At 45.4% G+C, this 72,089-nt stretch overlaps 1 protein-coding gene across 2 annotated transcripts; it reads left to right on the forward strand.

Annotated features, from left to right (window-relative positions):
- Positions 1–9,923: 9,923 nt before the first annotated feature.
- LOC122927101 (phospholipase A2 inhibitor and Ly6/PLAUR domain-containing protein-like) lies at positions 9,924–29,968 on the forward strand. 2 transcript variants are annotated; one of them, XM_044278683.1, is made up of 6 exons: positions 9,924–9,975; positions 15,058–15,286; positions 16,907–17,026; positions 19,864–20,010; positions 27,713–27,850; positions 29,668–29,968. In XM_044278683.1, the coding sequence occupies exons 2-6, from the start codon at positions 15,235–15,237 to the stop codon at positions 29,862–29,864; spliced, it is 654 nt and encodes a 217-aa protein (XP_044134618.1). In that variant the 5' UTR covers positions 9,924–9,975; positions 15,058–15,234; the 3' UTR covers positions 29,865–29,968. The 2 variants fall into 2 exon arrangements, with proteins under 2 accessions (XP_044134618.1, XP_044134619.1); XM_044278684.1 differs by lacking the exon at positions 9,924–9,975 and having other exon boundaries at positions 14,859–15,286.
- The last annotated feature ends 42,121 nt before the right edge of the window (positions 29,969–72,089 follow it).

The raw sequence follows: 72,089 nt of genomic DNA on the forward strand, positions 1-72,089 counted from the left end.
CGAGATCCTCTCGTGGTCACCGCAGTGTGGGGCTAGTTGCATCCATGGGCCTGTCAAGTTGCTGTGTACTTCCTCGGACTCTCTGTTGCCTCCTGAATACGAAGAGTACCGGGATGTATTCGATAAGGTGCGCGCGGTTGCCCTACCTCCGCACCGCCCATACGATTGTGCCATAGAGTTACAATCCGGTGCCGTTCCTCCTCGTGGCAAAGTCTATCCACTGTCGGTAGCGGAGAATGAGGCCATGGAGGAGTACGTGAGGGAGGCGCTTTCACGCGGACACATTCGCAAATCCTCGTCCCCGGCAGGGGCTGGATTTTTCTTTGTGAAAAAGAAGGGCGGCGAGTTGAGGCCTTGCATCGATTACAGGGGTCTCAATCGCATCACGATCAAGAACGCTTACCCGATACCCTTGATTTCCGAGCTGTTCGATCGCCTCAAAGGGGCCACGGTCTTTACCAAACTCGACCTGAGGGCGGCATATAACCTGGTAAGGATCAAGGCGGGCGATGAGTGGAAGACCGCGTTTAACACCAGGACCGGTCATTATGAATCCTTGGTTATGCCCTTTGGGTTGTGCAATGCGCCCGCAGTCTTCCAGGAATTCATCAACGATGTTTTCCGTGACCTGTTGCAGCAGTGTGTGGTGGTCTATTTGGATGACATCTTGGTATATTCTGCATCCATGGAGGCCCACATTCTGGATGTCAGACGAGTGTTGCAACGCTTACGAGAGAACAAGCTGTTCGGTAAGCTTGAGAAATGCGAATTTCACCGATCCCAGGTAACCTTCTTAGGTTACATCATTTCCGCTGAGGGGTTCTCCATGGATCCTGAGAAGGTTTCGGCTGTCTTACAGTGGCCCCAGCCCAGTGGGCTTCGTGCCCTGCAGCGCTTTTTGGGCTTCGCCAATTATTATCGGAAGTTCATCAGGGACTTTTCCATGCTAGCCAAGCCTCTCACGGATCTGACCAGGAAGGGCAGTAATCCTCAGGTCTGGCCGCTCGAGGCCATCCGAGCTTTTGAGGCTCTAAAGTCCGCCTTTGTGTCGGCTCCGATTCTGTCGCATCCCAACCCTGGGTTGCCTTTTGTCCTCGAGGTGGACGCGTCTGAGACGGGAGTAGGCGCCCTCCTGTCTCAGCGTAGAACACCAGAGGGTCCTCTGCTTCCTTGTGGGTTTTACTCCCGGAAACTGTCTTCCGCGGAGTGCAACTATCAGATTGGTGACAGGGAGTTATTGGCCATCGTGCAGGCCCTTAAAGAATGGAGGCACTTGCTCGAGGGCTCGGTGGTTCCGGTTCTCATCCTGACGGACCACAAGAATCTGACCTACCTCTCTGAGGCCAAGAGATTGACACCACGTCAGGCCAGATGGGCTCTGTTCTTGTCACGTTTTAATTACGTGGTCTCCTACCTACCCGGCTCCAAGAACATCAGAGCGGATGCCTTATCACGGCAGTACTCCGAGCTGTCCGGGGAGGAGTCGATTCCGACTACGGTCATACCCCCGAATCAGATCCTGGCCGCTATTCGCACCAGCCTGACTTCTCCTCTGGGTGAGCAGATTTTGGCGGCTCAATCTGGTGCTCCCTCTGGGAGACCCAACGGCAGATGTTTTGTGCCTGAGGAGTTGCGCACTCGGTTGTTGCGAACCTACCATAACTCCAAGGCCGCGGGGCACCCTGGAAAGAATCAGCTGTCCTGGGCGGTTTCACGTCTGTTCTGGTGGCCTTCTCTACGTTCCGACATCGCCGCATATGTAGCGGCATGCTCCGTTTGTGCCCAGAGTAAGTCCCCTCGGCACCTTCCGTTGGGCCTTTTGCAACCCATAGCCACCGGGGAGCGTCCATGGTCACACCTGGGGATGGATTTCATTGTGGACCTCCCTGCATCCCGAGGCCATACGGTCATTCTCATGATTGTGGATCGGTTTTCCAAAATGTGCCACTGTGTTCCTCTCAAGAAGTTACCCTCTGCACAAGAGTTGGCCTCGATTTTTGCCAGGGAGGTCTTCCGGTTGCACGGTTTGCCCAAGGAGATTGTGTCGGATCGGGGGAGTCAGTTTGTGTCCAGGTTCTGGCGCGCCTTTTGCTCCCAGTTGGGGATTCATCTCTCTTTCTCCTCGGCCTACCACCCTCAGTCCAATGGGGCCGCAGAACGATCCAATCAGGCCTTGGAGCAATTCCTTCGTTGCTATGTCTCCGATCACCAAGACAATTGGGTTGACCTCCTGCCTTGGGCTGAGTTTGCCAGGAACACGGCGGTGAACTCTTCCTCTGGGACGTCTCCCTTCATGGCCAATTATGGGTTCCAACCTGCCGTGTTACCGGAGGTATTCTCTCCCCAGGATATTCCGGCTGTGGAGGATCACCTTTCCGTCCTACGTGCTTCTTGGGTACAGATCCAGAGGTCCCTTGAGGTCTCTGCGCAGCGCCAGAAACTCCAGGCTGATCGCAGACGAGCGCCCGCTCCTTCCTACCAGGTCGGAGACCGCGTATGGTTGTCCACCCGCAACCTCAACCTTCGAGTGCCCACTCCCAAGCTGGCGCCTCGCTTTGTTGGTCCCTTCCGAGTGCTTCGCAGGGTAAACCCGGTAGCCTATGCCCTTGCGCTTCCTCCTGGCATGCGGATCTCCAACGTGTTTCATGTCTCCCTGTTGAAGCCACTGGTGTGTAATCGTTTCACTTCCTCGATTCCTCGGCCTCGTCCGGTCCAAGTGGGCAATCGTGAGGAGTATGAGGTGAGCAATATCCTGGACTCACGCCTGGTCCGCGGCCGGGTGCAGTTTTTGGTCCATTGGCGTGGTTATGGTCCAGAGGAGCGTTCCTGGGTTCCCTCCGCAGATGTCCATGCTCCTGCTTTGCTCCGAGCCTTCCACGCACGCTTCCCTCAGAAACCGTTCCTTACTCCGCGGAGGAGGGGCCCTTGAGGGGGAGGTACTGTCATGGTCTTACCTCCTTGCTGTTCCCTTCGTTTGACATGTGCTGGCGGCCATCTTGGTTTCTGGGTTTTCTTGTAGCCTCCCACCCTGCGGCTCCTCCTTCCCACTGGGAGGAGCTGGATGCCCAGCTCATATATATAGGAGGTCTGTGGCTTCAGTTCCTTGCTTGGTCCTCCTGTGTTCACATGCTTCCAAGACTGCTGCTGCTTCTGGTTCCTGATCCTGGCCTCGTCTGACTACCCCGTTGGTTCCTGATTCCGGCTTCGTCTGACTACCCCGTTGGTTCCTGATTCCGGCTTCGTCTGACTACCCCGTTGGTTCCTGTTCCTGGCTTCGTCTGACTACCCTTCTGGTTCCTGACCTCTGTCTCCGCATGACCCTGCTTTGGTTTAGCCATCCGTTCGGACTTTGCTTACGGCTTGCTCTTCAATAAAACCTTCTTATTTTCCACTTATCTCTTGTTGTACGTCTGGTTCATGGTTCCATGACAGGCACGCTCCAACATGTATCCATAAACATACCGGACAGCATCACACTATAAGGGGCACGCTCCAACATGTATCCATAAACATACCTGACATCATCACACTGTAAGGGGCACGCGCCCACATGTATCCATAAACATACCGGACATCATCACACTATAAGGGGCACGCTCCCACATGTATCCATAAACATACCTGACATCATCACACTATAAGGGGCACGCTCCAACATGTATCTATAAACATACCTGACATCATTACACTATAAGGGGCACGCTCCCACATGTATCCATAAACATACCTGACATCATCACACTATAAGGGGCACGCTCCCACATGTATCTATAAACATACCTGACATCATCACACTATAAGGGGCACGCTCCCACATGTATCCATAAACATACCTGACATCATTACACTATAAGGGGCACGCTCCCACATGTATCCATAAACATACCTGACATCATCACACTATAAGGGGCACGCTCCCACATGTATCTATAAACATACCTGACATCATCACACTATAAGGGGCACAATCCCACATGTATCCATAAACATACCTGACATCATTACACTATAAGGGGCACGCTCCCACATGTATCCATAAACATACCTGACATCATCACACTATAAAGGGCACGCTCCCACATGTATCCATAAACATACCTGACATCATCACACTATAAAGGGCACGCTCCCACATGTATCCATAAACATACCTGACATCATTACACTATAAGGAGCACGCTCCCACATGTATCCATAAACATACTGGACATCATCACACTATAAGGGGCACGCTCCCACATGTATCCATAAACATACCTGACATCATCACACTATAAGGGGCACGCTCCCACATGTATCCGAAAACATACCTGACATCATCACACTATAAGGGGCACGCTCCCACGTGTATATATAAACATACCTGACATCATCACACTATAAGGGGCACGCTCCAACATGTATCCATAAACATACCTGACATCATCACACTATAAGGGGCATGATCCCACATTCATACATAAACATACCTGCGGCATCACACTGTAAGGGGCACGCTCACACATGTATCCATAAACATACCTGACATCATTACACTGTAAGGGGCACGCTCCCACATGTATACATAAACATACCTGACATCATTACACTGTAAGGGGCACGCTACCATTTGTATCCATAAACATACCTGACATCATTACACTGTAAGGGGCACGCTCCCACATGTATCCATAAACATACCTGACATCATCACACTATAAGGGGCACGCTCCCACATGTATCCATAAACATACCTGACATCATCACACTATAAGGGGCACGCTCCCACATGTATCCATAAACATACCTGACATCATCACACTATAAGGGGCACGCTCCCACACGTATCCATAAACATACCTGACATCATCACACTATAAGGGGCACGCTCCCACATGTATCCATAAACATACCTGACATCATCACACTATAAAGGGCATGATCCCACATTCATACATAAACATACCTGACATCATCACACTGTAAGGGGCACGCTCCCACATGTATCCATAAACATACCAAACACCTACATACTGTAAGGCCTCATGCACACGGCCGTTGTTTTGTTCCGCATCCGAGCCGCCGTTTTGGCCCATTCAGTTCAATGGGACAGCAAAAGATGCGGGCAGCACTCCGTGTGATGTTCGCATCCGTTGCTTCGTTCCGTGGCCCCGCAAAAAAATATAACCTGTCCTATTCTTGTCCGCGCTTTGCGGACAAGAATAGGCAGTTATATGTTAAGGCTGTCCGTGCCGTTCCGCACGGACGCCATCCGTGTTTTTCGGATCCGGGATTTGCGGACTGCAAAACACACCACGGTCGTATGCTTGAGGCCTAAGGGGCACGCTCCCATCTATAAATATATATTTCAAGGTAAACCTTATATACTGACCTGGCTCGCACTGCAACTCCAAAAGGAGAATGTGCAAAAAAGATTCAGTCCAAACACAAGTACGGGGCTAAAAATATATTTTCAACTAGACAAAAGCCGCCTCGTTACATAAATAGGATTATCCATTTATTCCAAATCAACAAATAAAAAAAGCAGACTGATTACACTATTATTACTCTTTCTTTCAACTGAGCCTTTGTTTCATTATCTTTTTTTTTTTTACACAATCAACATCTAAATGCAATATATGCAATCAGCGCGGCCGTGTCCTCCTGTGGTGGAAGGAACTTCTCCTTTCTAAAGCCTTCTGCCCCATTAGCAAGTAATTCAGATGGGAGGAGCTTTCTATGCTGACAGTGATCCGCCTCCCTTCATTGTAATGCTGAATGCCCGGTGACGTCACTGGACTGGGGGGGCGGGGCTTAGCGCGATGCCGGCCGGTGGTCCGTTAGATTTCCCTACCTCATGAGATTTCCCTACCCTCGTCACTTCTGGCCTCACCGGACATGACGTGAGGAGGTGTGCCGCGCAGGCGCACAACGATGGTGTAGGGAAATTTTACAGCAGGGTTAGCTGGACACCGGCCAATACTGTGCATGCGCCGGGAGCCTCACCAGCGGTTAGGTAAGGGAAAGCGTACGGGCCAGTGCGCAGGTGCGGTGATCGGATGGATGTTCTCAGCTTGACACCGGCTGACACTGCGCATGCGCCTCACCAGCGGTTAGGGAAGGGAAAAATTATGGCCAGTGCTTTTTCCCTACCGTAACCGCTGGTGAGACTTCCGGCGCATGCACAGTGTCGGCCGGTGTCTAGCTAACTCTGCTGTGAAATTTCCCTATACCGTCGTTGTGCGCCTGCGCTACGCGGCACACCTCCTCACATCATGTCCGGTGCGGCCGGAAGTGACGAGGTAGGGAAATCTAACGGAACACCGGACAAGTTACCGCCCCTCCAACCTCTCTGGATAATTATCTAGACTGCCAGTGACGTCACCGGGCTCCCTGAGCAGAGGAAGAGGAGGCTTTGCTCGCCTGCCAGGGACCCGGTACGTCACTGAAGATAAGAAAACACTTACTTCCGGCCAAGAGTTGAAAGGAGGAAAACGGGGCTTCAGCAATATGTTCTAAAGGTACCACATGCATGTTTGTAATGTTTATGTTATTAGATTACCATTAGACAAATGTCCCCAATCCCGGACAACCCCTTTTAGGTCTGAGACCTCGGTCAAAGTTATCTGAGTACTCAGATCTCCTTGGGTTCCCGTAATTTTCTTTTTTTCCACTCTAAAATTGTACAAAACCAAAATAATACACTGATATTGCTTAAAATGTTGAAAAATGTGTTTCATCTTTAACTTTATGCTTTTTGGAGATCATTTCATCTTCAACTTCCTTAAGGCCTCTTTCACACGGGCGTCATGTTTTTGGCCCGGATAAGATGCTCTTGCGTTGCAGGAAAATGCACGATTTTTTCGCGCGAGTGCAAAACGTTTTGCACGTGCGTGAGAAAACTCGGCATGTTTGGTACCCAGACCCTAACCCGGACTTCTTCACAGAAGTTCGGGTTCGGGTTAGGTGTTGTGTAGATTTTATTATTTTCCCTTATAACATGGTTATAAGGGAAAATAATAGCATTCTTAATACAGAATGCATAGTACAATAGGTCTGAAGGGGTTAAAAAAATAATAATAATTTAACTCACCTTAATCCACTTGCTCGCGCAGCCCGGCTTCTCTTCTGTCTTCTTCTTTGAGGAATAGGACCTGTAAAGACGTCACTGCGCTCATCACATGGTCCGTCACATGATCCATCACCATGGTGATGGATCATGTGACGGACCATGTGATGACTGCAGTGATATCACCACAGGTCCTTTTCCTGTGCACAGCAAAGAAGAAGACAGAAGAGATGCCGGCTGCGCGATCAAGTGGATTAAGGTGAGTTAAATTATTTTTAATTTTTTTTTTAACCCCTCCAGCCCTATTGTACTATGCATTCTGTAATAAGAAACAGGTGATGGAGAACACTGCCTCACTGTCATCACCGGCCGTCCTCCTGGACATATTACACACCTATGACAATACCTGGTGCTACTAGGCCCAGGAAACTCTGTGTTATCATAGGTACCAGACCACAAAGTAATCAATCATCTTATTTAACCTTCTAAGGATAGTTTCACACTAGCGTTAAAACCATAGGAACAACCTGCCGGAGTTCATCGTATCAGGGATAGCTGGAAAGGGCCAGAGAACTAACGGGCGCCATGTCTATAATGGGACTCGATGGGGATTTGACGTGTTTCTGGCATGGGCATCAACATTCGGCTGGACAAAAATTGGTGCTTAGTGGTCTATGAATATAATAGTAGAACTACAGTTAAGGCTTCATGCACATGAATGTTGATTGGGTCGGCATTTTTTTAGGCGGCTCGGATGCCGACCTATTCACTTCAATGGGGCCGCAAAAGATGAGGACAACTCTCCGTGTGCTGTCCGCATCCGTACCTACATTCCGTGGCCAGAACATGTCCTATTCTTGTCCGTATCACTGGTCTATTGAGGGCCATACCTTCCGTTCCACAAAATGCGGAACACACACGGCCAGTATCCATGTTTTGTGGACCACACAATAAGGTACGGCCATGTGCATGAGGCCTAAGACTGACACAGACAGTAAAGTAAGATGATGGAGAGAATTAAAGTACCTAACACATTAACTTTCCATAATACTCTCTGTAGAAGGACTGACGAGACAAGACCTCATGGCAGTGTGATGGCTTACGCTAGCGTCTGACATATCGGGAGAGGCTCAAGAACATAGTATAGGACTAATACTCAACATGTCGACTCTAGAGGAAATCATATAGAAAATAGCAGGAAAGAATGTATCCTTCAAGTGCTGCTCGATTGCCGATGATGAAGGTGCATTGCGGAGGGTTTCCTGACACTGAACATCAAAGACTATAAAACAAATGCTGGAGTCTAAACACGGACATAAGGATTCAGAAATCCTGCTGTCATTCTACTCGAACGCAAAAAGCCTCATGGTGCAGAGACAATGGAGAAGACTCCGCCTACTCACGCGTTTCGGATGGCCAAACACCCTTAGTCATAGCAAGTTAGCGCAGGAATGAAATGTTACTTATATTGACCACAGGAAGCGTCAGGTTCTTTACGGGACATGTAACACTATTGAAATTAACCCTAGCCTTTCCATGGCCTCTCAGGCATTCAAGTTTTATTTGCACAGCTCTGTTAAGGGGTAGTTACCTAGAAAGGTAACTAGGTTCCTGGAGTGAGTCACGCAGTTTTTCTTCCTTCTGGAAAGGCAACTGGCATCTATATCTATAAGATGGAGACGCAAGCACAGGCAGGCCCGGCGCTACCATAAGGCAGACCAAGCGGCTGCCTTAGGGTGCACCCGGCGCAGAGAAGGGATGGGCGGAAAAATAAACCTTTGTTTTTGTTTCTTAAAATAAATCAATTCACTTGCGTGCGAGTACTCCGAGTCCGAGTAGTTTTTGGGCTGCAGCGCCGCTGGGCGCCCGCCCCAGCCTGCACTGCGTGTGTGCCATGAGTGCGGCCCCGGCAGCAGCTCTCACTCACAGTGCGGGACCAGCACGTGGGTGAGCACGGCCGGTCACGGGGTCAGGAGGTGTGACTGGCGTGGCAAGTGGTGCCGCAGCCTGCGGCGGCGGGCAGAAGCAGGGACTGGAGGGAGCTGGTGGTGACTCATGCTGTGAATCTGTGAGTCACACAAAGCCAGCATAATGTTTATTAACTTACTTTACTTACACAACATTAATGGGGTGGAATTGTCTGTAGTTTGTGCCAGTGGCAGTGCCATGGAGGGGGAGAAATGTGACACAATAGGGGGTCATGGGGGTGATGTAAAAAGGAGGGGGTGATGTGCCATGGAGGGGGAGAAATGTCACATGGGGAGGGAGAAATGTGACATTGAGGCCATGAGGGGGAGAAATGTCACATGGGGAGGGAGAAATGTGACATTGAGGCCTTGAGGGGGAAAAATGGGACATGGAGGGGGGAGAAATGGGACATGGGGGGAGGAATAGGGGGTCATGGGGTGATGTAAAAAGGAGGGGGTGATGTGCCATGGAGGGGGAGAAATGTCACATGGGGAGGGAGAAATGTGACATTGAGGCCATGAGGGGGAAAAATGTGACATGGAGGGGGGAGAAATGTGACAAGGAGGGGGAGAAATGTGACATGGAGGGCTGATGTGACATAGGGGGGTGATTTGACATTGATTGGAGGGGGAGAAATGTGACATGGGGCTGATGGCTGACATGGGGGGCTGATGGCTGACATGGGGGGCTGATGGCTGACATGGGGTCTGATCTGAGGTCTGATTAACATTGGGGATCTGATTGGGGCTGTGAGCTGAGGTCTGATTAACATTGGGGGTCTGATTGCTGGTCTGACCTGAGGTGTAATGGAATTTTTTTTTTTTCTTATTATCCTCCTCTAAAACCTAGGTGCGTCTTATGGGGTGAAAAATACGGTCCTCAAACCAGCGATTGTCTGAAGCAGAGCGAAGATACCAGGACCACACAGAGGAGAGGCCAGCTGCTGCAGACGGGACCAGGTGAGCAGTGGTGAGCGGGGGGCGCCAAAATGTAGCTTCGCTTGTGTTTGCAAAAATCCTTGCACCAGCCCTGAGCACAGGAATAGATTTATTTTTATTTTTTTAAGAAAAAAACACAAATTGAACAATTTGAGGCTACCACCAAAAGATTAGCAGATCAAAACAATTGAGGAAAATTGTTTTATAAAGCACAAGGAGGTACAAATATACATACTAAAGATAAGCAAATCGATTCTATCAATTCAGAATTAATCCTATCAATTCATTAACGTCTGATTCTAACAAACCAAAATATTTTATGATTTGTTTGCATATTCAGGCAAATTCAGAGAGAGGTCCGCACATGAAAAACTTTTTGTTGTAAATGCATGCAATGAGGGGCGTATGTATGAGTTTGAAAAAGGGTTGTTTGCTGTTCTCAGGGGCGCACCTAGCATTCCTGCTGCCTGAGATGAAAACAAACAGAGCCCCCCCCCCCCTTTGCCCCTACCTGAGGCGATCGCCTCGCCTGGCCTCATTGCCGGCACACCCCTGGCTGTTCTTGACTACTGCACTTCATATGGCTGAATAAAATAAAGATACACGTTGGTGTGCCATCTAATATTTTCTTGGTCATTATATAGTCCCAAGTGTGGAGAGGGACGTGCACCCAACATAAGCCCTTTTGGATGAGCACTGTGGCCAGGAATTAGTCTAATGAGTTACAAGTTCTCCTTCAGCGCACTTTCTTTTCTTGCATATAATAAACATATCCAGTAGTAAAATAGAAAATAAAAAATTAAATGCAAAATAGAAAAACTGCAACATTTCTCTTTACATCTAAAAGTGGTGATCCTCACCTTGTATTGCATACTGCCACCTAGTGTTCATTATTAGCACTGCATGTGCATAAATATGCATAATATTAAACTATACAAATACTTATCCCATTCAGTGAACGATGTAATGAAAAAAAAATTTTTTATGGCTGATTCACTGCTATTTTGTTGCCTCACCTCCTCCTAAAAAATTGACTAAAGTGATCAAAAACTCATACACACTTCAAAATGGTATCAATAAAAACTACAGATCACCTCGCAAAAAATGAGCCCTCACAGAGCCCTGTAGACGTAATTATAAAAAAATTAAAAAATTATGTATGGGGGCTAGAATATGGCGATGCAAAAGAAAAATTATTTTTTCCAAAGTTTTTATTTTAATTTTTTCAATATTAAACCACAAGAAAAACAATGTAAATGTAGTATTGTTGTAATCATACTGACCCAGAGAATGAAGGGAACAGGTATCAGTTTTACTGGATAGGAAACACCATAAAAACAAAACCCATAAAACTGCCAGAATTGCGTTCTTTTTTGTTGTTGTTGTTCTCGTTCCCCTCCATTTGAAATTTTAATCCAACATTCCCAATACATTATATGTAGAGATGAGCGACAAAGTGGAATTTGATCCAAATTTCAGGAAAAATTTGATTCCCACCGAAGCCGTGTTTCGTGGTAATGAATCACATTTTTTCCAAAAAAGTCTGCTGCACATGTGAGGACATGGAGAAAGGAACTCTGGTAAGGCAGGATCACCCATAATGCCACGCATGCAGCCAATCAGCAGCCAGACAGCCCTGTGATGTCACAGCCCTATAAATACCCTCAGCCATCTTAGATCCTTCCATTTTCCAGGGTACTTAGTGCAGGGAGAGACGTCAGCAGGCGCTAGGGACAGTGCTAGGAAAAACTATTTAATTGTGCAGAAAAAGCGATTTACCAGTGCAGGGAAAGATTGTTCAAGGTGCAGGGAAAGGACAGGGAGGAATCATCCACAGCATTTATGTAGAACAGGGTTCAGTAGGGGAGGTTACAGCCTGGGTAATAGGAACAATCCTATTACACCTTGCTGCACTGACTGGGGATCCAAATTGCCATTATACAGCTCTGTAATTCCAGCAAACCGTTCTTGTTATTGGGGTGCAAGTGCTGTGTGATACAGATATTAACAGGGGTTATTACAAGGAAATATTTATATGTCTTATTTGCCCTTGTGCGGTGCAGTTATATGTTCTAAAGCATTTTTTGGCTTTTATTAGTGGGAAGAAAAGGGCTTATTAGCTGTTGTGTGGTGAAGTGAGAAAATTACAGACTTTTTTGGCGTGCATTAGTGGCAAAAGTAAAATATATTTGCCAGACAGCGGTGCAGTTATCTGTTGTAAAGCCAATTTTGCCGTGTACAGTATTAGTAACAAACCAAAAATATATTTGCCAGTCAGTGGTGCAGTTACCGTATATGTTTTAAAGCCTTTTGTGGTGTGTATTACCGTAAAAAGAAAAAATATATTTGTCGCTCAGCGGTGCGGTTATCTGTTTTAAAGCCATTTTTACCCTGTATTAGTGGCAGACCAAAAATATATTTGCCGCTCAGCGCTGCAGTTATATGTCCTAAAACCCTTTTTGGTGTGTGTTACTGCTACAAAAAGGTATTTTCCGTTGTGTGGTGAAGTGAGAAAATGACGGCCCTTTTTGGCGTGCATTAGTGGTAAAAAAAAAAAGGCCTTATTAGCCTTTGTGTGCTGAGGTGAGAAAATTACTGATTTTTTTTGGGGGGGGGGTTTAATTTCCTTTTTATTTATTTACTTGATCTGGTTGACTCGGTCATCCAGGTCAGCCAGGAGCGACCGCACATACACTGCATCCAAACTCAGACCCAGTTCAGACACAAGGTCGCTACCAGCAAACATCACCGAACCAGCATACACCACCGCCAGTACAACAGGAATGCAGCCAGCACAAACAACACCAGAGTCAGGAACCAGTGAGAAATGGACGAGGGGGGGATTCAAACACCAGTAACGGTCCACACCAAAACGGCAACCACAGTCACCGCGAACCGCACCGTTAACAGAACCCCACTTTTCACCCTCCCTACGGAGGACAAGCATGCACGCCAGAATACGGCAGGCGAAACATGCTGACACCCTCTTCAGAAGGTACAAACACAAAGGGAGATGTCTAGCATCCATGCAGGAATAATACACCAAAATAGACCAGACATGGAAAAACCACTAGACAAGACAACACCCACCTATTCATATAAAGGGTAAGTGACAAAGGAAGGACATCAATGTCCCACTAGGAGGCCCTCAAGGACTGAGCAGATGGAACACCCAAGACAGGAGCATAGCTCCAGCACCAACAGAAGCTGGAGTACCACTAACTCCAGCCAGCAAGCCACATGCAATAAACACACCTAGTGACCACACCCGGCCAGGAAGTTAACACCTTCAGTACCAGACAGGGAAAGAACCAGGAGAAAGGAGTAAAGTTCAAACATGCTACAACACGTTGCCCCTGACATCCAGCATCCACCCTGGAAAAGCTGTGTGGCATCAGCGCGGGTGTTTAGTGTGGTGGTGGGGGCAATAGTTACCCCAAGAAGAACTCCTCATGCTGCTGCCACCTCCAGACTCTGTCATTGTGCCACTCTGTGGTCTGCTCATGCTGCTGCCACCTCCACACTATGTCACCTTGCCACTCTGTGGCCTCCTGATGCTGCTGCCACCTCCAGACTCAAGTCAATGGGTCCGCAAAAAATACGGAGCGCAGACGGAACACATCCGTATGTCATCCATATTTTATCCGTATTTTGCGATCCATACTGTAGAAATGCTATGCCCAGCCCATATTGCTCATGTGTTTGGTGATTAATAAGTTACTGCTTCCGTTTCCGTTCCGCAAAAAAAGGATCGCATACAGAAATCATACGGATATGTTTTGTGGAATAACGGAACGGAAGAGGACTTAAATCAGAGAAAAAAAAAACGACCTCAAAACAACAACGGTCGTGTGCATGAGCCCTTAGGCCTTGTCCTTTATACGGACAATAATTGGACATGTTCTATCTTTGAAAGGAAAAACGGAAATACGGAAACAGAAGGCATACGGATACCTTCTGGTTTTTTTTGCGGATCCATTGAAATGAATGGTTCCGTATATATGAATGGTTCCGCAAAATACATATATGAATGGTTCTGCAAAATACTTAAAAGGCCATACAGTCGTGTGCAAGAGGCCTAACTCTGTATATTCCGTAGAAATCCAGTAGAAAAACCAAATAGTGACAAGTTCGGTAGAGCGCCAGGTGCTTGGCTGTACAGTACAAGTAATCACTCCAAGGGAGGATTATCCAAAAGAGCTTGTACGGCAGCACCTGGAGGTTGTGCAGCAGCATACTCCAGAGGTCGTGTATGAGTTAGCTTCTGCATTTTCTTCAGGAAATTGAAATATGGCGAATAACTGCAGATATTCAATTGAAATATGGCGAATAACTGCAGATATTCAAACTATTTTATTTACTTTTATTTTAATAAAATGCAGCTCAAATAAAAAAACATTAAAAAAATCAGCAAAAATCAGAAAAGCGTAACACGTCATTGTCCACAAAGAATATTCAGAGTCAGTTACCGTGAAAAAAAAAAAAAATATGTATTGTTATTTTTTTTTTATAGATTATTATTATTACTTTAGCCCCTTCCCACTCGGTGATGTATTCTTACGTCACAGATTGCTGCTTTTTTGTGCTCTAATAGTATGTCACAGGGATGGAGCGAGCAAAGTAGGAGAAAATGGGTCCACAAATCCGAAGATGCGGTGTGGAACGGAAGCACGAAACGGAACCCCACGGAAGCACTAGGGAGTGCTTCCGTGGGGTTCCATTCCGTGCCTCCGCACCGCAAAAAGATAGAACTTGCTCTATCTTTTTGTGGAACAGACGGATCGCGGACCCATTTCAAGTGAATGAGTCCGTGATCCGCATGCGGTCCACAGCGCGGGCACGGAGCCCTTACGTTCGTGTGAACAAGCCCTAAGTCAATGGAAAAATAAAAACGTTTGCAGAGATCAAATAAATTAATAGAAAAATAAATAAATTCTGAGCCTTAAGTACTGAACCAGAATGTGTTCTTAATCTATTACAAAAATATAATGTTGTTAAATTTATTTTTTGTGACTTTGATATTATTTTCTTACATATCTTTGTATTGATTTAAAATTTTTACATGTAAAGGCCTCAGAAATAACCAAAGATTTTTTTTACCAGAAAGGAAAAACATTCTCTTTTTAGACTACGTCATGCTACCTGTACACTGTCTCTAACTGGTCATTTGGTGCCCCCCTCCCCCCTCCAGACGATGGCTATCTCTATCCTTCTCCATAAATAAGGGGTCATTATCTCCACCCAACTGTTGGAGTCTGCACTCACTGGAATAGAGCTGACATGGCCTCACCTTGGGTATTCATGTGCATTCTCTCTGCTCTTGCTAAAACAGGTATATATTTATATTTTTCTATAGCATTTTTTAGATTGTTTTTAGCAACTGATTATATAAATAATGACCAAGTGGTGGGGTGGGGGTGTGTGTTGAGGATTGGATTGCTCTAATTTCAGCATATCAAGCCTGTGTCCTGAGGGGTTAGGAAAGGGAGTGGAAATTATGAAGACCTATTTCAGATAACATTCCCTAGGCTTTTATGGGCTTGCACTGAATTTTTATGAAATGTTTCATTTCTAAGCACTGTGCATAATCTGGTCTGAAATTGGGCGCCACATGGCAAACACAGTGCACATTTTGGCAGGAAGATAGTATAATGCACCATTTCCAAATTTTATACATGGGAAGGGTCAGTCTTGACTTTTGAGCGAGTTGATTCTATAGAATCCAAATACAATTCAAATTTTTTGAAAAATTTATATTCTGTAGTATAAGAATCAAATCTTTTTTTTAATTTGTATTTTATAGAATCAGAATTCAATCTAGATTATTTTAGAAAATATTGGATTCAATACAATCAGGTTTCAATCCAAATTGTTCTAAAGAAAAAAAATTCAAATTCTATAGAATGAGAATTCAATTCAATCTTTAAAAAAAAATTGAATTCTATACAATCTGAATTCAATCCAATTTTTTTATTCAAATTCTATAGAATCAGAATTCAATCCAAATCTTTCTAAAAATAAAATTAAAAAAATTCGATATAATTAGAATCCAATCCAAATTGTTGGGTCAGATGTTAGAGATCATAAAATAAAGGTCCACACCAAGGACAGGGGGCTCCATAGAAATTGGGCTATCCTTCAAGTGCTGTTCATGACCACCACAGCGCCACTAGCCCAGCTGGGACAGAAAGCCGTGGTGCTTGCCTGCAGCTTTCTGTGACACTTGGGTTGATGCACAAGCTGGAAATGTCCTGTTTGGGCTCTTACTACTCATTAGACTACGTTCTTCTTAAACTGGGCCCCACTTTTTCAGGGCCCCACGTGTGTTATCTTCATGTACACCCTTAGGGTAAGTGACATCCACATTGAATGCCTGGTACATGACATTGAGTTTTCTCTCATCATTATATTCAGCCATTTCTTAGCCACATGTGTTTCTAGGAAAGTTGGGGGGGAAACTCTACATTCTTTTACAAGGCGTGGTGCATAATCCATCAGTTTCCTGTTCAGGTGGAAATGCTTGCAAATTGCTCCTCCACCATTGTGCTGTGAGCTGCCAGCAGTTTATGGGGGGTCCAGCTGAGGCAATATATAACCCAGGGGCTTCCAGAGATCAAAGGAAACACCCATGTGATTATAGAGAGGAAGCACAGGACAGTAATAAAAGGAACAAACTGTAAAATACTGAGGAACTCACTTATTCTCTGGTTGGTGGGAAAATGTATAATACAATGTAAAATATACTGCTATATAAGCCTAGAATACTGGCCCGTGCATCGTTGTGATGGTAAGATTTTCACTATCACCTACTGGAAATAATCCCAAAAATCTAAAAAAAAATATAATTTAAAAAAAAAGTTAAGAAAAACTGTAAGAAATAATGAAGGTAACAAACATAGTTACAACATAGAGATGCAGTTGTACGTATTATAATGACTTTCTTTCTTTCTAGGCTTTTCTCTCGAGTGCATAAAATGTATAGCCCTCGGTGACTCCTCCTGCACAGAGGGGCCAATAGTAACCTGCCCACAGGGCCACACCTGTACAAGTATGTACCAGGAAACCATCAAGGGTAAGTCCTAATGTATCCTTAAACATTCCTACATTATCTCTCTATCTATCATCTATCTCATATCTATCTATATATCTCTATCACAAATCTAACTATCTATGTGGCATGACATTACCGCCATAGCAGCCTGCTAGTACGCACACCGTTATGATTACCATCTGTGGGAATTGGCAGGCTTGGCCTGAGCCCTAATGGGTGACAGACTCAGCAGCTGGACTCAGGCCTGAATTTAGAGGATCATTCCTCGGCCTGTGTATCTCCTGCCGCTGGGGTCAGCAGGGCTTGACGAGTACAGTGTGGGGGCACTAAGAGGGAGAGCTGGATATCCATCATATTTTGATAAATTCTACATGGCGTGGGTTACCTATCTATTTATCTCATATGTATCTATCATCTATCTAATATATATGTATCTATCCATGATCTATCTATCTAATATCTTTCTGTCAATCATCTATCTATTTATCCATTATCTATCTATCTAATATATATGTATCTATCCATTATCTATCTATCTAATATATATATATATATATATATATATATATATATGTCTATCTATCATCAATATATCTATCTATGTAATATCTGTCTATCTATATACCTATCTATCTTTCTAATATATATATATATAATCTATTTATCCATTATCTATCTATCTATCAAATATCTATCTAATATCTATATATTTATTTGTCTATCTATCTAATATATATATATATCTATTTCAATGTCACGGCCTCTGTTGTGTGCGCCGTGACATGGTTGACGTGCATGCTGTTGCCTGAGGGAGGCAACGTGTTGTTGCAGCATGTAGGGGGCTTCTCCTTTCCCCTGGGTCCTTCCCTGTCTGGTGCCGGAGGGGTAATTATCTGGCTGGTGTGGATTTAGGTGTGTCTTGGGTGTGGCCCCTCTGCTCTTTATATGTTGTGTTGTGAGCCTGAGGTCAGGTGCCTTCAGCCTTTGTGAGCTGGAGTGCTGCTATTATCCTGGATATACCACCTGTCCAGTGGGAGGGCCTCCTAGCTAGACATACTGTCACCATGTAATGAGGAAAATGGGGAAGCAACTATGCCTGGGAGATAGGATAAAGGAGCAGGTCACCTCCTAAAGCCGCCCTAATCCTGGCCCTGACTCCTAACCATATGAGCAGACCCAGAAGGTAGGTGGTCTCATACACAGGAAGCTCACACCCTGAGTTACCCTGAAGATCCCTGCAATGAGGTTAGGAGCTGGAGACAACCTGTTCATCCCAGATGCGGATGAACAGGAGTCTCCACCAGCCAAGCTGCAAGGAAAGGGCAGCCAGTGACCAGCCACAGGATTGGCAGGTAAGAGCCCAGAAACAACATGTACTTACCTGCCATGGCCACAACAAAAACCGGACCTCCATGCAGACAGGAAGCATGGCAACCCCAGGCAGAGCTGTTCACCGACTTGTGATTCCCCCTCCAGGTGACTAACAGGGGAAATGTCTAGCAAACATGCTGGAACACAGACACCCACAAGCCAGACATGTAACGACAACTAGACATACAACAGACCCTGCACATAACCGACACCAAACATCGATACAAGGGAAGGTAAAGACATAGGGAACATAGGTGAGGCATCAAGGAGAAATTGATGTCTAGCTAGGAGGCCCTCCCACTGGACAGGTGGTATATCCAGGATAGGAGCTGCACTCCAGCTCACACAAAGGCTGAAGGCAACTGACCTCAGGCTCACAACACAACATATAAAAAGCCTAGAGGCCACACCCAAGAGACACCTAAATCCACACCAGCCAGATAATTAACCCCTCCGGCACCAGACAGGGAAGTACCAAGGGGAAAGGAGGAGCCACCTACATGCTGCAACAACACATTGCCTCGGGCAACAGCATGCATGGCAACCGTGTCAACAGAGGCCATGACAATCTATCTATGTATTATCTATCTATCTATATATAATCTATCTATCCATTTTCTAAATATCTATCTAATGTCTATCTATCTAATGTCTATCTATCTATCTATCTATATCTCTATTATCTATCTATCTATTATCTATCTATCTATCTATCTATTCATTATCTATCTATCTATTTCTCTATCAATCAATCATTGATTGATATATATCTATATAATATCTATCTATCTATTTATCTATCTATCTATCTATCTCATATCAAATCAGCTTTATTGGCAGGACTAAATACATTTTAGCATTGCCAAAGCAAGTGGGAAATAATAGGGTAGGGTTGGGGGTGGGGACAGGTCCAGGGTGGGGGTATAGGAGTCCATGGTATATCAGGCTCCTCTCAGTCTATGGCAGGCAGTAATATATTGTGCTGCTATGGCCGTTGTGTTCTCCTCTTCCCCCAGCAGTATGGAGAGTCTCTCTTCCTCCTCCATGGAGATGAAGTCTGGGCAGAGATTAGACAGTCTCCTGAAGTCAGTCTCCCTCACTGCTGAGTATTTGGGGCACCGCAGCAGGAAATGAGCCTCATCCTCCACGGCCTCCTGGTCGCACTGCTGGCACAGTCTGCTCTCCCTGGGCATGTACCTCTGTCGGTGACGCCCGGATTCAATGAGCAGGCTGTGGGCGCTCAGTCTGTACCGGCTCAGGATCTGTCGGTCTTTTGGATTGGGGAGTTTCTCCAGATATGGGGCCAGTTTGTACTCCCTCTGCAGGCTCTGGTATACTGTCAGCTTCTGGGATGTTCTTATGTATCTTTCTATCTATCAAATATCTATCTATCTCTTTCTCTGTCTCTCACTTTCTCATAAAAATTCCCCCAATCAAATCTGAAAAAATTTATATCCTTTATTTATTTTTTTATTATTATTTTTTAGATGGGAAGACAAGTGAGTTCTTGTACAGATCTTGTGGCCCGACATCTCACTGTAATAAGACGGGAAGTTTCACCATTGAGAACCAAAGTGCCAGATTGGGCATTTCCTGCTGTTATACTGACAACTGCTATCCCCCGCTGCCTCAGTGTAAGTCTCTTCCTGCCACTGTCTGCACAATTGCATGTGGATTCCGGTTTGTAGATCGCTATTCAGTGTAAATGTGTGAAATCTGCAAAGTGTCCACCAAAATTTGCCCTTTGTTTGAAAGGGAGGCGTGAACAGGGTGAAAAACAATGTCACCACCGCTAACAAATGGTGTCAGGTAAAAACCGAACAATGTCGCCATCTAGTGGCAATATTTGTGAAAGACACTGCAGATTGGTTCTCTGTATTATCATGAAATTTACAAGACTTTATATAACGGGGACAACTGTTATGTGTCCCATTATTCTGATCACCGGCTAGTAGCCAGAGTCATCGCACAGAGAGCGACTAGACGAGCCCGGAGTGACTCCATAAGGTCCTGGTAGGTTGGCCCAGGTATCTGTGGCCATGCTGACTGAATCCCACAGCTGCTGAAGGAGGCGTGGAGGAGGATTCACAGAGTGAACACAATTATCGAGGTGGTCCCACAGATGCTGAGTTGGGTTCAAGTCTGGTGAATCAGGGGGTCAGGATAGTACTTGGAAGTCTTGGTCATGCTCTTCCAACCAGTGTCGGACGTTTCTAGCCATGTGACATGTCACGTTGTCTTACTGGAAGATCCGGCATTGCCCCAGGGAGACAATCAGCATGTATGGGTGTACGTGATCTACAAGGATGGATTCATGCCCAAACTGGGGGAGATCGCCATCCACATGGATGAGTGGCCCAGAGAATGCCACGAAAACCTTCCCCAGACCATAACACTGCCATCACCAGCTTGTGTTCTTCCAGCAATGGTGGCAGGGTGTTCCCTCTCTGATGTTTCTCTCCTGACACCAACGTCCATCTGTTCCATGAAGTAGAAACCGTGACTCATCAGAAAAGACAACCCTGCCAAAAATCTGAGGTCCAATTCTGATACTGCCCCGCATATTGAAGTCTTTTCTGCTCATTAACAGAGTTGCAGTGGCCGTCCGTCTGCTCGGGCGCCTCATGCACAGTAGAGCTCTCTGGACTGCTGTTTAAGACACACGTATAGTACCCCACGCTTCATTTTGGAGGTGAGCTGCTCCACTGCAGCCGTCCGTCCGCCTTTTGCCCACCTTCGTAGTCGGCGTTCACCTCTCACATCAATGGCACGTGATGCTCCACAATTTCTACATCACTTATTCACAATGGGGCAATTTGTCCTCTCACCATACACTTTCACCACAGCAGCGCGAGAACAGTTCACACTGCGCAGTGTCATAAATACCGCCTCCCGTTGCCCGAAAGATGATATTCTTCAATTTTTGCAAATCTGATAAATTGCCCCTGTTAACCATGACATCAACAAGCTCATCACACCTTATATACCCGCCAAGCCAGCTCATCACACCTTATATACCCGCCAAGCCAGCTCACCACACCTTATATACCTGCCAAGCCAGCTCGCCACACCTTATATACCTGCCAAGCCAGCTTATCACACCTTATATACCAGGGATCAGCAACCTTCGGCACTCCAGATATTCTGAAACTACAACTCCCAGAATGCTCTATTCACTTCTATGGAAGCTTTGAGAACAGCCGAGCATGTTTGCATGCTGGGAGTTGTAGTCTCACCAGGGCCGGTTCTAGGTGAAATGGGGCCCTGGGGCAAAAAACAATAAGCCCCCCCCCCCCCCACATGACACTTGCTGACTTTAACGTCCCCCACCACTACAGAAATACAGCGCCCCATACCTCTTACATCCAGTGACATCTCCTTTAATGTAGATGTTCTCTGTCCTCTTCTTCTCCATTCAGACCTTCAGACCAGACCACCATTTTGTATCCATTTTCCTTCTCTGCAGTTTGACAAAAAAAATTATATCTTAGTTTACTACTTTTCCATCATCCTCCCATCTTCTGAACAAATCATCCTACTACCCCCAATACTGTGCCACTGTGCTTCCCAATACTATACTGCAGAAACAGATAATACTAGTACCACACAGCCCCCCATATAAAATACCCCTTCTTTGTGGCCTCAGTAGAAGCCCCCATAGTGCCCCATAATAATGCGCCAGTATAAAGTGCCTCTCCCCCCCATGTGCCAGTAACAAGTGCCTCTCTTCCACCCCCCATGTGCCAGTAACAAGTGCCTCTCCATGCCCCCCATGTGCCAGTAACAATTGTCCAACCTCCCCCCATGTGCCAGTATCAAGTGCCAACCCCACCATGTGCCAGTATCAAGTGCCAAACCCCCTATGTGCCAGTATCAAGTGCCAAACCCCCATGTGCCAGTATCAAGTGCCAAAAAAAAAACCATGTGCCAGTACAAAGTGCAAACCCCTCCATATGCCAGTATCAAGTGCCAACCCCTCCATGTGCCAGTATCAAGTGCCAAACCCCCCATGTGCCAGTATCAAGTGCCAAACCCCCCCATTTGCCAGTATCAAGTGCCAAACCCCCCATGTGCCAGTATCAAGTGCCAACCCCCCCATGTGCCAGTATGAAGCTGCCAACCCCCCATGTGCCAGTATCAAGTGCCAAACCCCCCCATGTGCCAGTATCAATTGCCAACCCCCATGTGCTATTATCAAGTGCCAAACCCCCCCATGTGCCAGTATAAAGTGCCAATCCCCCATGTGCCAGTATCAAGTGCCAAACCCCCCATGTGCTAGTATCAAGTGCCAAACCCCCCATGTGCCAGTGATCAAGTGCCAAACCCCCCCTTGTGCCAGGATCAAGTGCCAAACCCCCCATGTGCCAGTATCAAGTGCCAACCCCCATGTGCCAATATCAAGTGCCAAACCCCCCCATGTGCCAGTATCGAGTGCCTCCCGCTCCCCCCATGTGCCAGTAAAAGTCCGGTATAAACAGCCTATCAGAGTAACAGGGAAGAGAGATGCCTCTCCCTCCCCTGCCCCACAGCACAGGTATCTGTATCTGTCCTGAGGACGGCAATACAGATGACTATGGAGATGAACGCTTCCACAATGGAAGCGTTAATCTCCCTGTGACCTGCCGCCATGGGCCCCCTTCCCGAGCCCCCTTCCCAGAGCCAGAGCAAGGCCGCCACCAACGGGAGGCCTCGCAAAAAAAAGAAAAAAGGCTCGGGACTGGCCAGGGTCGGGTGGTGTGCTTGGGGGCCCTAAGGACTCTGGGGCCATGGGGCAATTGCCCCCCTTACCTGTATGGAAGCGCTGGCTCTGAGTTTCACAACAGCTGGAGTGCTGAAGGTTGCCTAACCCTCTTATATACCCACCAAGCTGGCTCACCAGACCTTATATACCCACCATGCTATCTCACCACAATTTATATACCCACCGATCCAGCTCACCACACCTTATATACCCACCAAGCTGGCTCTCCACACCTTATATACCCACCGAGCCAGCTCACCACACCTTATATACCCACCAAGCTATCTGATCACACCTTATATACCAACCAATCTGGCACACCGCGCCTTATATACCCACTGAGCCAGTTCACCACATGTGACTTCCTTCATGAGCGAAGGATGTGGTCATAATAATGGGACTTAGGCTACTTTCACACTAGCGTTCGGCTGTCCGCTCGTGAGCTCCGTTTGAAGGGGCTCACGAGCGGACCCGAACGCTTCCGTCCAGCCCTGATGCAGTCTGAATGGATGCGGATCCGCTCAGACTGCATCAGTCTGGCGGCGTTCAGCCTCCGCTCCGCTTGCCTCCGCACGGACAGGCGGACAGCTGAACGCTGCTTGCAGCGTTCGGGTGTCCGCCTGGCCGTGCGGAGGCGTGCGGATCCGTCCAGACTTACAATGTAAGTCAATGGGGACGGATCCGTTTGAAGATGCCACAATATGGCTCAATCTTCAAGCGGATCCGTCCCCCATTGACTTTACATTGAAAGTCTGGACGGATCCGTCCGAGGCTATTTTCACACTTAGCTTTTATATGCCAAAATAATGCAGACGGATCCGTTCTGAACGGAGCCTCCGTCTGCATTATTATGATCGGATCCGTTCAGAACGCTAGTGTGAAAGTAGCCTAAACTGTGTATAATGTTATTGACTTCAACAAACGGGATACTGTCAAATAGCTCTACACGTCTTACCAGATAATTTCCTAGGTGCAAGAATAGCCTAAGTGTGGTGTCGTACTGACGCTAAAATCTTCTGGCAAATTGTACTGACAGCCTGCCGGAGGTCATCTATCTGGCATAGACAGAGCGCCTCCAGGCCTCATTGACTGTAATGGATCCCAGCAGGGGATGAATCTATCATATCTACACTATTTCATATCTATCTATTTATCTATCCATCTACACTGTACAAAAATATAAACTCAACACTTTCGGTTTTGCTCCCATTATGCATGAGCTGAACTCAAAGATCTGAAACATTTTCTACAGACACAAAAGACCCATTACTCTCCAATATTGTTCACAAATCTGTGTAAATCTGTGTTAGTGAGCGCTTCTCCTTTGCCGAGATAATCTATCCCACCTCACAGGTGTGGCATTTCAAGGTGCTGATTAGACAGCATGAATATTGCACAGGTGTGACTTAGACTGCCCACAATAAAAGACACACTCTGAAATGTGCATTGTTTTGCCTAACTAGGGGGGGTGGGGTGTCTGGTGTGGCCACCATTTGCCTCACGCAGTGCAACACATCTCAGGCGCATAGAGTTGATCAGGTAGTTGATTGTGGCCTGTGGAATGTTGGTCCACTCCTCTTCTGTGCGAAGTTGTAGAATATTGCCAGGAACACGCTGTTGTATACACCGATCAAGAGCATCCCAAACATGCTCAATGGGTGACATGTCTGGTGACTATGCTGGCAATGCAAGAACTGGGATGCTTTCAGCTTCCAGGAATTGTGTACAGATCCTTGCAATATGGGGCCGTGCATTATCATGCTGCAACATGAGGCGATGGTCGTGGATGAATGGCCACAGACAATAATGCACTATAATAATAGATGCAAGCATAACATATGGACTAAGCCCTCACTCGGTTGATAAAATCTGAGACACTTGGTCAATACATTTTGATCAAAACACATCTCAGCCCACCTACCAAGCGACAAGGTGGTCTCAGTTCAGGCGGGTCCTACGCTAAACCTGCCTATGCCATTATGCATTCATTATCATATTGTGCAGGATGTTTTATATATTCTTTTTTCCGTCATGGATGAATGGCACAACAATGGGCCTCAGGATTAGGGTTGAGCAAACCCCTGGAAGTTTGGGTTCGCCAGGTTTGGCTGAACTTCAGGTCAAAGTTCGGGACCCAAACTTCACCCCGTACCCGGACCCCATGTAAGTCAATGGGGACCCAAAACTTCACTTCATTATTTTCCGTTATAACATGGTTATAACGGAAAATAATAGCATTCTTAAAACAGAATGCTAAATAAAATGTCTATTGAGGGGTTAAAAATAAAAAAAAAACTCACCTCATCCACTTGATCGCACAGCCGGTATCTTCTTTTCTTCAGGACCTGCAAAAGGACCTGCAGTGTTTTTTTGTTTTTTTTTACCCCTCAATAGATATTTTATTTAACATTCTGTTTTAAGAATGCTATTATTTTCCGTTATAACCATGTTATAACAGAAAATAATAAAATCACCCAAACATCGAACAAGTCCGGGTCCGGGCACCCGAACTCGCAAAGTTCGGTACGAACCCAAACTTTGCAGTTCGGGTTCGCTCAACTCTACTCAGGATCTTGTCACGGTATCTCTGTGCATTCAAAATGCCATTAATAAAATGCACCTGTGTTCGTTGTCCATAACATACGCCTGCCCGTACCATAACCCCACCGCCACCATGGGCCACTCGATCCACAAAGTTGACGTCAGTAAACCTGCTCACCCACATGACTCCACACAAGCTGTCTGCCATCTGCCCTGAACAGTGGAAACCTGGACTCATCCGTGAACAGAACGCCTCTCCAATGTGCCAGACGCCATCGAATGTGAGCACTTGCCCACTCTAGTCGGTTAAGACGACGAACGGCAGTCAGGTCCAGACCCCGATGAGGACGACGAGCATGCAGATGAGCTTCCCTGAGACGGTTTCTGACAGTTTGTGCAGAAATTCTTTGGTTATGCAAACCGATTGTCGCTGCAGCTGTCCGGGTGTCTGGTCTCAGACGATCATGGAGGTGAACATGCTGGATGTGGAGGTCCTGGGCTGGTGTGGTCACACGTGGTCTGCGGTTGTGAGGCCGGTTGGATGTTCTGTAATGCTGGGCGAGCATGCTCAGCCAAACACCAGTTCGGCTTGAGCATCGATATGCTCGGCACATCGCAGTGTTCTGCCGAATATCGCGTGTGTTCAAGCGCCATGCTCAAGTCAGTGTATTTAAATTAAAAAATATATATATAAAAGACTTCTGCTGTATAGGAATACTTACTAGTAGTAAGTATTCCTATACAGCAGAAGTCTCATATTTTTTTATATTTTTTTTTAGCAACTGGCCATGCAGCTTTATAGTGTAGTGGTTAACATTCTGGGCTGTAATGTAGAAGATTGTGAGTTTGAATCCTGTCATAAACCTTTCAAAAATAGAGATTATATTTATATATTAATGTGTAATTACAAAAAAAATAAAAATAAAAAAATCAATTATATATATATATATATACAGATGTTTGCTTAATGCATTTAGTTTAGATAACACGTCTCATAAAGCATGTGTTAACTCTGCTACATCCGTATTTATATATATATATGTAAAAAAAAAAATCATACTTCTGATGTATATGAATGCATAATATGTGGGAAACTACTACTGATGTTTTAGCCATAATATATTTACATATATTATAATATATTATATATTCTAAATATATCATAATATATGTAAATATATTATGGCTAAAAACTTATATATATGTTTAAATTAAATTTAGCCTCTGTTTCAGAAAAGTTTCTGGCCAATTACTTAAAAAAATAAATAAAAAAAATCTCATATTATTAAATTTTTTTTTTTTTTTTTTTTTTTTTTTTTGTAACTAGCCATGCAGCTCTATAGTGCAGTGGTTAAGATTCTTAGCTGTACTGTAGAAGGTTGTGAGTTTGAATCCCACCAGAAACTTTTCAGAAATAAAAGCTAAATTAGATTTAAATAAAGTTTTGGCATTGTCAGTTTTTTTCGGTGTTCACCTTAATATTTTGGGCATGTACAGATGTTGCGATGGCAGCTATGTTTATTTTTTTATTGTTTATATTTTGATATGCTAAATATTTTTTTTATAATTTTTAAAACTTTATCAAGCTTTTTTTATTTTACATTTTTAGCATTGAAGTATATTGGGATTTTGCCCTTATTGTTGACATTTTGAGGAAGGATGTATTACACGATCTCTCAGGGTGTAATGCATTATATTGTGACAGTCCCATGACAATTGCTCACCACCCCGCAAACTTTTCACAGGTATCTATGGGGGGAATGGGGGGTTGCTGGAACTAGGAGTCGGAGGGAGCTTCTTTATGTTTGACCATTAGATGCCGCAGTTGCTAATGACCATCACATCTGATGTGTCAAAGACAGATATCAGCATCATTTATTTTTATGTCTGTGCAGGAGATAAATATATAAACATATAAAGGAGATAAAGATATAAAGGATATAAATTGATCCACCCAAGATGTGGGACCTAAAAGTAATATTGTGCTAAAAGGTGAATGTTTTATATTCCTCAAATATAATTAATTAATACTTTATTGCTCTCTGTATTTGCAGTGCAGTCTGCTAGCACCCGAAGAAATGGCAAAGTGTGCCAGATGTGTTCTGATGGCAGTGAAGCATGTTCGGGAACCGCGACCATAGACTGTGTCGGAAATGAAAATAAATGCATTCTCCAGGTCACTAAAACAATAGGTAAGTCCATGTCATAAAGTCCATAGGTCCTGATTTATCAAAACTGGCATGTGCCACACTGGTCTTAAAAGGGCCTTTGCTGCCGGAGGAGTGATGTGCAGTGACCCGGTGGTTCACTGCTAAAGTTATCAAATGTTTCACTTCTAAAGCTGTTAAAATGTTCCCTGTCATTCTAACTATGCAGTTTCAGTGGTACAATGATTCAAGTGGCTTATCTATGCACTATGTATTCAAAAATGCTGCTTATGGGTAGGAAATAGTTAACTGGTAGTCCTTAGTACTAGTTGTGAGTAGTGGGCATGCCCCACTTTCCCCTGACCAGTGGAGTATTTGACATGCTGAAGCAGAAGAAAATAATTCTTCTCCAGGGAGACACCAGTCCTGGCTCAGCTATCTCCGGCAGTCCCATAGCAGTGAATGAAGAGGTGGCCGCGCTTGCACAGTGTTCTCTACATTCCCCGCCATAGGAGCTCCAGAAATAGTCAACCGTTGCTCAGCTAGTGTTGAAAGCACCATAGCTATGAATGAAGAAGATGCTGTGCATGTACAAAGGGCTGTCCTTCACTTTGGGGCCTGTGGCAGGCGCAGCACTATGAAGTGCCTTTTGCGCTGTGGCATTAGAATAATTTTGATATCTCTGTTTACCAGACTGTCTATTACTCTGTAATTCCTCTAGCGCCGTTCTATGAAACAGTAGGTTTAAAGAGCACACCAAATGCTTGAAATAACTTCTTTATTAACTTCAACTTTTCTTCATATATAACACTGCCGCCTCCGCAGCAGATAGTCCATGTACATAACACGTGTTGTAAAGATATCACAAAATGGCGGTATGCATAAGATGGTGGTTCAACTGTTCAATCTTGTCATTCAACATAACATGGTGGATATATTTCTCTCTTGAGTATCTGTACTGTCACTTTAAGTTATTTAAGCACTTTATTATCTCTCTGAGAGGTATATCTGAGGTCTAACTAATAGTTCACTTGCAGTATGCAGTTAGCAGTGACTAATTGCAGATTGGTTGAGTATCATCTGGTATGGTTGTATCCAATTTGGATTGCAATATGGAATAAAAAATGGATTAAAATGGAAAATCTGCCAAAAAAGTTAAATTTAGAAATTTGATCTCCATGTTTGAAAATCAGTTTTGAGTAACATGAGAGGTGTAGTTTCTGCAATGTGGTCATTTATGGGGGGTTTCCACTATGTAAGCCCCACAAAGTGACTTTAGACCTGAACTGGTCCTTAAAATGTGGGTTTTGGAAATTTTCTTAAACATTTTAAGAATCGCTTCTAAAATTCTAAGCCTTCTAACATCCTTATAAAATAAAATGACATTTACAAAATGATGACAACATAAAGTAGACATATCAGGAATGTTAAGTAATAAGTATTTTTATGAGGTATGACTTTCTGTTTTAAAAGCAGAGAAATAGAAATTTTGAAAATTGTGAATTTTTCAAAGTATTTGGTAAATTTGGGATTTTTTCATAAATAAAGGTGAAATATATTGACTCAAATTTATGACTATCATAAAGTACAATGTATCACGAAAAAACTGTCTCAAAATGGCTTGGATAAATAAAAGTGTTCCAAAGCTATTACCACATAAAGTGACACATTTCAGATTTACAAAATTAGGCCTGGTCAGGAACGGGGTAAATGGTCCGGTCTGTAAGTGGTTAAAATACAAACACAATCGTATTTAAAGAAGCGCATAGCAGGTGGGGGGAATTGTAGCTTCAGGTGGCATCACCAATGGTTTCTCACTCTTGGCTCGTAACAGTTCATGAACATATCTCTTTGCTTCTTAGCAGGTACAGACAAAAATGTGGAATCCTACCGTGGATGCGGCACAAAAAGCATCTGTGAGATTGGGAATCAGAATATAAGTTTTGGATTCCTGAACATGGAGTCGACATTTCCCTGCGGCGGTGGAGCTGTAACCATGTACAGAGGGCTGGACTTCTCAATGATATCAGCGATTGTGCTCCTGATACTCCTGAAGTAAACACATTGTCAGTACAGATTATGAATACGTTTTCATCCTCTTCAAGAGTTATAAACTTTTAGGTGACAACTCCTGTGAGAGATGTAAGCTTGAGTATATCGGTTGTCAACAGAAACATATCATTAAAGGGGTTGTCCAGGTTCAGAGCTAAACCTGGACATATCCCCATTTTCACCCAGGCAGCTCCCCTGACTTGGACAGTTCCTGCTCCGATGCTCTCCTTTGCCCTGCGCTAAATTGCGCTGGGCAAAGTCATTTTTAGGAGTTCCGGTGACGAACCGGGCTCTCCATGGGGCTGCCAGGAAGTCCGGTGAAGTCACCGGCACTGATGGGTGGGATTTAGTGCTGCCCTAGCCAGTAAAATGGCTAGGGCAGCACTAAAGCCCGCCCATCAGAGCCAGTGATGTCACCGAACACACTGCCGGGCGGATACTTCCACCCAGCAGTGTATTATTGTAAACAAAAGAGCCCTGGCCCTGCCCGATCTAGTGCAGGGCAAGGGAGTGCATCGGAGCATGAGATGCTCTGATGGTAGCCTCAGGGGGGCTGCCTGGGTGAAAATAAGGGTATGTCCTCTGAACCCGGACAACCCCTTTAACATCTCAAAAAAGGCTGAATAATAAAACAGGAGAAATTTAAATAGGTTGTCCTTGATAAAAAAAATAGTTTAGAAAAGACTCGCAATGCTGTAAAAAAAATTGTCCCCACTTCTTCTATTCCAATGTTCCCGGGTCTCTGCCGGGCTCCTCCTGGCCTCTCTTAACACAACAGGACATACCTGCTCATCCAATAACTGACTGACTGAAATGGGTCACCATTGTGGCCAGTGATCAACTTGTGTAAGGGGGTCTAGAATCATCAGAACAAGAGCAGTGGGGGTTTTGTGAAGGTGTGATATTTTTTCATTAATTTTTGCAGCATTCTGAGACTTTTCTAAATTGTATCGCCTGGAGATACAGTATTGGCCCTATAATATTACTTTAATGGCGTGTTTTGCTGATCTGATTGACCTCTTGCTTATCCTGTTTGTAATTAAAAAAAATAAAATGTATACTAATAGTAGTGATTTGTAATAAAAGGCAAGACTCTTTTGGATTTTGACTTCAGACCTGAACTTATTATAAATCCTTTGATGTTCTACTTTGTGCTGACCTTTGACTTCTATCTCAGAGCCCTGAATGCACGTCACTTCATGGGCACAGTATGTGACTGTATGGTGTTATTATTTAAAGGCTATGGACAACATTTTTTTATCATTGCATCTTACTTATTTTGGGCTACAAATCAATTTTTTTTCAACTGCTGTTTATTAAAAATGTTCAACAGTTTTCCCTCTACATCTTTCACTTTCAGTGCATTTTCTTCCTCTTCTCAGTTAATCAGTCCGAGAGCTGTTCTGATGGCGTGATCTGTAGCTCATTACTTTCCTAACACGTGTGGATGCAGGATGTCCTGGACATATCACTGAGCTGTTAGTATCCATCGTATCACTTCTAGTGGTGACCGGCTATTGTACACGATCACCAGTGGCGTACATAGAGAAGTAAGGACCCCATAGCAAATACCACACCAGCCCCCCCCCCCCCCCCCTCCACCCCACAGGACTGAAGGGTTTCTGCCTAAAATCTTTTAAATAACCCTTGGGCCATTTTTCCACTGCTTCATTTGCTAAAAGTTGTTCCTTTAGAGCAGGGATAGCCAACCTGCAGCCCTCCAGATGTTGTAAAACTACAATTTCCACCATGCCTAGCTGTAGGCTGATAGCTGTAGGCAGTCTAGGCATGCTGGTATTTGTAGCTTTAGAGGGTAGAGTCCTGACCAAGTTTTCACCTCCAGTAGAAGAGGACATAATCCCAACTAAGACTGGGCCCTCTCTTGCCCTGGGCCCCATAGCAGTCGCATGGTCTGCTGCTATGGTAGTTACGCCCCTAGCTATGGCCTACAGAACATCACATCAGTAGTTCGGACAGTGTGTCACTCCACAGCAAAGGCAGGATTGATTCATGAGGGAGAAGTCATCATTATCTAATCGTTAGGCTCCTGGCACCTCACCAATTAGCTGTTTGAAGAGACCATGGCTCACCCGATCCTTTTGTATTGCCCTGGAGCAGGGGTACTCTGAAGTCCTGACGTTTGTGGACATTTGCCCCTGTTTCCTCTATGCAAAGTCATCAACTCCTTACTTTATTTCACTTTAAAGGGTAACTATCTCTGAATTATACTTCTTAATACCGTGTACGGTAACTGCATTTTATGTGTTTGTTGTGATATATATCCTGTTCATTTGCATTGTATTTGCACAGCACCGTGGAAAGGGTTAATGAACACTTGAGAGACTTTTGGGACTTTCTACCTAATAATGAGAAGCTGGTAATTTTCCACAGTTACCATAACGTTTAAAGAAGCAGTTGATTTGGATGGAAAAAGCCAGGCTTGTTTACCACCAAAACCAGACAGACTGTCCTTTTGAATGTCTGGTTTAGCTCTGTTGTTATGTCTTAAGACTTGTTTTTGTCTGGAAAAACTGCTGTGTCATTGCCATTGAGTATTATTTAAGCTCTAATGCAAGTCTATGACAGACGGGGAATTGTTTAGGTTGAGTTTCTCCACTCCACCCCTTTTACTGGAAGGTTCTAGTTCAGCCAGAAACTGTATATAAGGAGAACAATCAGAGCCCATAGTTTGCTATAGTTAGGAATCATGTGCTTAGAAGAGGAGACTCTGCAAGAACAGAAGAAGACGCTAAACCAGAGATACTCTGCTCCAGACTGTGGGCCACCAGCCTTTGGCCAGGGTAGCAGCCTTCTGAGAGAGAGAGGGACAGCTAGCTCAAGCCTTTACGCAGCATCAAATCCTTCACCAACCATTTCAGAGAGCAGTAACACATGGTAATACAGCAACGGTATAAGGGGGACCCAGTGTAGCATTGGGGCCACCCCAAACCCGGCCACTATCCTTTCTCATCCAGAGACATTAATTATATTGTTCATGTAGACTTTGTGAGGCTCTGTCCCATTTATGTTAATATTTTGAGAATCAAGAACAACCACACTGATTAGCATGACGTGGCCTCTTCAAACAGCAAATCAATGGGACGGCAGGGGGTCAGACCCCATCATGTTGGTGACCTATTCTGAGGAAGGGTTATCCATATTAAATCAAGGAAAATCCCTTTTAATATGGAGGTTTGATGGGCATAAAGGGTAGGTAAGAGTGCTGAAAGCTATTTTCTGAAGGAGTTAATACATACTGTGAATGCACAGCTTCTTTATCCCTCGCATATCCATCGCTAAGCCAATCATGACAGATGCATCCACCAAAATTTCAAAATGTGCATGGTAGTGTCATCAACCACAAATCAATAAACTATAACTACTGGAGGAACTACAGGGGGTTATTCTAACTGCTGGGGGGCACTAGGGGGGATTATGCTCACTGGAGGTACTACAGGGGTGTGATAACTACTAGGGGCACTACAGGGACCATTATAATTATTGGGGGCAATAAAGAGGACATTGCATCTACTGAGGGAGCATTATACCTAGTGATGAGCAGCATAGGCAATATTCGTTTTCGCGATATTTCGTGAATTTTTCACATAATATTCGCAATAAATTTGCAAATTTTGGAATTTGTGATCTCCAGTCATTATTTTCCCAATTGCGCCAAAACGGCACTAATGATGCGCATATTATTTGCGCAATACGTGCAACTTCACATTTTATCAGGTCTGAGTAGATATTACTGATTGGTGCACTAAGTATTGTTGTGACAGCACTATGTCTGTAGGATGTATGTATGGACAGCAGAGAAACAGTAATCCCTATCACACTACCTAACACCCTGCACTGGGACCTATCAGCTACACTATATCAGGATATAACCTACACTGACTATACATCTCCCACTAACTTTCTGTTATATACAGTATATATGAGCTAACTAACTAATGTAATGTAATTGGATACGGAATAGGATCCAGATGAAAGCACAGAGCACAGCAATGTCACTGCTCTCTCTCTCAGAACTACAGAAAATGGCTGCCGGGGAGGTTCTTATATAGTAAGGGGGAGGCAACTTTCCTATTGGTTGCTAGGGATGTTGCTAAGCTCAGACAAAGACATTGCAGCCTTCTCATTGGCCCACAAGCAAGAAGGGAGGTTACTGATAAAAAAAAAAAAAATCGAGAATATTCAAGATTATGAATATATAGCACTATATTCTACATCTTCTATATCCTTTCTGCTGATGCTCTCTTCCTATCACATGTCAGTGGGTGTGTCCTTTCTGCTGCAGCTCTGTCCCTATCACAGCTCAGGTGTTGTGTCCTAACTGCAGCAGCTGTCTCCCTATCAATGGTCAAGGGGGTGTACTTTATAACGAAGCTCCCTAGCACAACTTGGTGGTGTGTCCTTTCTGCTCACCTCTTTCTCTATTTAGAAGGACCTTTCACCGATCCTGACATTACCTTATGAATAGCTGGCAGGGCATACTGATGACATGTGATATTGTTTATTATTTTTCCTATGTGCTTCTCCGTTCTCCCGCTGTGCCCCCTATTCTGGTTTCCCGCCTGGTATGTAAATCCATACCATTGGTACAGGGAGGAGGAGACGGCCCTGTTTCCCTTCTCCCCCGCTTAATCATAGCAGAAAGCGTGATGCCTTTCTACAGGCGCTTTCTCCCTGTAACTGTCACAGCTTCTATCAATAGATATGGCTGGTGGCTGTTGGGGTTCAGAATAAGGGTCCATTCACAAGTCCGTGGTGTATTGCGGATCCATTGCGGATCCGCAATACACCTGGCCGGCACCCCCCATAGAACTGCCTATTCTCGTCCGCAATTGCGGACAAGAAAAGGGCATGTTCTATTTTTTTTGCGGAGACGCGGCCCGGAAGTTCGGAGCCGAAGTCTGGAAGTTCGGGGCCGCGCTCCGGAAATGCGGATGCGGAGAGCACATAGTGTGCTCTCCGCATCCCATTCTGCCCCATTGAGAAAGAATGTGTCCGCACCCATTCCCAATATTGCGGAACGGATGCAGACCCATTTGCGGACGTCCGAATAGAGCCTTAAAGGGGCTATCCAGGAAAATATATTTATGACTTATCATGATAGGGACTCCCTGGGACCCCCACCGATCAGTGGTTAGAAGGGGCCTTGAGAACTACAACCTCTTTTTAGGCCAGTGACATCACTGTACTGTATATGATGTACGGGGCTGTCCTTGGAAAGCTGCTGGTGACTGAGTGCAGAGGCCCCCTGAAACAGCTGATCATGGGGGTGCTGGGACTTGGACCCCCACTGATGTGATACCGAGGACTAGAAATGAGCAAAATTTAGAAAAATTTGATCCGGCAGCTTCACTGAAGTTCAACAAGAAATTTGATTTGTTATGAATTAATTTGTCACAAATCGCTATAAATCAGGTATACCCAGGCCACTGCACCTTAGGGTAGGGCCACACAGAGAGGTTGTGCTGCGGGCAGGTTGAGGCCATGTTGTAGTGAAGAACCACACAGACAATTAGCCAACAGCTGCTTTCATTTAATAATAAATCATTGTTAACCCCTTCCCGACTGCCATACGGATATATACGTGCTAGCTGCACATTACCCTTGCAGCTAGCATGTGTATAGACGTCAGGCAGCTGTTTAATCCAAGCACTGCAAAACGCTTGGATTAAAGCTTCTGCCCCTGCACTGCTGCTGTCACGGACAGCATACAGTGCAGTAATGCCGGCAAGGGACCAATCCGAGTGTTCCCTTGCCGGCAATCGATCCGATTGGTTAGTCTATGCAGACTAACCAATCGGATCACGGCAGTGTAAAAATGCCCGTTCCAGGCTCTGATCTGCACTCTGCAGATCAAAGCCTGAAATCAGGTAGCATATGCTCGTGCCCCCCGATCTGTGCCCCCCCTGTGCGCCTCCAACCCCCCCATGAGCCTTGCCTCTTTGCTGGGCAGGCGCTCTCCCGTCCTGCCATCTGTACCCGCCTGCCCCTGATGCGCCCCCCAATGTTTCCGGACCCCAGCGAGTGTCAGCCTGATGCGGTCCCCCCCATCTGTGCTCCCTGCCCCGGATGCGGTCCCCCTGCTGTGTGTGATGGCGGCGGCTCTGTTCCTGAGCTGGCGCCATCAGCAGCGAGTGTCGGCTCTATGCTGACACTCTGCTGTAACCCCTTAGATGCCGTGGACGCTTTGCAAAGGTGTCCAGTGTTGCCATCTACAGGACATCTGATAGTATTATACTTTGCAATGCAAGAGCACTGGATCTTCAATAAATAAATATGTAAATGAAAAATAAAATAAATAGCTTTTTCCCCAAAAAAATAAATAGACATATTAGGTATCGCCGCGTCTGTAACGACCGGCTCTATAAATATATCACATGATCCACCCGGTCTGATAAACACCATAAAAAAATAATAATAAAATGGTGTAAAAAAAAACACTTTTTTGTCACCTTACATCATAAAAAGTGCTACACCGAGCGATCAAAAAGGTGTATTTTAAACAAAATGGTACCAATAAAACAGTCTCCTCATCCCGCAAAAAATGAGACCCTACATAAGAAAATCGCTCAAAGAATTTAAAAACTATAGCTCTCAGAACATGAAGACACTAAAGCATAATTTTTTTCCTTCAAATATGCTATTATTGTGTTAAAGTGAAATAAAAAAATAAAAAAAGTGTACATATTAGGTATCGCTGCGTCCGTAACAACATGCTCGATAAAAATATCACATAACCTAACCCTCAGGTAAACACCATAAAAAAAAATATTAAAACATATTGTCACTTTACATCACAAAAAGTGCAACATCAAGCGATCAAAAAGGTGTATTCCCCCAAAATAGTACCAATCAAACCGTCACCTCATTCTGCAAAAAATGAGACTCTACCTAAGACAATCAGTCAAAAAATAAAAAAGCTATGGCTCTAAGACTATGGAGACACTAAAACATCATTTCTTTGGTTTCAAAAATGCTATTATTGTGTAAAACTTAAATAAATAAGAAAAAGTATTTATATTAAGTATTGCCATGTCCGTAACGATCTGCTCTATAAAACTGTCACATGACCTAACCCCTCAGATAAATGCTATAAAAATAAATAAATAAAAACTGTTCCAAAACAACCAATTTCTTGGTCACCTTGCTCCATAAAGTGTAATAATGAATGATTAAAAAATCCTATGTACCCAAAAAAGGGTAACAAAAAACACTCAACTTTTTCTGCAAAAAACGAGCCCCTGCACAAGACGATCGGCAGAAAAAATAAATAAAAATATGGCGTTCAGAAAATGAAGACACAAAAACATAATTTCTTTTTTTTAAATGCTTTGTTATATAAAACTGAAACAAAAAACAAAGAAAGTATACATATTTGATATCATTGCATCTGTAACAACCTGCTCTATAAAAATAGCACATGATCTAACCTGTCAAATCTTGTAAAAAAATTAAAAAAACTGTGCCAAAACAGCCATTTTTTGGTTACTTTGCCTCACAAAAAACATAATATAGAGCAATTAAAAATCATATGTACCCCAAAATAGTACCAATAAAACTGGCACCTTATCCCCTAGTTTCCAAAATGGGGTCACTTTTTGGGAGTTTCTACTGTAAGGGTGCATCAGGGGGGCTTTAAATGGGACATGACTAGAGATGTTCCGAACTATTCGCCGGCGAATAGTTCCCGGCGAACATAGCTTGTTCGCGTTCGCCGCTGCGGGCGAACATATGCGATGTTCGGTCCGCCTCCTATACATCATCATTGAGTAAACTTTGACCCTCTACCTCACAGTCAGCAGACACATTCCAGCCAATCAGCAGCAGACCCTCCCTCCCAGACCCTCCCACCGCCTATCAAAAAGCAAGGACAGCATCCATCTTAGATTAATTCTGAAGCTGCAGTGTCACAAAGTTGTAATCGCAATGCGATTAATACAGGTTATATTAATCGCATTGCGATTACAACTTAGAGCTAAGTTCCTAATGGTTGTATTGATAGAATATAACGAAGATTGAGAATATAGCGCTATATTCGTTGTCAATTATAGCAATACAGCCATTAGGAACTCAGATCTAAGTTGTAATTGCAATGCGAATAATGGAGGTTATATTAATCGCATTGCGAGTTCAACTTAGAGCTAAGTTCCTAATGGTTGTATTACTAGAATTGACGAATATAACGAATATAGCGCTATATTCTCAATCTTAATTATATACTAGCAATATAACCATTAGGAATCCAGAGGCTCTAAGTTGAATTTGTAATGTGATTAATATAACCTGCATTAATCGCATTGCGATTACAACTTTCTCAAATCCGACAGTACATTCTAGCATGGAGTCGTTCCCATGGTGATGGGGACGCTCCATGAGCACGGAAGTCGGCAGAAGCTCTAAGTTGAAATCGCAATGTGATTAATTCAAGTTCTATAAATCGCATTGCGATTTCAACAGAACTTCTGCTGACTTCCGTGCTCATGGAGCGTCCCCATCACCATGGGAACGACTCCATGCTAGAATGTACTGTCGGATTTGAGAAAGTTGAAATCGCAATGCGATTAATTCAAGTTCTATAAATCGCATTGCGATTTCAACTTACCACACTCTACGTCAACTACGTAATTTTCCATGGGGTTTTGCCATGGATCCCCCTCCGGCATGCCACAGTCCAGGTGTTAGTCCCCTTGAAACAACTTTTCCATCACTATTGTGGCCACAAAGAGTACCTGTGGGTTTTCAAATTCGCCTTCCTATTGATGTCTATTGCGGTTCGCCCAGTTCGCAAGTTCGCGAACATTTGCGGAAATTCGCGTTCTCCGTTCGCGAACGGAAAATTTTATGTTCGCAACATCACTAGACATAACATCTAAAAACCAGTCCAGCAAAATCTGCCTTCCAAAAACCATATAGCGCTCCTTTTCTTCTGCACCCTGCAGTGCGGCCTTACATCAGTTTACGACCACATGAGGGGTGTTTCTATAAACCACAGAATCAGGGTAATAAATATTGAGTTTTGTTTGGCTGTTAACCCTCAATGAATTTTTTTTAATTGAAATGGAAAATCTGCCAAATAAGTGAAATTTAGAAATGTAATCTCCATTTTCCTTTAATTCTTGTGGAACACCTAAAGGGTTAACAAAGTTTGTAAAATCTGTTTTAAGTAACTTGAGGGGTGTAGTTTTTACAATAGGGTCATTTATGGGGGGTTTCCACTAGATAAGCCCCGCAAAGTGACTTCATACCTGAACTGGTGCTTAAAAAGTGGGTTTTGGAAATTTTCGTAAATTTTTTTAGAATTGCTTCTAAACTTCTAAGCCTTCTAACGTCCTAAAAAAATAAAATGACATTTACAAAATGATGCCAACATAAAGTAGACATATAGGGAATGTTAAGTAATCATTAATTTCTAATGATAATTTGTTTTCCCTTAGTCCTAACAGCAGCACAGACGGGGTTAACTGCCCCCTGTGGTCTGGTAGGACCGGCGGAATTTTTAATGAGCCCAAGAACCAATAATAAATTTCCCACTCCCTCAAAAGGAGGGAACTACCCCCCAGCCATCGTGTTTTCAGCAAGCATATGTACTTAGGGTGGGAAATTTGTGTGCTGCTGTTAGGACTAAGGGAAAACAAATTATCGTTAGAAATTAACGATTCCCTTACGTCCTACCAGCAGCACAGATGGGGAGATAACAAGAAGAAATTCCTAGGGAGGGCCTTCCTGCCTGGCAGAATGAAGAATAGTCTGCCCAAAGGCCGAAAACTCCGCAAACTTAGCACCAACGCTGTAGTGCGAGATAAAGGTCGATTCGGAGCTCCAGGAAGCCGATTTACAAATTAACTCTAAGGGAAGATGATTTCTTTCTACCACAGAGGTTGAAACGGCCCTAGTAGAATGGGCCCTAACAAACTCCGGAGGGTCCAGAGATTGAGACAGAAAGGACTCTTTAATGGCTTCTCTGATCCAGCGACTAATGGAAACTTTAGACGCTTTGCGGCCTTTAGATTTACCGGCAAACAGGATGAAGAGATTCTCATCAATCCTGAACTCCTTGGACCTATCCACATAGGTCTGGAGGCATCTCGATATGTCCAGAGGATGTCTGACAGGAACATCAGAGGAGGTAGAAGAAAATAAAACCGGTAAAGAAATTACCTGGTTAACATTCTGAAAGGATAAAACCTTAGGTCTGAAGTAAGGTAGGAATATTAAGAGGACTCGGTCCTGTAAAAAGGTGATATATGGATGCAGAGCCGAGAAGGCTTTTAACTCCGAAACCCTCTTAGCTGAGGTCACAGCTAGCAAAAAGACAGTCTTTAAGGTGACAAACTTGAATCCGACCTCCTCTAATGGCTCAAAGGGAGGAGATGCTAACCCATTGAGCAGTACTGAAAGGTCCCACTGAGGAATGGGTCTCAGTATTGTAGGCTTCAATCTATCGGCTCCTTTAAGGAAGCGTTTGATGAGCGGATGCCCGAGAATATGGCTTGTTTAGACAGGCCGAGATGGCAAAAACCTGAACCTTCAAAGTGGCCGGAGCAAGGCCCTTGTCTAGTCCATCCTGAAGGAACTGTAGTATGGCGGAAAGGGGCGGATCTGCAGATGCCACCTGGTTGGAATCACACCAAGAGGTGAAGATTCTCATTACTCTGGAGTAGGCCTTCTTAGTGGACTCCGCTCTTGAATGTGATAACGTTCTCAGGACCGCCTCAGAGAGCCCTTCTACTCTGGGAAGGGACTGATCAACCTCCAGGCTGTCAGGTTGAATCTGTGCAGATCTGGGCAGAGATGTGAGTCCCACGACACCAGGGTCTGCTCCGGGGGGAGTCTCCAGTATCGTCCCCGACTCATCTGAATGAGCTGGGTAAACCCGGATCTCTTGGGCCAGAACGGAATGATGGCTATTACCGAGGCCCGATCCTGATGGATCTTCATCAATACCCTTGGTATCATGGAAAAGGGAGGGAAGATGTAAGCCAGCCCGAACCTCCACGGTATTGACAGAGCATCTATCGCCAGGGGGTTGTCCTCCCTGTATAGAGAGCAGAACCTCTGTACCTTGGCGTTAAACCTGGTTGCCATGAGATCCACCTCCGGTACTCCACATCTGAGGACTATCTGCTTGAAGATCTCCGGATGCAGAGACCACTCCATGGTCGGTAATCCGCGACTTAGACGATCTGCAATCATGTTGAGGGACCCTCGAATGTGGGTGGCAGATAGATGGGATAGGTTCAACTCTGCCCACCGTAGAATTACCCCGATCTCTGAAAGAAGGGGTAGGGATCTCGTACCCCCCTGTTTGTTTATGTAAAGAACTGCAGTCATATTGTCTGACTGTACTTTCACAGCTTTGCCCCGGATCTGAGGGGAGAAGTGAAGGAGGGCTAGCCGGATAGCTCGCATCTCGCGGAGATTGGAGGAGAGACGCCGCTCCATGGGAGACCAAGTTCCCCAAACTGTGGAACCAACTAGATGAGCGCCCCAGCCTACTAGGGGCGCATCTGTAGTCAATATGAGCCAAGATGGTTGGGTCATAGACTTCCCTGCAGGGAGATGGAACCACCATCTCAGGGAATTTCGAGTTTGGGAGGATAGAGAGTATAGGGAATCTAGCTCCGTAGGGCTGCCGTCCCACCTGTTCAAAACTTCTGTTTGAAGAGGGCGGAGGTGCCATAATGTCCAAGGGACTGCGTCCGCAGCCGCTGACATGAGCCCCAGCATCTTCATGAGAGTCCGAATGGATATTCGTCGTGGTACCGATAAGAACCTTGCTAGGTCTTGTACTCGGGACTTCCTCTCTGGTGTCAACTGAAGGGACATCTCCACAGAGTCGATTATGAAACCTAGGTATTGTATTGAAGTCGAAGGGCTCACGTTCGATTTCTGCCAGTTGATGATCCACCCTAGGCGGGTCAGAAAGGAGATTGCCAGATGAAGATGGTGGGTCAGAACTGGTACGGTGGCCGCCAAAAGGAGCCAGTCGTCCAGGTAAGGGACAATGGTCAGTCCTTGAAGTCTCAGTGCTGCCACCACTGCTACCACCACCTTGGTGAAGATAAGGGGGGCGGACGAGATTCCAAAGGGAAGGGCGGCAAACTGAAAATGCCTGAGAACCCCGGAAATCTGGACCGCGATCCTAAGGTATTTCCGAGAAACGGGATGGATCGGAATACAGAGATAAGCATCCCTGAGATCCAGAGTGGCCATCACATCTCCCAGTCTGAGAATGTGGCTGACTGACCTTATGGTTTCCATACGAAACCTTGGCCTTCTTATGAATCGATTAAGGTATCTCAAATCGATTATCATCCGGAGATCGCCTGTTTTCTTGGGAACCAGAAACACTGGAGAATAGATCCCTTGGCCCTGCTCCCCTGCCGTAACTTCCTCCAGAGCCCCCTTTGATGTAGTCCTGGATGTAGGATTCTAAAATCCTCTGTTTGGCAGGCTGAAAGCATCGATTGATAACTAATCTTTCTTGGGGGGGAGAGACGGGATCTATAAGGTACCCGGAGGAAACGATACTTAGAACCCAGGGATCTCCAATCTCCTGGGTCCAAACCTCCTTGAAATGGGAAAGACGCCCCCCCACGGGGATCTGGGGAGAGGGTACGGGGAAAGCCAGAGGCGTAACGGCAGGGACAGCAGGGGGAAACCAAGAGCCTCTGGGAGGCCCGCAGTCAGGAGAGATTGGCCTCCTTAGTGGGTGTCACGGCCATGGCTATGACCGTGACTCCTTACCGCATGCGGTTGCCTGCGGTTTAGTTTGGGTTTTAAACCACAGGTGAGGGTCGCTGTGTGTGGCCTAACTTGTGGTTGCCGAGGGGCAACTAGTTGTGTTGTGTATGTGTCAGCAGAGCAGCCTGAGCAGTGCTAGGCAGCTTGCTGCAGTAGCATGCGGTTACACCTGACTACCTCTATGTTAGGTGTGTTTGTATGTCTGTGTGCACTGTGTTTATGTTTGGTGTGAACGGTGACATTTCCCTTCACTGTGGCTGTCCGTGGCAAAGTTTGGTTTAGGTACATGTGGTGGCAGTGTCTCGGCCTTCTGGCTGACTCCCAGGACATGGTTGCCACCCATGTCGTTGCCAGCGGCAACAGCCACAGTGTGTGATCCTCATTTGGACACTTTCCCTTTAAGTTGGTTTTCCCTTCCCTGGTGCTGGAAGGGTTAACTCCCTTCCCAGTGTGTGTGTGAGTCACTGGGTGTGTCTGACTGTGGGGTGTGGCTTCTTGCCCTATATAGCCTCTGTGTTTGGCATGGCTCAGTAGGTTGCTTCAGCCATGCTTAGCTGGAGCAGCCTCCTGTGATTTCTATCTCCCAGTGAGAGCCACCACTGTGGTCATAAAACAAAGTTTATGTCACAAAGATTATGTCACATTAAGTTATGTTATGTTTATGTGTGATGTCTATGTGATGTTCTGTTGGGGTTTTCCTTTGTTGTTTGGTGCAGCTTATGGATCTGGATTCCTGTGTCCACAGGGATCCAGTCAGCAAGGCTGTGGCAGGTAGGTGGAACTACTTAGTTCGCCTGCCATATCCGTAAGACTGTTAGTGTTCCCCTTTTCCCTGCAGCTTGGCCAGTGAGACCCCTGTTCCTCCGTGTTCAGAAGGAACAGGCCATCTTACCTTGACTCCTAGTTCAGGGACCGGTCGGAGGGTGAGTTAGGGATCCGAGGTTCCTGAGTATGGGCCCTCCTACCTTCAAGGTCGGCCCATGCAGCTAGGAGTTAGGGTCAGGTTAGGGACGCTTTAGGAGGTGACCTGCTCCCTAATCCTGTTGTCCTGGCCGAGCAGCGCGTAACATCTTCTGGCATCGCACGGCTGAGGGTTTTCCCCATCCTCAGCCGTGACAGTGGGTCTGCGGGGGCGCCTCGAAGATCTTCGCTGCCCCCCCCCCAGTTTCTACGGGAAGTAGCCTGCTGGCCCTGTCTGCCCCCCGATGCTGACTGGAGCAGTCCTCGAAAGAGCTGTTGAGGAAGACTCTTGCCCTTTTTGTCGGAGAGGCCCTCCATGATTTTGTCTAGCTCAGACCCGAAAAGCCGATCGGGCTCAAACAGAAGCCCACACAAATTATATTTAGAGGCATTATCTGCCTTCCATGGTTTCAGCCATAACGGTCTACGAGCTGCAGAGACTAAGCCCATGGTCTTGGCCGCGAGCTTTAGCTGTACTTGCGTAGTATCGCATAAAAAGTCCATAGTCAGATTCACAGTTTTAAAGGACAGCCAGGATGTCATCACGGGATACACTCTGATCCACGTCGCTCTGGATCTGATTTAGCTTATTCCTCAAGAAGGACGACACTTCGGATGCTGCTATGGCAGCAGATGCTGAAGCTGCAGCGGCTGAATAGCCTCTTCTTAGTGTGCACTCCGCCCTTCTATCAAGAGGGTCTTGCAGACTCGACCCATCATCTGCAGGCACCAGAGTGCGTCTAGACAACTTGGCTATGGCCATGTCAACCCTGGGAATGGAACCCCACGATTCCATCAAGGGTTTTGCCATTGGGAACATCATCTTGAATCTGCGAGTCAGGACTGGTCCTTTCTCCGATTTTTTCCATTCAGTACGCATGACTGAACGGAGGGTCTCATCATCCTTAAAGACACGCTGTACCCGACCGGCGGGATCGAAGGACTCCCCAACGTCTACATCCTGGTCCCCCGACCTGATGGACTTCAAAAGCTTTTGAGTTTTTTCTGGAGGGAAAAAACATGAGGTTAAGGATGATGATCGTCAGAGGATGACGAGCCCACAGAAAGGACAGCGGGTCTCTCGCTTGGTGCGGTGACCTCCATAGGAGTTTGGGAGGGTCCCGGCAACCTCTCATTCAACAGCTTGACTACCCCCTTAATTGAGTCATCCACATAACACCTAGCCCACTAATACATTTCCTGCATAGTGGGTTCAGTAGTGGTACGGGAACGGCAGCTGTCACATCTTGAATACGGGCAGTTGTCGTCTAGGGGGGTATTACAGTCGAAACAGGCCAAGTGCTCGCGTTTGGCGGTGGATTTCCGCTGGTCAGAGTCTCGCAGAGAAGACATGACTGCGAAAAGAAAGAGTAGGATTAAAAAATAAGAAGACAAAACACCACCTTAAGAATAAGCCCACCAAACAGGAACGAAGTTCCGAGATCTGAGTATCACAAGGAGAGCTAGAGAAAATTCTCTCTCAGCGCAATAGGGCTCTGGAGGCTTGCTCAAATAGCTGCACAACCAGAGACTGAGCAAAGGTAACTGAGGGCTTATAAGGAGGCGTAAGGGTCCACCCTAGGGCGGAACTATTGCATGCAAACGAATAACATTTCATGCAGCCGCCCACTTTCCCTCCTATTTTCTTTCCCTCTTTTTTTTTTTTTTCCCCCTGTGGATGTCATTCCCCATTGAAAACAGGGGATTTAATAATATCCCTGTCTAACAGAAAATCTATGTGCAAAAGGTCATTCAATTCTCCCCCCCCCTCCCCTGCTAGGAGTGAGTGCCGGCAGCGTATAGCTGCTGGCGAGGAGGAGCACACAGAAGTGACGTCGCTGGTGACCTCATCCAGGGGAGACAGCGGCGAGCGCCGCGGACGCGGCGCCGCCGGAATCCCTCAGTCGGCGCCCGCAACTAGAACGACTAGGGGACCGGATCGCCGGTGATCCCCTGAACGGGCAAGGATAAAAATAGGTTAGCAAAAGGGAGCCTGCTAGAGAGGGGAGGAGGGGTCAGAAGAAAAAAGGGCAATCGCAAAGCCCTAAGATAATTAAATACAAGGGGAAAGATCTATTCCCTAAATCTATGCTCCCCCCAACTAAAAAAGAAGAAGCAGGGGGGAGCTACACGCCAATACACCTGTCCAAAGGACAGACAGAAAAAAACACGGTGGCTGGGGGGTAGTTCCCTCCTTTTGAGGGAGTGGGAACTTTATTATTGGTTCTTGGGCTCATTAAAAATTCCGCCGGTCCTACCAGTCCACAGGGGGCAGTTAACTCCGTCTGTGCTGCTGGTAGGACGTAAGGGAATAAATATTTTATGAGGTATCACTTTCTGTTTTAAAAGCAGAGACATTGAAATTTAGAAAATTTTGAATTTTCCCAAATTTTGGGTAAATTTGGGATTTTTTTCATAAATAAAGGTGAAATATATTGACTAAAATTTATGACTATCATGAAGTACAATGTGTCACAAGAAAACAATCTCAGAATGGCTTGGATAAATAAAAGTGTTCCAAAGCTTTTACCACATAAAGTGACGCATGTCAGATTTGTAAATTTTGACCTGGACACTGGGGCATCAATGACCCTTGGTCATGAAAGGGGGTGTTGCTGGTATGGGGTTTGGCTGGTAAGGTGGGGGGACAATATGGATATTATTACTGTTCTGGCCTGCAATCTCTCTGCAGGTTATTTGACAGTATACACTGAATATTGTTCATCTCTGGCTTACCAACTACTCCAAACCTATTGCTCTCCTGCCCTACAGGTGGGAGCCATTCTTCTGCCATCTGCTTTTCCTCCTTTTCCACATCATCTAATATCGATGAGAATATGCTATCAGGAACATCTAGCTCCTTCTCTCTCTGAATCTTGCTGACTTTTCTAGGACATGAAGACTTTGAAGGATGATATGGAAGCAGTAAACCCAGCAAAAGATGAGGATTGTCATCATAAAGACCTGGCTCCCCTAAGGGGTGCAGACTGGATGGTATTGGTTGGCATGTTGGGCACTGTAATAATACAGGCTTCCATCTTATTGCTATTGAATTGCATATCTTAGTATACGGATGTCGAAGGAATAAGTAAATGTAGGAAAAAATAAATAAAACAAATGCAAAATAAGTCTCCCTGCAGTCTCCCTGCACTCTCCCTGCATTCTCCCTGCACTTTCCCTGCCCTCTTCCTCCAGTCTCCCTGCACTCTCCCTCTCCAATATTCTTCTATTAATCATATTCAACAACACTGTCCCTAGTGTATGAGTGCTTGCCATGTCTCTCCCTATGCTCAGTTCACAGGACAATGGCGGAGACCATGTGGGATGAGTGTTTTATAGGGCTGTGACATCACAGGGGATGGCTATCTGCTGATTGGCTGGCTGCACGGCATTATAGTTGATCTTGTGTTCCCAGGCTACATTTAGTTTCACTTTGTAACATGTGCAGCTGGAAAACCTGATTCGTTATCACAAACAGCGAGATTCAGATTCGTTGCGAATGGAAGTTTTCCAAAACTTTAGACTGAATTTCGCTTTGAATGCTTTGCTTCGCTCAACATTACTGACCTATCCTGAGAACAGAAAATGCAAATGTAAGAGCAGCACTCAATGTTCCTTCCAGACCTCCACTGGGAATGCACACGCCAGTCAGCAACCGCAGCTCCATTTCAACAGCATAAAAATAAACATGACGGCAGCATATCCTCCATAATTTTCTTTATTCAGAGTGGGTCCATAAAAAGTTCAAAGTGCAAGAATAGTGCTACGATCTGACTAATACATGGCCTTTCTCAGGGCAGGTGCAAGGATTTTTGCCAACACAAGCGAAGCTACATTTTGGCGCCCCCCCCCCCCCTCACAGCTCACCTGGCCCTGGCCCTGTCTGCAGCAGCTGGCTTCTCCTCTGTGTGGTCCTGGTATCTTCTCTCTGCTTCAGACAATCACTGGTTTGAGGACCGTATTTTTCGCCCTCTAAGACGCACCAGCCGATAAGACGCAACTAGGATTTAGAGAAGGATAAAAAGAAAATAATATTTTCCTTTACACCTCAGGTCAGACCAGCAATCAGACCCCCAATGTTAATCAGACCTCAGATCAGACCACCAATGCTTCAGATCAGCCCCCCATGTCAGACATCAGCCCCCATCCATCAGCCCCCCATGTCAGCCATCATGCTCCCATGTCAGCCATCATGCCCCCATGTCAGCCATTAGCCCCCCATGTCAGCCATCAGCCCCCAACCATCAGCCCTCCATGTAAGCCATCATGCCCCCCATGTCATATTTCTCCCCCTCCATGTCAAATCACACCCCTTTGTCACATCAGCCCTCCATGTCACATTCCCCCCCCTCCATGTCACATTTCTCCCCCTCCATCCATGTCACATTTATCCCCCTCCATCCATGTCACATTTATCCCCCTTCAAACCGTCACATCATGATCGCATCATTACCCCCTATTGTGTCACATTTCAGTCCCCCCCATGGCACATCATCCCCCCTGGCCGGCCCTGGCCCCATCTCCTTGTCACAGACTAGAGACATTGTCCCCCCCCCCTCCATTTATGATTGTTGTTTGTGTAATAATTTTTTGAAAACACATTTATGCCGTGCACTCTGGCGTTAGTGCGCTCATCAGTGATCACCTACCCACTTGTCCTGCTGCTGCGGCAATCTGGCTGTGTGTGAGTCAGACTTACAGACACTTTCAGCTCCAGTCCCTGCTGTCACCCGCCGCCGCTGCGCCATTCGCCAGTGACACCCCCCTGGCCTGACCTCGTGACGGTGTTGCCGTGTTGCTCTGTGAGTGAGGGCCAGGGCTGCATGGAGCACACAGGCTAGGGCGGGCGGCCGGCGGCGCTGCGGCGCAAATCACAAGTAAGTCATAAAAAAAAAAAAAGAAGGTTCATTTTTCCGCCCTCCTTATGGTAGCACCGGCCCTGGCCTTTCTCAAGCAATGCTTTTAAAGCCAAAAGTGCAATGAGAAGCAAGGGTAGATTTGAGGACATGAACTGAAGTTTAAAGGGAAGCCAAGGTCAGGAACTGGTATGGAGAACAAATGGAACAGAACTACACAGGAACTTGGGGAGGTAAGTAACACACTTACCAAACTGTCACAACTTATGAGATGGAACATCAGACAGGTCCTACAAGGACATACACCAAATAGCAGCATTTAAGTCTATAATAGTACAGATGAACTTCATCAAAACCAAACTGTCTACTGACCCAAGACTCCCTAAACAAATACAGTATAGATTTAGAACTTCCTAAATAAATGAAGACCCCAGAACAGATCTCTTAAACAAAAACAGATTTAAACCCCCAGAACAGATCCCTAAATAAACAGACCTTAGACCAGCAGATAGCATTCTCTGACCCCCAAAAATACAGACCCTAGACCATACAGACTGGCAGACACACACCTCTGTCCATTATTGTAGTCCATTTTACTCTCACGTTCCACTGCAGACAATGTCCTAATGCCACCCTACTGAGGTTGAAAACTGAGCATAAGTTGCACCCCAACACATTTAACACACCCAAGATACACGGTGCCTCAATGAATATGGGCAATATCTCCCCATGATACACACACTTCTTTCAAAGGGTTAAACACTTATAGAAAAGCCTTCAATATCCTCAGGATATGCTTTGCCCCAGAGAACTTCTTGATTTATTTATTTATTATCAAGAGTCATGTTAATTTGTTCCAAGTTCTGCTCCATCAATGTACAAGTCAGCAGTTCCTTTGTTTTGGCTGGTGCGTCATAGTCACCTACTGCAGTTACGTAGCTATATGTTTACACAAAGTAGTCACATAGCTACCGTGTATAGTTATATAGTTATATAGTCACATAGCTACCGTGTGTAGTTATATAGTCACATAGCTACCGTGTAGTGTTATATAGTTATATAGTCACATAGCTACCGTGTATAGTTTTATAGTTACATAGCTACAGTGTATACTGTACACTTCTCAACATGGAGTTTGCAGCACTAACAAGGACAAGCCGTAAGGTTATGCACATGGAGGAAGTAGCAGGTGTCAGTAATATCTGCAATTTACTGTTGAGCGAGGCCAAATGAAATGACTTCGATCCGAATTTCAGGAAAAATTAGATTCGCCGCAAAGCCGAATTTCCTTGCGGCAAAAAACAAAAAAATACATACTCACTTTAAACACTTGCTTGCGGAGAGGCCATTGTGGCCATCTTGATTGAAGATACTATGTAAAATCTTGCATGGGTGAAGTTTGACGTCAGCACAGCAGCGCACTGGCCGGGTGTGGTGATTCAGTGATGAGGTCACCACGCCTGGCCAGCGTGATCACCTCATCACATGACCGCACAAAATTTTGCGTGGTGTATTCAATCAGGATGACCACGGCGGCCTCTCCGCAAGCAAATGGATAAGGTGAGTTTTTTATTTTTTACCAAATTAACCCCTCAAAGCCGCTCCCCATCATTGCACCCGCTGCATACAAAGGAATGCACTTCATGACAAAGTAACTAGTCACAAATCAAATTTCTTTGTGAAATTCGGCAAAGCAGCCGATTCAAAGTTTTCATAATTACTGCAAATGATTAAATTTTCAAGCACATAGCTCCAATCTGTGGCATGTGGATCGGGCATATAAACCAGATTGAAAGCAACATTTTTATCCACATCAAATCTCAAAAATAGGATCAACTTGTGTGAAATGATTGCCACTTGTCGCAAAGTGTGAGGAACAGAATCCTTAAACTGAGAGGCCTTGGTTTATCACTCTGGAAGATCATGTCCAGACACTGTTTCAGGATTTGTGTCCTGGTGGTTGCGAGAACAATGACGAACTGGAAGGACAGGAAGAGGTCACAGAGGAGAACCTCTACACAGACAGATGTTCTGATTGGAGGAATGGTGCATAGTAATTCATTCTGTACTACCATCTTGTGTATCACAAGATTGCAATAAAGGCTGAACTGGAGGTTTGTCCTATTCAGTGGCAGGGATGAGTTCCATTTTTGTCTCGGAGGCAGTGATAGATCGGTCTGGAGACCATGTAGGCAATGCCATGAAGAGGCCTTCACAAGGGAATGTCACACTGGTCCTGCTCCCGGGATTATGGTGTGGGATGGCATAATGTACAATAGCCAGAGCATCTCTAGACTTCATTTCAGGTACACTCGGCCTTACATTGATTTGGTCAAAGAGCCAGTGGTACTGACGTTTCTCCAACGTTTCCAAGGAGCTACAGTATCTATCAACAGGACAATGCCAGTCTGTATGTTGCACGTGCTACTGTGAGCAAAAATCCTGTATATCAAAATGAAACCCCCATTAAAACATAACTTTTACTAAATACCTTTTAGAGGCACAAAACATAAATCCCCATTATACTATATGCAGTTGACAAGCAATAGGAACAAAAATATATATCATGAAGGTTGGGACCACTACAATTTTATACATGATCCATCTATACTTACGACCCATAGTTACAGTAAATAGCCATCAGGTCGCCACAGGTGGGATCTCAAGATGGATTCTTATTGTTATGCACCACCATCAAACGGGTACTTCTAATTATGGGAAATGTTTGTCTGATCCAAACGGGACATGTAGCTCACCATACAATGCCCCTTATTCTATCCCGGCCTACAGGTAAAGCACCCGCCCTGAAAGGGACGACCCTACCTCTCGGTGGCTAAACCCTCAATACTCCTTATTACCTCCCTATGTGTTCTACTTTTTAGTGTCCCAACACGTTTCTCCGACAGTTGAGCCGGTTCTTCAGGTGACCATAAAGCAAAGTCCAAAAGCAATGTTGGTTACTTCAGTGCTCAATGGCACCTATGATATCGGTGCTGTAGATCATAAAGAAGTGCAGGAGCAGCCTGCTACCTTGGTCTGCCTCATTCCCGGACTTGTCTCTCATCCAGCACATTTGGGATTTCATTGGTCAGCAATTGCAAAAGAAGCTGCCAACAGTGGATCTTAATGATTGGCGTGCCCAAGTGCATTCAGTCCAGCAGAACATTCATCAGACAACCATTAATAACCTTGAGGATAGCTTACCATTTCTGCATGTAATGTTCATGATTGATACAAAATAAATCTAATAATTAACATTTCTATTGATCCTGTTATTTACATAATTCCACACATTTTCATAGCAATTTTGAGGAGTGTACTTATATTGTTACACAGCTACAGCATAGTTATATAGTTACATTGGCTTAACCGCCTCCGGACCGCCTAACGCAGGATCGCGGTCCGGAGGCGGTCGATTCATTCCTCGTCGACGCATCCATGCGTCATCTCTCGAGACGCGAGATTACGCTCACAGCCGGCCCGCGCATGCGCATTGCGGGCTGGCAAAAGTTCAAGGAGTATTTCGTCACCAGCCTGCCAGCCAATGATCATCGCTGACAGGCTGGTGATTTTCAAAAAAACGAATCAAAAGCCATTTAACACTTTATATTTATAAATATAAGGTGTTAAATGGCTTCTGTGCTCCTCTGCTGGTCCTTTTCGTCGGTTGGTCCCAGCAGAGGAGCACAGATCACTGTAAGTACACAAGACACCACACACTTAGCCCCAGATCACCCCCCATCACCCCAATTAACCCCTTGATCACCCCTTGATCACCCCTGTCAATCACTAGTGAAAGGGAAAAAAGTGATCAGTGTAAACTGTCACTTTTTTTTTTCCACTAGTATTGACGGTTAGGTTTTAGGATAGTTTAGGCCCCTTTGTTAGGTAGTTAGCGCCGGTTAGCGCCCAGCCCACCGCACCGCAGTCACTGATTCGCTGATTAGCGTATCGCTAATCAGCATTGGTACTTTTATAGTCTCTGAGAACTGATCACAGTCAGATCTATAATAGTATTAGTGTCACCTTAGCTCGCTCTCCACCCAAAACGCAGTGTTTGCCCGATCAGGCCTGATCGGTCGCCCACACGTGCGTTCGCCCACGTCCGCCCTGCCGCAGTGACAAAAATTTTATTTATCTTTTTGATCACTGCACAATCACTTCACAAGCGCTGCGGCGATAAAAAAAAAATCTGTTTTGATATTTTTATATCAATCGCAGCGGCTTCCGGTACTTCGCTAGCCTCCTATTTGTAAGACAGGCTTGCTTTTTTTCTTGGGTAGTCTCAGGGAATACCCCCTAAATTTAGTTGACCAAATGGCAAATAAGGGGTATTCTTCTGAAGAGGCCTACAGGCTTCTGACCCAGTCGGATGAGGAATGGGAACCCTCATCTGACGAATCCAGCGGGTCAGAATACAAACCTGTAGAAAGAAGTGGCAGTCTGACCCAAAGTTCGGACGATGAGGTTGAGGTCCCTGATACCACCAGGCGTACCCGGCCCCGTGTTGCTAGACCACAGGTTGCGCAGGATCCGCTTCAAGGGCAGCAGAGTGGGGCTGGCGCTGTCGGATTACGTATTGAGGCATACACCAGCAGCGCAGCCCATCCTGGACCTAGTACCAGCACTGCCGTACAACATGGTGAAGTGGCGAGGACCAAAAGGGCAGTTGAAGCTGGTACGGTGGCACGTGCAGTAGTTACCCCGTCGCAGCCACCGCGCAGACAGGCCCATAGAGCCCCAAGAGTCCCTGAGGTGCTGGCAAACCCTGATTGGCAGCCCCCAACTTCAGCCGCACCAGTAGTTCCCCCTTTCACCGCCCAGTCTGGAGTTCTGGTTGAAACAGCTCAGATCGGATCGGCACTGGGGTTTTTGAGCTGTTCTTGACTGCGGAGCTCTTGGACTTAGTCATGGCAGAAACAAATCGGTATGCCACTCAATTTATAGCCGCCAACCCAGGAAGCTTTTATGCCCAGTCTTTCCGGTGGAAACCCGTCCAAGTTTCCGAAATTAAAACTTTTCTGGGCCTTCTCCTCAACATGGGCCTAACAAAAAAGCATGAATTGCGGTCATATTGGTCCACAAACCCAATTCATCACATGCCCATGTTCTCTGCTGCCATGTCCAGGACACGATTTGAGACCATCCTGCATTTCCTGCACTTTAGTGACAACAGCACCTCTCGTCCCAGAGGCCACCCAGCTTTTGACCGGCTCCACAAAATTCAGCCCCTCATAGACCACCTTAACACCAAATTTGCAGATTTGTATACCCCTGAGCAAAACATCTGCATAGATGAGTCCCTTATACATTTTACCGGGCGCCTTGGCTTCAAACAATGCATCCAAATCAAGAGCGCCCGGTATGGGGTTAAATTGTATAAGCTCTGTGAAAGGGCCACAGGCTATACGCACAAATTTCGTGTCTATGAGGGTAAAGATCAGACCCTGGAGCCGGTCGGTTGCCCTGACTACCTGGGGAGCAGTGGGAAGACAGTCTGGGACTTGGTGTCACCCTTATTTGGCAAGGGGTACCATCTTTATGTGGACAATTTTTACACAAGTGTGCCCCTCTTTTTTAGGCATTTGTTTTTAGAACAGATTGGCTGCTGTGGCACCGCGCGACCTAGTCGCCGGGGCTTCCCCCAACGGCTCGTTACCACCCGTCTTGCAAGGGGGGAGAGTACTGCCTTGTGTAACGAAGAATTGCTCGTGGTGAAATGGAGAGACAAGCGTGACGTTTACATGCTCTCCTCCATTCACGCAAACATGACAATACAAATTGAACGAGCAACCAGTGTCATTGAAAAGCCCCTCTCGGTCCACGACTATAATTTGCTCATGGGAGGGGTGGACTTTAATGACCAGATGTTGGCTCCTTATTTAATGTCCCGCCGCACCAGACGCTGGTATAAGAAGGTGTCTGTATATTTAATTCAATTGTCACTGTATAATAGTTTTGTTCTCTACAGTAAGGCTGGGAGAACAGGATCCTTCCTCAAATTTCAGGAAGAGATCATCGAGAACCTCCTGTATCCAGATGGTTCCGTGGCCCCATCACCAGTGTAGTGAGCCGACTACACGAGCAACATTTCCCCAATGTCGTAGCTGGTACCTCAACCCAAGAGCCACCCCGAAAACCTCTGTAGCAGGAGTGGAATAAGGCGTGACACCCGCTATTTCTGTCCTGACTGCCCTGACCACCCTGCCCTATGCTTAGGGGAGTGTTTCCAGAAGTACCACACACAGGTACACTTAGCATAGGGATTGCATTTCACAGGACAGGCACACAGGGCTCTTAGGGCCCTTTCACACAGAGCTGCTGCAAACCTCTCCTTTCACCTGGGACAAAGTGCATAATGTACTTCGCCACATTTCTGGGCGATTTGCGCTTTGCACATTGTCCCATGGGGAAGGAGAGGTTTGTCCTATAAAAAGGTAAAAAAATCAAAACAAAAAAAAATCACCGGTAAGCAAAAAAGTTAATGTTCTGTTCCAAAAGATACGTTTGCCGAGGCTTATGAGCTGAGGGGCGGTGTTCATATGCTTTGGCAAACACTTTGTATATAAAAAAAATAAAAAAAATAAAAACCCGGCAATGATTTATTCATCCACATCGATTGATGTAAATGGAGAAATCGGGTTTGCCAGGGCATACGGGCTGAGTGGGTTTGGATGTTGGGCAGAGCTCCTATGTCCTGGCAGACGCCTTTCCCCTCCTTTTTTTTTTTTGGCAGAGATTTTTTCATCCACATTTATCGATGCGAATGAAGAAATCTGTGCCGTTCATTTTTTCTTTCAGCCCAGAGGCTGAACGGAAAAAAAAAATCTCATTACCTGTATGCTCAATATAAGGAGAATAGCAGAAACTCCTAATGCTGGCCATACATGTAATGATTGCGGAGACCCTCAAATGCCAGGGCAGTACAAACACCCCACAAATGACCCCATTTTGGAAAGTAGACACCCTAAGGTATTCACTGATGGGCATAGTGAGTTCATAGAAGTTTTTATTTTTTGTCACAAGTTAGCGGAAAATGATGGGGTTTTTTTCTTACAAAGTCTCATATTCCACTAACTTGTGACTAAAAATAAAAACTTCCATGAACTCACTATGCCCATCACAAAATACCTTGGGGTGTCTTCTTTCCAAAATGGGGTCGCATGTTGGGTATTTATACTGCCCTACGCATTTTAGGGGCCCTAAAGCGTGAGAAGAAGTCTGGAATCCAAATGTCTAAAAATGCCCTCCTAAAAGGAATTTGGGCCCCTTTGCGCACCTAGGCTGCAAAAAAGTGTCACACATGTGGTATCGCCAAACTCAGGAGAAGTTGGGCAATGCGTTTTGGGGTGTCTTTTTACATATACCCATGCTGGGTGAGAGAAATATCTCTCTAAAATGACAACTTTGTATAGAAAAATGGGAAAAGTTGACTTTTAGTGAGATACTTCTCTCACCTAGCATTGGTATATGTAAAAATACACCCCAAAACACATTGCCCTACTTCTTCTGAGTACGGCGATACCACATGTGTGACACTTTTTTGCAGCCTAGGTGGGCAAAGGTGCCCACATTCTAAAAAGCACCTTTAGGATTTCACAGGGCATTTTTTACACATTTGGATTTAAAACTACTTCTCACGCATTAGGGCCGCTAAAATGCCAGGGCAGTATAAATACCCCACAAGTGACCCCATTTTTGAAAGAAGACACCCCAAGGTATTTCGTGATGGGCATAGTGAGTTCATGGAAGTTTTTATTGTTTGTCACAAGTTAGTGGAATATGAAACTTTGTAAGAAAAAAATAAAAAAATAAAAAATCATCATTTTCCGCTAACTTGTGACAAAAAATAAAAACTTCTATGAACTCACTATGCCCATCAGCGAATACCTTAGGGTGTCTACTTTCCGAAACGGGGTCATTTGTGGGGTGTTTCTACTGTCTGGGCATTGTAGAACCTCAGGAAACATGACAGGTGCTCAGAAAGTCAGAGCTGCTTCAAAATGCGGAAATTCACATTTTTGTACCATAGTTTGTAAACGCTATAACTTTTGTGCAAACCAATAAATATACACTTATTGCATTTATTTTTATCAAAGACATGTAGAACAATAAATTTAGTTAAAAATTTATGTGGAAATGTAGTTTTATTTGAAAAATTTTACAACTGAAAGTGAAAAATTTCATTTTTTAGCAAAAATTTAGGTCAATTTCGATTAATAACAAAAAAAAGTAAAAATGTCAGCAGCAATGAAATACCACCAAAGGAAAGCTCTATTAGTGAGAAGAAAAGGAGGTAAAATTCATTTGGGCGGTAAGTTGTATGACCAAGCAATAAACGGTGAAAGTAGTGTAGTGCAGAAGTGTAAAAAGTGGTCTGGTCATTAAGGGGGTTTAAGCTAGGGGAGCTGAGGTGGTTAAAGAATACGCAGGTCCAACTTTTCCTAACTATACAAAGTAAAGCCTCATGCACACAACTGTAATTTTTATCCATGTGCTTTCCACATTTTTTTGTCAGATAGCACACTGACCCATTCATTTCTATGGGGCCATGCACACATCCATATTTTTACCTGATCTGTGGGACCATTCCTTAAGTTATAGAACATGTCCTATTATGTTCTCATTGTGGAATAGAAAAGTAATTTCTAGTGGAATGGAGAGCACACAAATGGTATCCTTAATTTGCGGATTCATGGTTTGCGGACTGAATCATGGACATGGCTGTGTGTATGAAGCCTTAATTGTTAGATCTCAGTCTTTATTAAGCCAGGTTTCAGCATAGTCCTCTCACCTGGCTCTGTCAATCAAGAAGGAGAAGGATACACTAGCAGAGGAAGCAGGAGGAGAAAGGATGCACAGAGTATCTTGGGCCCGCCTTTGGTGCACCTAATTGCTCATTTGCATCTATATATATAAAAGTAAAAGTTTGCATCAGGACGCAGAGACTGTTGAAATCGTGTCTAAATCAGCCATCCCGGGACCACAAAACTGCGCCAAAAATCCTGGACTGTCCCGCCAGATCCGGTATGGTTGGGAGGTTTACTGTAGTAAAATAAAACCTGTCCTGTGATTGGTCAATATGGACAGAAATAAAAGCTAGGATCAGTTGCTGTGGGCAACAAACTGTTTGCCTTTCAGGCAACACATGCAGGGAGATGAGAGGCAGCCTGAAATGCTGGGGAGAGGTAAGATCCAACAGACTCTGCGTAAAGGGCCATTTTGAAGATAGATGCAAAGATATTTCCTCTGTGAATATGAATCTAGGGCAGTAGCAAGTTTTGAAAGTTTGCAGGCAAGACCAAAGTGTAAGTGTATCCATACACTTTATTTATTTTATGCACTTATATTGCGCTACTATATTCCACAGCGCTTTACAGACATTAGCATCCAACTGTCCCCAGTGGGGCTCACAATCTAAGGTCCCTATCAGTATGTCTTTGGAGTGTGGGAGGAAACCGGAGAACCCAGAGGAAACCCACGCAAACACGGGGAGAACATACAAACTCCATGCAGATGTTGTCCTTGGTCAGATTCGAACCTAAGACCCCAGCGCTGCAAGGCATAGCTGTTGGCAGAACGATTAGCTGTCTCTCCCAATTCACTCCTACGCTTCCCATACACATCGGCCGGACCAAACCTGTATGTGATTAAATGGGGTAGAAGGAAACAGCCACTTTCAGAGACTTCTGGTGGTGACTTATTTCCCAGGGGGAAAGAAATTGCTTTAAAAATATTTATATAGATAGATGTACAACTGGGCAATGCCAGGTATATACACTAGTATGGATTAAAAGTACTTTTTCTAAAGGTTGAACCAACAGATCACTAAGTAAAAGGCATCGTTACGCTCAGATGAGCAAGACCTACAAGGCACCTGATGTGACAGAGAAGTTCCTGATGACATGTTCTCTTTCAGAAAGGAAGAGATGCTGTGCATGATGCCCACCAGACTCAAAACACCAAGTTATCTACAGTGACCAGATGACGAGGAAGGTAATATATCAAGTCAAATATTAGACTATCTGATAAACTACACTTATAACCTTATACATCCACTCCTGAAAAGTAGGAGGACAGATATTGCAAGGGAATTGATTTGGCTGGAGCAATGAGAATGCTAATGAGATCACTCTTAGAAGGGGGCACCACCATGTTAATAATGATACGAAAACTTGGACTAGCAAGCTTTCTGATAGCTGAATCTATTTGTAGCCAATAAGTGGACGTGAGTAGGGATGAGCGAACCCGAACTGTATAGTTCGGGTTCGTACCGAATTTTGGGGTGTCCGTGACATGGACCCGAACCCGAACATTTTCATAAAAGTCCGGGTTCGGGTTCGGTGTTCGTCGCTTTCTTGGCGCTTTTTGAAAGGCTGCAAAGCAGCCAATCAACAAGCGTCATAGTACTTGCCCCAAGAGGCTGTCACAGCCATGCCTACTATTGGCATGGCTGTGATTGGCCAGTGCAGCATGTGACCCAGCCTCTATTTAAGCTGGAGTCACGTAGCGCCGCCCGTCACTCTGCTCTGATCAGTGTAGGGAGAGGTTGCAGCTGCGACGTTAGGGCGAGATTAGGCAGTGATTAACTCCTCCAAAGGACTTCATTCAGTGATCGATCTGCAGCTGTGGATCATTGAGCTACTAATACTCAATTGATCACTGTTTTTAGGCTGCCCAGACCGTTTGTCAGTCACTTTTTTCTGGGGTGATCGGCGGCCATTTTGTGTCTTGTGTTGCGCCAGCACAAGCTGTCACCAAGTGCATTTAACCCTCAATAGTGTGGTTGTTTTTTTGGCTATATCCTACATCGGTCAAGCTGTCACACCAAGTGCATTTAAACATCAATAGTGTGGTTCTTTTTTGGCCATATCCCAGTCTAATTCTGTCTGTAAACGTATACCTGTCACCCAGCGCCTAAATAATAGGCCTCAAATTTATAGTCAGCTAAATCTGTTGTTACTGCTGTGCCTGTATTAGTGTAATACGGTACCTAAATAGATAGCCAGATAGTGTTAGGTGCCTTAATTTGAATTCAATACATTGGGCCAAATAATATTTTTCTTATTGTGGTGAACGGTAACAATGAGAAAAACATCTAGTAAGGGACGCGGACATGGTCGTGGTGGTGTTAGTGGACCCTCTGGTGCTGGGAGAGGACGTGGCCGTTCTGCCACAGCCACACGTCCTAGTGTACCAACTACCTCAGGTCCCAGTAGCCGCCATAATTTACAGCGATATTTGGTGGGGCCCAATGCCGTTCTAAGGATGGTAAGGCCTGAGCAGGTACAGGCATTAGTCAATTGGGTGGCCGACAGTGGATCCAGCACGTTCACATTATCTCCCACCCAGTCTTCTGCAGAAAGCGCACAGATGGAGCCTGAAAACCAAGCCCATCAGTCTGTCACATCACCCCCATGCATACCAGGGAAACTGTCTGAGCCTCAAGTTATGCAGCAGTCTCTTATGCTGTTTGAAGACTCCGCTGGCAGGGTTTCCCAAGGGCATCCACCTAGCCCTTTCCCAGCGGTGGAAGACATAGAATGCACTGACGCACAACCACTTATGTTTCCTGATGATGAGGACATGGGAATACCACCTCAGCATGTCTCTGATGATGACGAAACACAGGTGCCAACTGCTGCGTCTTTCTGCAGTGTGCAGACTGAACAGGAGGTCAGGGATCAAGACTGGGTGGAAGACGATGCAGGGGACGATGAGGTCCTAGACCCCACATGGAATGAAGGTCGTGCCACTGACTTTCACAGTTCGGAGGAAGAGGCAGTGGTGAGACCCAGCCAACAGCGTAGCAAAAGAGGGAGCAGTGGGCAAAAGCAGAACACCCGCCGCCAAGAGACTCCGCCTGCTACTGACCGCCGCCATCTGGGACCGAGCACCCCAAAGGCAGCTTCAAGAAGTTCCCTGGCATGGCACTTCTTCAAATAATGTGCTGAAGACAAGACCCGAGTGGTTTGCACGCTGTGCCATCAGAGCCTGAAGCGAGGCATTAACGTTCTGAACCTTAGCACAACCTGCATGACCAGGCACCTGCATGCAAAGCATGAACTGCAGTGGAGTAAACACCTTAAAAACAAGGAACTCACTCAGGCTCCCCCTGCTACCTCTTCTGCTGCTGCCGCCTCGGCCTCTTCTGCTGCTGCCGCCTCGGCCTCTTCTGCTGCTGCCGCCGCCTCGGCCTCTTCCTCCGCCTCTGGAGGATTGTTGGCACCTGCCAGCCCAGCAAACATGGGATGTACCACCAACACCACCACCTGCGTCACCAAGCATCTTAACCATGTCACACGCCAGCGTTCAGCTCTCCATCTCACAAACATTTGAGAGAAAGCGTAAATTCCCACCTAGCCACCCTCGATCCCTGACCCCGAATGCCAGCATTTCTAAACTACTGGCCTATCAAATGCTGTCATTTAGGCTGGTGGACACAGACAGCTTCAAACAGCTCATGTCGCTTGCTGTCCCACAGTATGTTGTTCCCAGCCTGCCACTACTTCTCCAAGAGAGCCGTGCCTTCCCTGCACAACCAAGTATCCCATAAAATCAAGTGTGCACTGCGCAACGCCATCTGTGGCAAGGTCCACCTAACCACAGATACGTGGACCAGTAAGCACAGGCCAGGGACGCTATATCTCCCTAACTGCACACTGGGTAAATGTAGTGGCGACTGGGCCCCAGGCGGAGAGCTGTTTGGCGCACGTCCTTCCGCCGCCAAGGATCGCAGGGCAACATTCTTTGCCTCAAGTTGCCACCTCCTCCTACTCAGCTTCCTCCTCCTCTTCTTTCACCTGCTCATCCAGTCAGCCACACACCTTCACCACCAACATCAGCACAGCCCGGGGTAAACGTCAGCAGGCCATTCTGAAACTCATATGTTTGGGGGACAGGCCCCACACCGCACAGGAGTTGTGGCGGGGTATAGAACAACAGACCGACGAGTGGTTGCTGCCGGTGGACCTCAAGCCCGGCCTGGTGGTGTGCGACAATGGGCGAAATCTCGTTGCAGCTCTGGGACTAGCCGGTTTGACGCACATCCCTTGCCTGGCGCATGTGCTGAATTTGGTGGTGCAGAAGTTCGATCACAACTACCCCGACATGTCAGAGCTGCTGCATAAAGTGCGGGCCGTCTGTTCGCGCTTCCGGCGTTCACATCCTGTCGCTGCTCGCCTGTCTGCGCTACAGCGTAACTTCGGCCTTCCCGCTCACCGCCTCATATGCGACGTGCCCACCAGGTGGAACTCCACCTTGCACATGCTGGACAGACTGTGCGAGCAGCAGCAGGCCATAGTGGAGTTTCAGCTGCAGCACGCACGGGTCAGTCGCACTGCGGAACAGCACCACTTCACCACCAATGACTGGGCCTCCATGCGAGACCTGTGTGCCCTGTTGCGCTGTTTCCAGTACTCTACCAACATGGCCAGTGGCGATGACGCCGTTATCAGCGTTACAATACCACCTCTATGTCTCCTTGAGAAAACACTTAGGGCGATTATGGAAGAGGAGGTGGCCCAGGAGGAGGAGGAGGAAGAGGGGTCATTTTTAGCACTTTCAGGCCAGTCTCTTAGAAGTGACTCAGAGGGAGGTTTTTTGCAACAGCAGAGGCCAGGTACAAATGTGGCCAGCCAGGGCCCACTACTGGAGGACGAGGAGGACGAGGATGAGGAGGAGGTGGAGGAGGATGAGGATGAAGCATGGTCACAGCGGGGTGGCACCCAACGCAGCTCGGGCCCATCACTGGTGCGTGGCTGGGGGGAAACGCAGGACGATGACGATACGCCTCCCACAGAGGACAGCTTGTCCTTACCTCTGGGCAGCCTGGCACACATGAGCGACTACATGCTGCAGTGCCTGCGCAACGACAGCAGAGTTGCCCACATTTTAACGTGTGCGGACTACTGGGTTGCCACCCTGCTGGATCCACGGTACAAAGACAATGTGCCTACCTTACTTCCTGCACTGGAGCGTGATAGGAAGATGTGCGAGTACAAGCGCACGTTGGTAGACGCGCTACTGAGAGCATTCCCAAATGTCACAGGGGAACAAGTGGAAGCCCAAGGGCAAGGCAGAGGAGGAGCAAGAGGTCGCCAAGGCAGCTGTGTCACGGCCAGCTCCTCTGAGGGCAGGGTTAGCATGGCAGAGATGTGGAAAAGTTTTGTCAACACGCCACAGCTAACTGCACCACCACCTGATACGCAACGTGTTAGCAGGAGGCAACATTTCACTAACATGGTGGAACAGTACGTGTGCACACCCCTCTACGTACTGACTGATGGTTCGGCCCCATTCAACTTCTGGGTCTCTAAATTGTCCACGTGGCCAGAGCTAGCCTTTTATGCCTTTGAGGTGCTGGCCTGCCTGGCGGCCAGCGTTTTGTCTGAACGTATATTTAGCACGGCAGGGGGCGTCATTACAGACAAACGCAGCCGCCTGTCTACAGCCAATGTGGACAAGCTGACGTTCATAAAAATGAACCAGGCATGGATCCCACAGGACCTGTCCATCCCTTGTGCAGATTAGACATTAACTACCTCCCCTTAACCATATATTATTGTACTCCAGGGCACTTCCTCATTCAATCCTATTTTTATTTTCATTTTACCATTACCCAAAGTTGAATGAACCTCTCCTCTGTCTGGGTGCCGGGGCCTAAAAATATCTGACAATGGACTGTTCCAGTGTTGGGTGACGTGAAGCCTGATTCTCTGCTATGACATGCAGACTGATTCTCTGCTGACATGAAGCCAGATTCTCTGTTACGGGACCTCTCTCCTCTGCCTGGGTGCCACTGCCTGGGCCTAAATATCTGACAATGGACTGTTCCAGTGGTGGGTGACGTGAAGCCAGATTCTCTGCTATGGGACCTCTCTCCAATTGATATTGGTTAATTTTTATTTATTTTTATTTTTATTCATTTCCTTATCCACTTTTGTTTGCAGGGGATTTACCTACTTGTTGCTGCCTTTTGCAGCCCTCTAGCTCTTTCCTGGTCTGTTTTACAGCCTTTTTAGTGCCGAAAAGTTCGGGTCTCCATTGACTTCAATGGGGTTCGGGTTCGGGACGAAGTTCGGGTCGGGTTCGGATCCCGAACCCGAACATTTACGGGAAGTTTGGCCGAACTTCTCGAACCCGAACATCCAGGTGTTCGCTCAACTCTAGACCTGAGATGACATAACCACCAGATACGTGAAGGCGATCAAACATGACTCTTCCAATACCAGCACTCATTCACTCATTAGAATGTGGTGATTTATATGTGTAAAGCCACTCTGAAGTCTTATACCACTAGGTCAGGAGCTTATAGTGGTTTTCTTGAAATCTGATGTAGGTGGAGAAGCCATGTGGATGTCTGAGAAAAGATCTGGTCTGTCTGAAGAGGAGGTGTCCAGCTCATTCTCCCAGGAAAGTAAAAACACTTGTTTAGATTAGGATGATACATCAAAACTGAGATCTAAAGAATAGATGGATCTCAGAGAATATGAATTAACTCATACGAACTTTCCAACATCAGAAAGAAGCCTATTGGAAGAGAATGTTTCTAGTAAAAAGCTACATATTCTTTTGAAATGTTGCTAATGCAAAAAGATGGGATGAAAGTCACAGAATAATCCATTAAAGGCATAAGCATCGGAGATAACATCATTATATAAGACCCCAAAGTTAAAGTATTTAATCTGTTTCACATGTGTGTTCATTGTGTTGTCTAAGCTGACAATTCTAGGTAACAGACTTGCTGGGAGAAGCGGGGAGATGGTTGATGCTAAGGTCGGCGGCAGAATTTTCCAGATTTCACACGGACCGCTCAGTAAAAGGTTAAATGTAGATGTTCAAAACAATTTGGGGTCCGGCTCTATGAGCATGATTGATCAGAATAATGGCTTCCTGAACCTTATATGGAGCTACTAGATGTAGCCAACAATTTAATTGAATAGCTTTATAATAGGCATCAGTATCTTGCAAACCAATTCCAAATGGAATCTTTTCCACAATATCTATATGCTCAGCTCCTCCTGCTCTATAACCTGCTGTCTGCAGATTGCACTGCATTTCATGGTTACAGGTTCACTTTAAGTGTAATGGAATGTTAACAATAGAGTAGCTTGTGGTGGTTGCTAGATTACGTTTTGATTCTAGTCATCTGTGGTGCTGTATGGTTTCGTTTCCTTCTTGTCCCTCCCAGAATTACACTGTATAAATCTACTCCCCACCAGGTTTCCTATCACTGGACCTTTACAAGAGCTGAACCATGACTTCTCTTCTTAAAATCCTGATCCTCCTCTCTACTCTTACAACTACAAGTAAGTCTTCCGGGGAAAAAAAGTAACAAAATAAATCTTCTCCTCTTGAGAATAATAGAAAGTATATAGAGTAAAACAAAGATCATCATTTATCTGCATCTATCTATTTATCTATCTGTCTACTGTATCTATCTATCTAGAAAACAAAAATATTCCACGGCACGCCAAAGATGTAAAATGAATGTGACTTTTAATTCACCAATGCAACGTTTCGGTCCACACACTGGAACCTTCCTGAAGCAGTGACTGTTTGAATATGGAATATTTTTGTTTTCTGCATTTTTTGGGAGATTGGATCGCTCAAACATCCGCTGGCACCCTTTTGTACTTTGGACGTGAGGTGCTGTTCATATTATATATTATTTTTGCTATCTATTTATCTATCTATCTATTATATATTGTTCTATCTATCTCATATCTATCTATCTATCTATCTATCTATCTATAGTCCAAAATGTTGTGAGCGGCATAGCAGATAAATAGTTGTGGTGTGCCAGCGACTGTGAAGACGGTCCAACTTCCAACTATATAAATTAAAAAATTCCACGCCACTCCCAAAAAAAGTCCCAGTAGGAGGACAGAAACGTTGCTTTGGGTGATTAAAGAACACTACTTTTAATTTACTTTTTCTGGGAGTGCCGTGGAATTTTTTCATTTATCTATCTATGTAGATCATCAGTTAAATTTTTTTAGAAAACCCCTTTAACCTTATAGAGTAGAGAAATACTACGTCTTGAAAAATTATTCATATCCCTTGAACTTTTCCACATTTTCTCACGTAACACCCAACAATGTAAATGTATTTTATTGGGATTTTATGTGATATAGCAACACAAAGTAGCAAATATGTGTGTCAAAGGAAAAATGATACATGGTTTTCAAAAATGTAAATAAATAAAAATCTGAATCGTGTGGCGTGCATTTGTATTCAACCCCCTGTATGACCAGGTTTGAGTTGGCCCCAACATTACACTGGGTCCCACCGTCGATGTCTCACCAGGTGTAGCTGCTCTCCAGAAGGGATGGTAAGGAGTGGTGCACCACAATGGCAAATACACTCACCTAAAGAATTATTAGGAACACCTGTTCTATTTCTCATTAATGCGATTATCTAGTCAACCAATCACATGGCAGTTGCTTCAACTCCAAACTGAATGTCAGAATGGGGAAGAAAGGTGATTTAAGCAATTTTGAGCGAGGCATGGTTGTTGGTGCCAGACGGGCCGGTCTGAGTATTTCACAATCTGCTCAGTTACTGGGATTTTCACGCACAACCATTTCTAGGGTTTACAAAGAATGGTGTGAAAAGGGAAAAACATCCAGTATGCGGCAGTCCTGTGGGCGGAAATGCCTTGTTGATGCTAGAGGTCAGAGGAGAATGGGCCGACTGATTCAAGCTGAAAGAAGAGCAACGTTGACTGAAATAACCACTCGTTACAACCGAGGTATGCAGCAAAGCATTTGTGAAGCCACAACACGCACAACCTTGAGGCGGATGGGCTACAACAGCAGAAGACCCCACCGGGTACCACTCATCTCTACTACAAATAGGAAAAAGAGGCTACAATTTGCACGAGCTCACCAAAATTGGACTGTTGAAGACTGGAAAAATGTTGCCTGGTCTGATGAGTCTCGATTTCTGTTAAGACATTCAAATGGTAGAGTCCGAATTTGGCGTAAACAGAATGAGAACATGTATCCATCATGCCTTGTTACCACTGTGCAGGCTGGTGGTGGTGGTGTAATGGTGTGGGGGATGTTTTCTGGGCACACTTTAGGCCCCTTAGTGCCAATTGGCCATCATTTGAATGCCACGGGCTACCTGAGCATTGTTTCTGACCATGTCCATCCCTTCATGACCACCATGTACCCATCCTCTGATGGCTACTTCTAGCAGGATAATGCACCATGTCACAAAGCTTGAATCTTTTCAAATTGGTTTCTTGAACATGACAATGAGTTCACTGTACTAAAATGGCCCCCACAGTCACCAGATCTCAACCCAATAGAGCATCTTTGGGATGTGGTGGAACGGGAGCTTCGTGCCCTGGATGTGCATCCCTAAAATCTCCATCAACTGCAAGATGCTATCCTATCAATATGGGCCAACATTTCTAAAGAATGCTATCAGCACCTTGTGGAATCAATGCCACGTAGAATTAAGGCAGTTCTGAAGGCAAAAGGGGGTCCAACACCGTATTAGTATGGTGTTCCTAATAATTCTTTAGGTAAGTGTAAGTCCAGAAAGTCAGGGTCTGCAGTAAACCAGTGTGCTTCTTTACAGGAGGGATTCAGGTACAAAGCAATGCAGGCGAGGCACAGGGCTGGCTTCTCCAGTCTCCTCCCTGGCAGAAGAAGGGTTTGATGCTGAGGAAGACCTGAACTAGGAGGCCCAGGGTCTGTGGCAGAGTATCTCCTTTTTAGCATTTTCTTCTGGTCACTCAATAGTCTGGCAGAGTCTCCTCATTTAAGCACGGTTCCCTAACTGCAGAACACTAGGGGCTCTGACTGCTCTGCTTATATACAGTTTCTGTCTGAACTAAAACCTTCTTTTGGGAGGGGTGGAGTGGAGAAACTCAGCACAAAGAAATACAATGTTACAACTTCCCTTTTCTTATAGACTTGCAGTAGAGCTTCAATGATACTCAATGGCAATGACACAGCAGTTTTTCCCGACATAAACAAGCCGTCAGATATAATAGCCACACCTGGTATTTAAAAGTAGTGATGAGCGGCAGGGGAAATATTCGTATTCGAGATATACGTTTCATTGCGAAAAATCTGTAATAAAAAAAAATTATCGCATAATGCGAATTTTAATGCGAAAAAAGGTGTTGGTCAAAAAGGAGTATATAGCACTACAGAATATACTGCTATATATTCATTTTTCAAATATTCGTCATTTTTTCCATCTGAACAAATGATTCTTCCCTGCTTAAAATGCTTGTGGTCAATGAGTCATTGGCCCACAAGCAATTAGCAGGGAGGAATCATGACTTTAGGTGTCAAAAAAAGACAAATATTCTAAAAAATGAATATATAGCACTATAGCGAATATATTCATTTTGACATTTTTTTGAATATTCGTCATTTTTTTTCTCTCCAAACAGTACAGTTAAACCCCTTTGGCATACTCCTCCCCACAAGCATCCCCGTCACCATTGGAACGCCTGGTGGTTAGAATATACCATCGGATCTGAGTTAGATCGTGAAAACTCACATCCGATGGTATATTCTAACACAAAGGCGTTCCCATGGTGATGGGGACGCTTGAAGTTAGAGTATACCAACAGGCACATACATACTGGCCCCCTGCTGCCTGGCGGCACCTGACCTCTAACAGGGCGCTGTGATCCACACAATTAACCCCTCAGGTGCCGCACCTGAGAGGTTAATTGTGCGGATCACAGCACCCTGTCAGAGGTCGGGTTCCGCCGGGCAGCAGTGCGCCCTCCTGCCCCCCTCACTATTAAAATCATTCATGGGCAGTGCGCCCTAACCCCCCCCCCTCACCAGTATTACAATCATTGCTGGCAGTGCGCTGACAATCCCTTTCCCCATATTAATCATTGCTGGCAGTGCGCCCTCAATCCCCCTCCCTCCCCAGTATTAATCATTGCTGGCAGTGTGCCCTCAATCCCCCCTCCCTCCCCAGTATTAATCATTGCTGGCAGTGCCCCCCCCCATCATTGGTGGCAGCGGCAGTTCCGATTGGAGTCCCAGCATTGTAATGCTGGGGCGCCGATCGGTTACCATGGCAACCAGGACGCTACTGAAGTCCTGGCTGCCATGGTCAGCTAGTCAGCATTGTACTTACCTGTGTTGGGGCCGCCGGGCGCTCCTTCTTCTCAAACTCACAGGTCTGTGCAGCGTATGCTTATAGCAATGCGCCACACAGACCTGTGAGTTTGGGAAGAAGGAGCGCCCGGCGGCCCCAGCGCAGGTAAGTACAATGCTGACTAACTGACCATGGCAGCCAGGACTTCAGTAGCGTCCTGGCTGCCATGGTAACTGATCGGAGCCCCAGCATTACACTTCTGGGACTCCGATCGCAACTGCCGCTGCCACCAATGATGGGGGGGCACACTGCCAGCAATGATTAATACTGGGGAGGGAGGGGGGATTGTCAGCGCACTGCCAGCAATGATTAATACTGGGGAGGGAGGGGGGATTGTCAGCGCACTGCCAGCAATGATTAATACTGGGGAGGGGGGATTGAGGGCGCACTGCCAGCAATGATTAATACGGGGGGGGAGGGATTGTCAGCGCACTGCCAGCAATGATGTTTAATACGGAGGGGGGGCATCCGCACTGGCCACCAATGATTGTAATACTGGTGAGAGGGGGTTAGGGCGCACTGCCCATGAATGATTTTAATAGTTGGGGGGGGGCACACTGCTGCCCGGTGGCACCCGACCTCTGACAGGGTGCTGTGATCCGCACAATTAACCCCTCAGGTGCGGCACATAAGGGGTTAATTGTGTGGATCACAGTGCCCTGTCAGAGGTCAGGTGCCGCCAGGCAGCAGGGGGCCAGTATGTATGCGTCTGTTGATATACTCTAACTTCAAGCGTCCCCATCACCATGGGAACGCCTCTGTGTTAGAATATACCATCGGATTTGAGTTTTCACGATCTAACTCAGATCCGATGGTATATTCTAACCACCAGGCGTTCCCATGGTGACGGGGACGCTTGTGGGGAGGAGTATGCCTGACTCATTGACCACAAGCATTTTAAGCAGGGAGGAATCATTTGTTCAGATGTAAAAAATGACGAACATTCGATATAACGAATATATAGCAGTATATTCGTAATATTCGCAAATTATCGAAGTTGCGACATTCGCGATTAATATTCGCTATTCGAATATTCGCGCTCAACACTATTCAAAAGGTCAGTCTGTGTGGTTTTGACTAGTGATGAGCGAAACGAGCTTCAGATCCTAGATATGAATTCACTTCACTCAAAACTTCAGATTAATTCCGTACGGAGATTAGTAGTGAGTTATTCGCAATCGGAACCGAAGCCGAGTTCGGATCCAAGTTTTAAAGTGGTTTTCCACTTTAAAAATCAAATACTGAAGTTATTTAACGAAGTCTCGCAAGACTTTGCAAACAACTCACTTCGCCTCATCGGAGGCAGTACATTTTAATGCTGTTTGGAGATGGATCTCCATACAGCATTAATCCGACGTTTTGAGCGAAGTAACTTTGGATTTATGATCCGAAGTTCACTTTGTTCATCACTAGTTTTGATGGTAAACAAGTCTGGCTTTTTCCCTCCAAAACAGGCTCTTTTTTAAACCTTATGGTATCTGTGGAAAATTACCAGCTTCTCATTACTCGCTAGAAAGTCCCAAAAGTCACAGTGCAAATGAACAGGATATATATATCACAACAAACATATAACATGCAGCTACACAGTATTAAGCAATACAAGTCAGTGCACATTAGCCCTTTAAAGTGAAATAAAGTAATTAGTTGATGACTTTGCATAGGGGAAACAGGGGCAAATGTCCACAAACGTCCAGACTTTAAAGTATCCCTGACATTAAACCCTGTCCCACGGCATGAAATACAGTGCGCCCATCACATATATTAAAACAAGTATGAATGGCATGAGTTGAGACAAGAACACAATTTTGCAGAAGTACAATGCTGGAATGGGGGGGGGGGGGCATTGGGAGTTAGCTTGTGTGTCCTTCCTATCCATGCTGCAGTCCCATGGAGGGAGAGGGGCACATTTAAAGTATATGTTTGAACGCAAGGTGCAATCTAACAATTCCCTCCAATACCTCTCAGTGTATGACCCCAATATGATAAAAGAAGACCCCATGGGGGATCACACCCATCCTGTTAGGAGCAGGAGGGACTCAATCAGCGGATAACTTCAGCAAGGGAAACACATGAGGGTAAATTCTCGGTGTAGATATTCTAGAACACAGGATCGATCGATCTATCTGTCTATCTATCTGTCTATCTATTCATCTTTCTATGTTATATCTAGCTTTACATCCCTCCATTCACTTTATATGTGACCTCAAAACAGTTTTGGAATGAAATTCTAATGTACAGTATTAAAGCAATAATTCATGGATGTGCTAATTGTGTGATGTCTCTTTAGGTTACGCTCTCTCGTGCACGCAGTGTGTGTCTGTATTCTCCTCTACATGCTCCGGCGACAACGTAACTTGTCCTTTTGGCTCCTTTTGTGGATCCGTAAACCTAGAAATCATTATTGGTGAGTTATGTGAATGTGTGCTATAAAGATTATAGAGGCTTTCCAGCTTTATCTTACTGAACATCTATACATATCAGAAGGTGAGACCTGTCTCTGGCTGTAAGGCCACTGGCGGTATCATCCCATCCCTCTCTACCCCACTGTTTTACAATTTTTTTTTTAGCCATGTTCTCTGGAGGATATAATTATTATTTTACACACCATAATAATATTATGCCATATACAAATACATACTATAATAATAATAATAATAATAATATTTATTATCATTTAATTATTATTTTTTTATTTATTTATTTTTTAAGCAAGGATAAAAAAAAGTGTTTCTTTTTAGGTGGATTTCCTATGAATCTTTTGATCAGAGACTGCATAGCCTCACCTGCCTGTGATTTGAAGGACAGCATGAGCTTACGTTATGGACAAGTCAAGAGGGTCACTTCATGTTGTGACACTGACAACTGTACTCCTACTATTCCTGCGTGTAAGCACATTCACTATGTTATACTTTATTTTTGCTTTTTTCTACACACACCTGTATTTGGGGGAATGAAATGGCTCCAGGCCTCCATGATGACAACCGCAGGACAATTCAGGTTCCATATTAATAGCTATTGATACCACAGGTAACATGGCACAGTCTCGCGGGGGGGCGTGCGGAATAAGGACATGCCAACTAAGTTTGTAAATCCCATTTGTTTCTGTCAGACAGAAAATAAGGCAGGGGCAGCGACACATGCTCTCTACATACATGTTACTGCTATACAGAGGTACTTTAGTGTGTCATACGAGTGATCAAGCAATCTCATGTCCTGAATGGATTTAAAGAAATAAAAAAAAAAATAAAAAAAAAAATAATACCCCACTTATCATAATTAACATAAATAAATAAATACATTAAACTAATTAGTTTTACAGTGGCTATAAAATATCATGTTATTTAGCTTGCATGTTGAAAGATCCCAATGCCAAGATTGTTGTTTTGGAAGGTAAAATTAAAAAGGCCAAAACCGGCCGTGTCCTGAAGGGGTTAATTATATTATAGGGCAAACACTACTGTAGCCTTCTGTCGTTATGCACTCCGCCCACCCACATTTCACTTACA

This window comes from Bufo gargarizans, chromosome 2, assembly GCF_014858855.1.
Source record: "Bufo gargarizans isolate SCDJY-AF-19 chromosome 2, ASM1485885v1, whole genome shotgun sequence".
In the NCBI taxonomy this organism is placed as follows: domain Eukaryota; kingdom Metazoa; phylum Chordata; class Amphibia; order Anura; family Bufonidae; genus Bufo; species Bufo gargarizans.

Coding starts and splice junctions, on each gene's coding strand:
- LOC122927101 (XM_044278683.1), top strand. CDS start 15,235: ATGGCCTCACCTTGGGTATTCATGTGCATTCTCTCTGCTCTTGCTAAA. Junction 15,287..16,906: donor CTCTGCTCTTGCTAAAACAG/GTATATATTTAT, acceptor CTTTCTTTCTAG/GCTTTTCTCTCGAGTGCATA. Junction 17,027..19,863: donor GTACCAGGAAACCATCAAGG/GTAAGTCCTAAT, acceptor ATTATTTTTTAG/ATGGGAAGACAAGTGAGTTC.